At 27.0% G+C, this 72,089-nt stretch overlaps 6 protein-coding genes and 1 long non-coding RNA gene across 17 annotated transcripts in view; 5 read left to right on the forward strand and 2 right to left on the reverse strand.

Annotated features, from left to right (window-relative positions):
• Positions 1 to 2,281, forward strand: part of LOC108004427 (cyclin-T2) — a 21,691-nt gene extending 19,410 nt beyond the window's left edge. Inside the window, exon 8 of the mRNA XM_017067321.3 lies at positions 1 to 2,281. This exon is cut by the window's left edge and continues 1,963 nt beyond it. The gene's annotated coding sequence lies outside the window, so the exon portion shown is untranslated.
• Positions 2,282 to 2,778: 497 nt separating this feature from the next.
• LOC108004428 (sulfide:quinone oxidoreductase, mitochondrial) lies at positions 2,779 to 5,638 on the forward strand. The gene is made up of 9 exons (XM_017067322.3): positions 2,779 to 3,040; positions 3,697 to 3,811; positions 3,917 to 4,025; positions 4,110 to 4,334; positions 4,405 to 4,605; positions 4,676 to 4,885; positions 4,963 to 5,149; positions 5,208 to 5,454; positions 5,545 to 5,638. The coding sequence occupies exons 2-9, from the start codon at positions 3,699 to 3,701 to the stop codon at positions 5,615 to 5,617; spliced, it is 1,365 nt and encodes a 454-aa protein (XP_016922811.1). The 5' UTR covers positions 2,779 to 3,040; positions 3,697 to 3,698; the 3' UTR covers positions 5,618 to 5,638.
• A 393-nt stretch (positions 5,639 to 6,031) lies between these two features.
• On the forward strand, positions 6,032 to 7,634 carry LOC108004430 (coatomer subunit zeta-1). 6 transcript variants are annotated; one of them, XM_062085209.1, is made up of 7 exons: positions 6,111 to 6,177; positions 6,266 to 6,375; positions 6,590 to 6,835; positions 6,902 to 7,035; positions 7,116 to 7,206; positions 7,341 to 7,349; positions 7,440 to 7,634. In XM_062085209.1, the coding sequence occupies exons 2-7, from the start codon at positions 6,289 to 6,291 to the stop codon at positions 7,485 to 7,487; spliced, it is 615 nt and encodes a 204-aa protein (XP_061941193.1). In that variant the 5' UTR covers positions 6,111 to 6,177; positions 6,266 to 6,288; the 3' UTR covers positions 7,488 to 7,634. The 6 variants fall into 6 exon arrangements, with proteins under 6 accessions (XP_061941194.1, XP_016922819.1, XP_061941193.1 ...); XM_062085210.1 differs by lacking the exon at positions 6,266 to 6,375 and having other exon boundaries at positions 6,032 to 6,177; XM_017067328.3 differs by lacking the exon at positions 7,341 to 7,349 and having other exon boundaries at positions 6,153 to 6,177.
• A 5,615-nt stretch (positions 7,635 to 13,249) lies between these two features.
• Positions 13,250 to 36,776, reverse strand: LOC108004419 (uncharacterized). The gene is made up of 3 exons (XR_001767227.3): positions 36,559 to 36,776; positions 14,154 to 14,212; positions 13,250 to 13,767 (listed from the first exon to the last, which is right to left on the reverse strand). It is a non-coding gene; the product is annotated as an uncharacterized LOC108004419 (long non-coding RNA).
• Positions 36,777 to 36,942: 166 nt separating this feature from the next.
• Positions 36,943 to 43,080, forward strand: LOC108004415 (segmentation protein even-skipped). 2 transcript variants are annotated; one of them, XM_017067297.3, is made up of 3 exons: positions 36,943 to 37,408; positions 39,252 to 39,433; positions 40,584 to 43,080. In XM_017067297.3, exons 1-3 carry the CDS (start codon positions 37,261 to 37,263, stop codon positions 41,337 to 41,339), a joined length of 1,086 nt encoding a protein of 361 aa, XP_016922786.1. In that variant the 5' UTR covers positions 36,943 to 37,260; the 3' UTR covers positions 41,340 to 43,080. The 2 variants fall into 2 exon arrangements, with proteins under 2 accessions (XP_016922786.1, XP_028519860.1); XM_028664059.2 differs by lacking the exon at positions 36,943 to 37,408 and adding an exon at positions 38,653 to 38,784.
• A 25,071-nt stretch (positions 43,081 to 68,151) lies between these two features.
• On the forward strand, positions 68,152 to 69,541 carry LOC108004463 (small ribosomal subunit protein uS13). Its single transcript, XM_017067400.3, has 4 exons — positions 68,152 to 68,265; positions 68,617 to 68,802; positions 68,929 to 69,030; positions 69,333 to 69,541. Exons 1-4 carry the CDS (start codon positions 68,263 to 68,265, stop codon positions 69,498 to 69,500), a joined length of 459 nt encoding a protein of 152 aa, XP_016922889.1. The 5' UTR covers positions 68,152 to 68,262; the 3' UTR covers positions 69,501 to 69,541.
• A 7-nt stretch (positions 69,542 to 69,548) lies between these two features.
• Positions 69,549 to 72,089, reverse strand: part of LOC108004462 (endophilin-B1) — a 5,458-nt gene continuing 2,917 nt past the window's right edge. For 3 of the 5 annotated variants that reach the window (XM_017067393.3, XM_017067392.3, XM_062085214.1), the window contains 2 exons: positions 71,043 to 71,178; positions 69,549 to 70,045 (listed from right to left, as the gene is read on the reverse strand). In XM_017067393.3, coding sequence (XP_016922882.1) covers positions 69,932 to 70,045; positions 71,043 to 71,178 — 250 coding nt within the window. In that variant the 3' untranslated portion in view covers positions 69,549 to 69,931. Of the gene's footprint in view, positions 70,046 to 71,042; positions 71,179 to 71,789 lie in introns of those variants that run through there. The other 2 variants (XM_017067395.3, XM_017067394.3) reach the window with 1 other exon arrangement.

The following is a 72,089-nucleotide window of genomic DNA, read 5'->3' on the forward strand; positions in this document are numbered from 1 at the left end:
TCGTGCCGTTTTGTTATGTACATAGCCGAAAAGACCGCATAATATAGTAAGTAATTCGAATTATTCTATCGCCACTTAGTATAAAGGACTATAGATAAACAATTAATATTATTGTCAGACTGTAAATAAAATTATTTTGTATGCCAAAATAAACCAAATGAATGACTCGACACATTAAGATTATACAATCGCGTTATACCACACAAACGTAAGAATATTAAAAAAGAAAAAGAAAGAAAAAAACAGAGTAATGGTACAAGTTACAGTACGCGCAATGAAATATAATGAAACAGATTCCATTAATTATCTTCACTCGTTCAAAGAATAAAGAAACCACGCGTATATTTAGCAAACACACAGTTAATACTCGATTCTATTCTCTGTAGGTATTATTTTTTAAGAGAAACTGATAATAGAATTATAGTATCAATATATTGCGAACGGCCGTGCGTACTGTATCGAAAAGAAATAGAAATGTGTTATCACTGGTTTTCACGCGTATTTCGTACCCGAGAGCATTTGTTGCGTTATCTTAAAAAACGAGCAGTTAGAATAATAATATTAATATTAATATCAATTAACATTAAATAACGGTAATTATAATAACACACAACACAATTGTAACAAATAAAAAGGCAAAACGATAAATGCCTTTATCGTTTGTGAACTTTATGACAATTCACACATAGCCATTCTTCGTCGTTCTTCTTTTATTGTGCATATCGAAGATTGCACCAAGTTCGAAAACGTGTACGGAGAAATGTATTTATTGATTATAAATAAGCCGATCGAATGTAAACTTAGATTCGTGAATCGTATTTCAACTATACTATGTCAAATGCCTTTGACACGATTGTTCAACGAAGAAAAAGAAAAGAAGAAACAAAATTGTATGTTAGCAATAAATGTTCCGACATTCGCTCGGCGCGATAAAATAATATCAGCTTGTCGTTCATTGAATAATATTGCAAAAATATTTTTCATTCTTATTATATACGATAGGTGAGAATGACGAGTTTATTTTATCGTGTCGACTTCATATATTGTCCCGTAGCCGAGAGTATAATTCAAAGCTCTACAATTACAATTTAACACATATATAATATAATCAATACATTTTTTATGTAAACATTATTACTTCTCAGATAGAGTGATTGCACCAAGAATTTCTTCGTTTCGACACATTTCTCTTTTTAATCATTAAGAAATGATGGTAGTTCACATCTTCTAGTATTCTCTTGGCTGTGTGGTACAAACGACGTTTATTGCTAATCGTTTTCAATTAAGCGAATAATGCGTAATAATTGTAACACAACTGTTTCGCCATTTATTAGTTCAGCGACACGGTGAAAGTGAAATAAAAAAAAAAAGGAAAGAAAGAAAAAATAATTATGTAGAAAATTCCAATTGAAATAATGTTGAATACTCGGCACTGTTTTGTCGAATAAATAATCGTTTATCGATCGATTTTTCGTAGATCGAAACGGACTCGCTTGAGATCATTAGTCTAAATTTAGCTATAAATTCTTGATTAGAACAAAAAATATGTTTCTTTGGAAACAATCGCTTCCGTTTCTTTCTTCGGAAGAGAAGAATAAAAAAAAAAACATACACGAATTTGATCGGTATAAAAGATTAAGAAGTTTTTTTAAAAAGACGAATAGAAAATAACCGAAAAAATACCGTGTCTGCGATGTAAATAAATTTATTCTTAAGGAATTAAACAGAAGCGACGATTCGTGAAGAGTGTATACTTATTATTATTATTGTCATCATCATCGTTTGTCATGCATTTGTATTTCATATGCATGCCACGAAGCCTGCGTATTGTGGATACACGCTCGATCTGGAAGTCTTTGGTCGTGAGAAAATTTCTTTATTCAAAAATATAATTATACAATTATATTTAAAGAAATAATAATAAAAAAAAAGAATGAATAAATTACGAATTTTGAAAAAGTAATTTCAAAATAGAATAAATGTTAACATTGTACGGTTTTCTTTCAAATCAGTTCGCTCTGTAATTAATAAGTGGTTTATACATTTTTTTAATTATGAGTGCAATTGTTATTTCATAATGAACATTCATTTTGAATATATGGTTATGTATATTCTTTCTTTCTTCTTTTCTAAGAAAAAATTTTAAAAAATATGAAAAATCTTTGTGTTCTCTCTCATGACTGATGATTTTCAAGATCTGAGTTAAGCTTGCCTAGTTTTAGGCGGCATTAAAATGTTATCCTTAATAAAGAGAGAAGCAAAAGAATGACTAAAAGAACTATCTATATGTCTTTATTATTTTACCTTTTTACTTTTATCTTTTACTATAATCTTTATTAGCATTAAGTTATCGAAACTTTCTTTTTTTTGTATTTTTCAATATAAAAATTAATGAAGGAAAGTATTAAAAATTGATTTTTTGTCTTTTTTCCTTTAAATAAAGATTCCTTTCAGTAGTAATTTAAAAACATTTAATACATTTTGATATTAGAAACGAAAATATTACAATATATAAAATAATAATAAATAAAATATTACAATATTTTAATTTATTGAATTTTTATTGCAAGTAAGATATATAAATTAATTAATAACAAATGATAATTTAATAAAATTCATTTTTAAAAAAAGATTTTTTATTTTTATGATTATAAATCGAAAAAAATAGTTATGTTATAATATTTAAATATTAATTTAAAAAAAAAGAATAGGTTAATGCTTATTCGAAATTCAAAAGTACGCATGCGTATTTCTTCTAAGATTAAATAGATACTATTGCAGATGTATATATCGTACGGTGTGTAGCTTCTTGTAATAGATTTTAACTGTGTGTTGGCTGTTTATGATTAAAAATAGTACATACAATTAAATATTGCATTAAGTTATAATTTAAAAAATATAAAACAACGTATCTATAAATTTCAACAAAAGGATTTCAACTTTGATTGTTTTCAATTTTTTCATCAAACGTGTTTCAACTTTGATTTCGACAAACGTGTTTCAACTTTGAGTGTTTGACATTTCTGTTAAAAAGAAACAGGTATTTTACCTACTTTTTAAGTTTTTAGAAATATACAGAATATTCACATTATTAATTTCTAGTATTTTTCTCGCAAGTGCTAGATTTTATAAAAAAATTATGGAAAAGATAAAAGTTTTGCTGTTTTTTATACGTAATATGATATGATCATATAAATTTTTAAAATTTATAATAATGGTCATGAAACAATAATGTATTTCTTTTTTTCTAAATGAATTCGACAATCTATAATACGATGATATGTGGTTCTTGATTGAATTTTTATAATGATTTTATAATGAATGAAATTTTTAATGTTTCGCGAATTTTCGATTTTAATCATTGATTTCAATCTATCAAAAACAGATAATATAATGATTATCATAAAGTTAATCCGCATTAATGAAACATGTAAAAAAAAAGTTATTTCGTGAATTTTTACATCACTATTTTTCATTAATCATTTATAATTATATGGTAATGATAATTATTTTCTTTCAAAATAATCTTTTAAAATATTAATTATTTTATTAATTTCAATTATTTTAATTGAATAATTTTATAATTTCGATTAATGACTTAAAAATAGCCCAATAATTCATAATCTAAAATTTATAAATTTACTTCTTCTTTAGATAAATATATTTATAATTTATTTAATTTATATATTTTTTCAGAAATGAGTCATATTAGAAATTTACGTTCTACTATGTCTTGCTTAAACATTTATAATTTGAAACCTTTTGAAAAACATATATTAATTAAAAATAAATATAGAGATGTTCATCATTCGTAAGTAATATGTTACTTTACATAAAAATATATATATATATAAAAATTTATATGTTAAAAATTTCACACCTATATGAGAATTAATGTTAATGAAAAATATTTTAGGTGTAAACTGTTAGTAGTTGGAGGTGGTACTGGAGGTTGCAGCATGGCAGCAAAATTTGTTAATAAATTTAAAGGCCGAAATCAAGTTATTATAATAGAACCAAATGAGGTATTTATTTAATTTTTTATTTTAATTATTGTATATTTTTTTGTTATGTATATTTGTATATTAAGTAGAATAATATTTTTTTAGATACATTATTATCAACCAATGTTTACTTTGATTGGTGGTGGTATAAGATCTTTTGAAGATTCAAAAAAACCAATGAAAGATACTTTACCAAAAAATGCAAAATGGTTTCAAGATAATGTAATGAGTTTTGAACCTACACAAAATCAAGTGACTATGAGCAATGGAGACATTGTACAGTATGAAATCATGATTGTTGCAATGGGTTTACAATTATATTGGGAAAAAGTGAGATTGGACAAATTATTTTATATTAAAACAAATAAAAATGCATTTTTTATTTTATATATATGTATAGATACCAGGTTTAGTAGAAAGTCTTAAAAATAACATGTCAAGAGTTTGTTCAATTTATGGATCTGATACTGTTACAAATGTGTTTCCAAAAATTACAAAAATTAAGGATGGTACTGCAATATTTACCTTTCCAAATAGTCCTGTTAAATGTCCTGGAGCACCTCAAAAAATTGCATATATTGCAGAAGAATATTTTCGAAAAGTAAATATAATTATGTTTAGATTATTTTAAATTTCTGAATGTATATTATATTCATATTTATTTTTTAAAGCAAAATGTACGTGATAATGTAAAAGTTGTATATAACACTGCTTTACCAGTTATATTTGGAGTTAAAAAATATGCTGATGCACTTTGGGATGTTTGCAAAAAAAGAAATATTACTGTGAATGTTCAAACAAATCTTGTGAAAATAAATCCTGTAACTGAAGAAGCTGTATTTCAAAAATTAGATGGATCAAATGAAACATTTGTCGAAAAGGTATGTTTTGTTATTTGTAAAATGCATATATATATTATAAGTAGACAAGTTATAACTCATGACATATTTTTATTTAGTTTTCATTACTTCATGTATGTCCACCAATGGGTCCACCTGATGTTTTGAAAAAACATCCTTCGTTAACGAATGAAGTAGGATTTTTATCAGTAGATCCTAAAACTTTGCGTCATACGAAGTATTCGAATATATATGGAATCGGAGATTGTATTAGCGCTCCAAATTCTAAGACGATGGCAGCAATAGGTATAATATAATTTTTTAATAATTATGAAAGATTATATAAAATTTTTTTTATTTATAGCGGCTCAAGGAAAAGTACTATATAAAAATATTACGGACGATTTAGCTGGTAAACCAATGACTATGATTTATAATGGTTATTCATCATGTCCCTTAGTTACTGGTTATAAGAAGTGCATATTAGCAGAATTTGATTATAATTTACAACCATTGGAAACTTTTCCAGTAAATCAAGGTCGAGAATATTTTTTCACATTTATACTTAAGGCTTATATATTTCCGCTTTTATATTGGACTTTAATGACTCGGTAAATTTATTATATATAAAAATGAATTTATGATTCTTATATAAAAGAACTAAAAAGAATATAATTTTGTAATATTATTACAATTTATAGTGGCAAATGGGATGGACCTGAATTTCTACGAAAATATTCAGATGCAATAAAAAAGAAAGAAATCAAAAATTAAAATAATTTTTAATCAAATGGAGAATGAATGTCTTTTGAAATACGATTTAGTTGTATATAATATTTAAAAATCTACTATAATTAATAATTTATTTATTAACAAATTTATAATATATTAAAATAAATATATATATTTGAAAGATAAAATAAAAAAAATGTCCATTTTTCCTCCTATAATTTATCCTCCTATTCTTATAATATTCTATTGCAAAAAAATTATTATTTCATTAATTATTCATTTTGTGATGTTTTTAATTAAAATATAATTAAATACTTTATATTTTATTGTATATTTTTATTATATTTACATATATAAATTTATTACAATATTATTTCTTTATTAATGAATATTTAATTATTAATTTTATAATTTAAATAATATTTTATTAATTCTATATTTCATTAATTTGAACAATTACTAATTCTTTAGAAATTAAAAATCATATTATAACTATTTCGATATATCTAACAATCGAATTAGTCGATTAGAAAATCCAATTCATGTAGTTGCTTGGATATTGACACGTCAAGTTTGATGTAAACATGGATGGTCAGTTATTGGTAGGTTTTTAATGTGCATTTTACGTTTTTTTTTTTACATAAATTGCATAGCAAAGTCCATTTCTTAATAATATATTCTTGATGTAAGTATTGTCTCGTGCAATCATAATCATGAATCGTGCTGGATCATCGAAAGTCGTGCAACATAACCTCTCTTCAATGCTTCAGAGTGACCAGGATCGCGATTTTCGGCAACGCGTATGATTTCTATTGATTTTAAGTTTATTTTCCATATCTGTTCCCATTTCTTATTGTTATTTATAGACAATAATTAAATGAAAATTTTCCTAACCTCTTTTAATTTATTGTAGCATGCGTGATTATTAACAAAATTTTGAGTGCAACATGGGTGCATACATGGGAAAGATTTTTTTATGAGTTTTGTTTTAATATAGAATATTTATATTTATAGGAACCAACGCTTTATACTGTTAAGGGTATGGCCATTCTGGACAATGATGGCAATAGAATATTAGCTAAATATTATGATAAAAATATATTTCCTACATCAAAAGAGCAAAAGACATTTGAAAAAAATCTTTTCAACAAAACACACAGAGCAAATGCAGAAATTATTATGCTGGATGGTTTAACATGTGTTTATAGGAGTAATGTAGACTTATATTTTTATGTTATGGGAAGTTCTCATGAAAATGAGGTATATATTATTTATATTAATGATAAAATATATTTCTATTTAAATAATTTCTAATTTTTATTTTAGTTGATTTTAATGAGTGTATTAAATTGTTTATATGATTCAGTAAGTCAAATTTTAAGAAAAAATGTTGAAAAGAAAGCTGTTTTAGATAGCTTAGATATAGTCATGTTAGCAATGGATGAAATTTGTGATGGAGGGTAAATAAAAATGTATATATATTGAAGTGAAATATTAACATTAATAAAAAAAACATTACAATTATGCAATCTTTTTTTAGAATAATTCTTGATGCTGATGCCACAAGTGTAGTTCAAAGGGTGGCATTAAGAACTGATGACATTCCACTTGGAGAACAAACAGTCGCACAGGTAATATTTAGTATTAGGTATAGTATATTTATTGATTTAATGGCATAGCAAAGTTTATGTCCATTTATACCACATAGAAACATTTTCGATTTTTTTACTTTGTGTTCATGCATCATTCTACATTCTTCGCACAGTCTCTGATTGTAAGTTTTTGTGATCCTAGAAGGCAGAATTATCAACACTTTTTTATAAGATTTTCATTTGTGTCATTAAATATTCTGTTTTTGTTCTAGGTTTTGCAATCTGCAAAGGAACAACTCAAGTGGTCATTACTAAAATAAGATTTATGTATAAAAAATCGTATGAAATATTCAATTGTACGAAATATTATTTTAAAATATAAAAAATTGCTTATTATATGTTCTGAATGTTTTGTATAAATTTTATAAAATTAATATTTCTAAATAATAAATATCATTTAATTTTAATTTTCTTTTATAAAATTATTTAGTTATATTATTTTTTTAATTTTATATTTAGAATATTTCATTTATTTCGAATATTATTAAGAAATGCTTTGAATGCATCAAAGAAATTATATTATAGTATTAATTTTTTTCGTATTTAGATACACAGAGAATTTTATTTTTTAAATAGAATTATATATTTTTGCATAAATCGATATATTTCATTTTTTATAAAAAAGTTAAACATGTAAATTGAAAAATTATTGATTTTTTACTATAAATGATTTAATAATTTTTTTATAAAGAATATATGCTATATATAATTACTATGCTATATCTATAATTTCATTAAAAAAGTTATGTTTAAAAAATATATAAACGAATTATAAAATCAACGCCATCTAGAATATTATAGATGAAATTAATATAAACAAATAAAAAAAATTTAAGAATTAACTATCAACGTTATCTTTAAAATTAAAGACATCTCTTGAAAAGTTTTTTTAAAACTTCAAAAGATGGCGCTGATTTTCATTTCTTACTCTATTTTATCCTGCTTTTGAAAAAATATTTTTGGTACTCAAAAGATATGGTTCAAAGATGGTGCTCATAGTTATTTCTTACTCTACATTATTATATGTTCTTTATTTATATTATATTAATTTTGTATGATAATCTAGAGATAGCGCTGATTATCCAATTCATTTCTTATTTCTTTCATTATTTCTTCTACTTGTTTATATCTGGCATATATATCCTGATATTAATATGATGGAAATATTTTGAAACATTTCTTAACAATGAATTTAATAAAGATTTGATTCAATAAAAAAAAATAGAAAGAAATTTTATCGATAAACAATGCTATTTATTTGTTGAATCTATTGTTTCGCTATTTCAATCTTCCAAAGTATACCAAAAAACATTTAATTATTTAAGCATTAACCGTTATCAAATATGAGTGATTAAATGAAACAAAACATTGATATAATATCATAGGTTTAATGAAAGATTATAAATAAAATATTAATTCACAAATTATGTATTCACAAAGATATATATATATATTCTTGTTTTCCCTTGATTCAATTTTTTAAAATGATAAGAAAAATAAATAAAATTTAACTGAGACAAATATTCGGTCAATTTCAAAAATATATTTTCTCTTATCATTAAGAAAATAAACTTTTCTGTAATTTTCGAAGTTTTGAAGGAGTGAGAGTTGTTTCAATTCTTTCTAGAAAACAAAGGAGTATGATAATTTTTTTGTTCTCAATCCCGAGGGAAATCTGAGGTCGAGCTATAGTGGAAGAAGGGCTAAAGGTGTGCAGATAACTACATGTAGAGAGCACAGGACAGTGGTCGCTTATTTGAAGTCAGGTGACAAGCTAGTAGCCCGATTCGATTGTGTCCGTTGGTTACTCTTTCATTGGGTTCCTCCGCGCTGGGAATTTTAGATTTGATTACAATACACGTCGTACTATCCTCCTACCATTGGCATCTCCACCTCTGCTACAATCGCACTTTTGCCCTTGTTGCTAGCGATGGGATCAACATCCTCGTGTCCTCCTGTCCTTTCACTTTTTATATTCATATGAAAAAAAAAAATTCATCGATCTTTAATTTAACTTTTAATTTTAATTTTATTTTTAATGTGCAAATATTATAAATTATAGATTTTATCTTTTTACTTCTTTATATAGGGATTGGTATGATGATGAAATTTAATTTTAAAATTATACGTAAATTTTGATAAATCTTCAAATATAATTCATAAATATATATATAATCGAAAATTTACTATGTTTTCATTTAAATAATTTATCTTCAGACTTATATTTATATTATATCTATTAATTAATCCACTATTATAATATTTATAATTTACCTATAAATCATTAATCTGCCAATTATTATTAATAAGTGATAAGTTATATATTTTTATCGTATAAACAATTTTTACAATTTTAAATTTTTATGTCGTATATATAAGACAAATTTCTACGTACTTTTAATTTGTAAGATTTACTTATGAAATTTCATTTGTTTCAAATTTCTTTATTGTTATAATGAAAAAAGGTTTTTTTTTCCATTTGAAATTTGTAAAATTTTACCAACAATATCAATACAATTAAGATTCTTGGATTGTTTGAAATGAAACGACAAGGAAGGAATCGAGTCGGTTCCATCCATCACTACTTCCACTCGTGTTCGCCACCCCTTTCTGACTGCACCGATGAAAAACTCTTGTTGCTCGATCGCGACGGAATTATTGGCCGACCGTGCTTATTTATGGCGTTCATTTTCCTGGAGATTGCAGGAGAGAACGACCACTCTCTCTCTCGCTCTGGCGCGATTTTTTTGCGGCAGGATGTCGATCCACGATTTATTGTATGTCAGCTGAGAGGTGAACGAGACGTTGATAACGACGACACTTTGACGTGGAGAGTCGTGTGCCGGTCTCGCGATCAAATTAATTCTACAACTTTTGCACTTTTCGTGAAAAGAAATATTTAACGTAATACTTTTGATCCAATGTTGCTTCTTTGTGATTTGACGATAATGATTTATCTTTGATGATAAAACAGAAAGATTTATAATGGATTCACTTTATTTATTTTATTGTAGTATATATATATATATTTTCAAAATGTTAAATGTTTAATATGTAATATTATTTTTATTTCTGTCTTCTAGAAATGGAGAACTGAGAACAGTAATGGTATAATTTGCACAAATTGTTTTGACAAGTTTAAGTTAAATTGATATTTAAGAAAAATTTCGTATTCTCTAATTTTGATATTGTACTTGATTATAAAGTAATTTAAAATAATGTGAAATTATAGCATAGTTTCATTTTTTAATGGTTGAGCTTATACTTTTATAATTCTCAGTCTTTCAAATTTTATATATCGATAGTATTTAGTATTTCATGTTATAGATAGTTAAATTTTCTTTATTCAAATTCTATTTTATTCTATGAAATTCAAAATTTGTATAGAGGCAATATACGATATAAATCCTCATGATATAATTCTCTTATGGGAATATATAACGTCAAGAGAAGACGAGAGAAACATAAAAGCCATTAATCATGTTTCAATGACTCCGTATCCGATAGATGAAGTTACTGCATTATACATGATCATCGCTTTAAATGGGATTAGATGAGGATTTATAGAATTTACTGACATATGCCACTAATATTATATTGTATTATTGTTATTGACAGATAATATTGAAATTATATTTACAAAAATCATGAAATAAAAAAAAAGAAAACAAAGTAAAAAGTAATGATATAAAATATCAGAAAATCTTAAAATAAAGAATATTAAATATTTTATACATGATGTAAATATGATATAAATAACGATACTATTATCATCATTAAGATAATATCTTTAAAAAAATATCAATAACGAAAAATATAGAATTTTATAATTCTAATAATAAATGATAATGGTCAACATCAAATTGATAAATTGATCGACATAAGTTGTTGTTCATCCTCATTGTCATCTCGTGACATCATCTATATTCTTTACATATGGTAACAATCCTGTTTATTATTTTGCGGGGATCTGTTGCACTTGTTAAAAGAGTAATCCATACCTGCTGTTGTCCAGAAAACAAGGGTGCGAAAAGGGTTAAATCTTGTTGATGAAATTAATGTAACGTAAAATCTGTGACCCGGATTTTATTATCCATGACGATTCACACTCTAAAAAAGTTATTATTACTATCATTAATTTTTATTATTATGATATATTGAATTACAGGCAAAACTACATGAATGAATAAACTTGATTGAGAAAAAACAATTACATAAATTATTGTAATTTAATTATCTACAATCTCAAAATTCATTCAATGAATAATAACTATTTTTTAAACCAGTTTCGACTATTCAAAATTTATTACACTTCAGAAATCAATACTGGAAATTTTTCAAATTTATTTTAAGAAGAAATTTAATACTATTACAATTTATTTATCATTTTATGCAATTTGTACAATTTGTGCAAAATATTTTAGTACAACATTCTAATTTTACACCTAACTTTACTTATATTAAAAAAAAAAAAAGAAAATCAAGAATACAGAAGACAAAAGTGTAATTTTGTATTTTACGTAGAAAATAAAATACTAGATATTCATCATACACATCCTCCAATTGCCAACATTTTTATCTCAGAACGTGAAGCATCGTTGACAAGGATTGCAATAAAAACGAAAGGGTGCGATGGTAAAAGTTGGAACAAAGGGGATTACGCTGTCGAGAAGGCAAGTGGATTCATGAAGGGATTACCAGACAAATATTTATGTAACCCCGGTGGGACGTTGGATCATCAAATTGCAATGACAAAACGGACACAGCCACCGGTGGTGACAACACCCTTATACAGCACATTGGGGAGTGTTATACCCACATATGCTACACCATTTGCGAGTTTTATGCGAGCTGGAGATTCCAAATTGCCGTTTGCCCATGGATGACAAGCGGAAACGACACACGGTTGTAAGTGAAACGTGATTAAAGCCGATCGAAATTATCCCTCGTCTGTGGAATTTAATCATTTCACGAATAGGACTCGATACAGTTTTACTTAAACGAACGATATTAAAATTTTCTCGTTCGTAAAGTTTGTATTCGCTATAATGAAATTGATTTGAAGGATTTTGGTTATTAAGTAACTTTTAAACAAGAGACAAGGATTTAAAATAGAAAAAGATGTATTAAAAGAGAAGCTTTTTTGGATAATTTTTGTGAACGTGTTAAATAAGTGAATGGTACAATTTGGAAAACGTAAATTTTTTAATACAGTTTGGGAGGGGAGAAGATTTTATTTAAGAAAAGTTATATCTCTTAGATTAGTTTGATGAATTAAAAAAATGATGATAGGTAAATTGAAAAGATAATTGAGGAATATAGTTAAGTTGTAGAAAAAAAAAAGATAATTTTTTTTTCTTTTGAATTAGAATTATTTTCCCTGCAAGAAAAATCGAAGGGTGTCATGGTATCGATTCGATGTTGATGGATGACGATCATTTTCCTTGTGTCTGTAGGATGGAGCATCGTTCAACCCACATCATTAGTTACTGAAAGAGAGGATAAAAGAGTCATCTCGCAGAACCATCAATTTTATAGACAGGAACAGCTGAATGGTAGGTACCTTAATAAAAAAGAATCTAATTTATACTAGAAATTTCAAGATTGCATAATAAAAATACAAAATAGTAGATAGTAAATAAAGTAATTTGTTTAATAATTAAATAAGAAGAGTTTTAATGATACAAGGAATTATTTTTCTTTGCTTACATTCAGTGAGTAAAGAAATATTTTTTTTATATTTAAATATCTATATTATTTATTAATAAATTTAATATTATGCAATATATATATACATTAATAGCAGTAATTTCGCAGTAACTTGTAAAATTTCAATAATAATATTAATTTAAAAGTTGATGAAAAATGTATATTCAACATATATAATATCTCCAAAAAGAATGAACATCAAGCAACATTATTTATTAATACAATATAACTGAATATTATTTTTCTTTAAATATATAAATACTTATCTATCACATCAATTTTTATTAGGTATCAAAATGCTTATAGACTTTAATTGTAAATAATTATAAATCAATGATTTTCAATATTTATTTACTTCTAACTTCTTACATCTATATTTTATTATATCTAATTATCAAATATATTATTAATATGAGACACAGGTATTTTTCAAAACATAAAATTCATTCTCAAATACTGCCACTAACTTCACACAACAAAAAAAGTAAATATTAAATTTCAATAGAGATTTCTTTTTAAAATTATTCATATTTCTGGCGTAAGCTCGTATGCACCAATTATTTCAAAGGAATCCGGTGTAAAGTATAATAAAGAAGCTGCTTATGAATGCTTGATGATGGCGTTTCACGAGGCGTTTCAACCCTCGTTCTCAAGGGCGGATCATCGTCCTCGTCTCTCCTCCATCGCCTTCCTTCCTCTTTCCTCGAAGACACCCCGCAACGTTTTCTACTCTGCGCTACCTTCTCTATCTCCATCCTCCGGGATCTGCCAGAACCAATCGTCGTCGAGCACTGAAACGAGGTGTGGTGAGTCGTTTTCCGCTCTTGCCAGCTTAACCGAGAAAAGATAAATCACGATGATTGAAATTAAATTTAAATATTGCTCGATAGAAAGAGAGATGGAAATAATAAGGAGAATGAGTTTGTTAAGATTTAAACGTTTTTTGTTGTTTGTTAATTTTAAAAATACTTTTTAGCGGACTTGACGTGTTAAATTATTGTGCCGAAGAATTTGTTATAATAAATAACAATCGAATGTTAAGAGGAATTTGAAATCTTGTAAAATCTTCTAACAATTAAAATAACTCGTATAAAGTTTAAAAAAAGAAAAAAAATCTCTCTTCTTAAGAACTATATTCTATATTCTAATTTTAACAGAAGAATTGATTCTTTAAAAAATTATTTCTCTTATACGATAACTACAAATTGTTGACAAACCTTTTATTTTGTGAATCGATATGATAAAATATCTTCTCTACATCTTTTCTCTAGAAAGACTGCAACAGAAAAATTGAATCAGGATTAACAGTGATCTTAACACCATTGTAAGATTCGAATATTATAAAATACAGGAAAACGTTAAAGGAATGATAATACTAGAAAATTCGGTGTTCCAAGAATGATATATCCTTCTATTATTTACCAGTTTATCGGATGCAAACGTAAGCGTAGTCTGATGGTTCAGTAAAGTTGTTTCGTACAATCAAATATCTATCTGTTGTTTCCACCCTTGTAGAAGCATCCCGCCTCCTGCCACCGCCAATCGTCGGCGAGCAGAGAAACGAGGGGTGGCGAAGCAATCCCCTCTTTTCTCGTGGAAACCCTCCCGAGAAGTATTGACCCGGGATATCTCTCTCTCTCTCTTTGGCCTCGCAGATAAGCGAGAAAGGTCAGAGCCATCATGGCCCCCGGCGGCTGTTCCTTTTTACCTGACTCTCCTTTCAAGATTTTACGCCTTGGAAATCGTTCTGCGAAACTGGCTACCTTCGTCGATTATTCCCCACCATGCCAACTTTTAATAATAATTTATCTTGAAAATTTTTTTATTTATCTTTATCGTATTTATATATAATTCTTTTCTTAAGAGACTAAAATTGATTTATCTTTCTGAGATGAATTTCGCTCTATTCTTATTACTATTCTTATTTAGTATAATTGACACTCCTTCGTTTTTGTAAAACTTCTTGGTTTTCGAGCAATTTTTATCATCCTTTATTGTTTGCTAGATATTTACCCTTATTTTGTAAATTGATTTATTTATTCGTGAATTTTTTCATTTCAATTTCGTCTTTTTCATATTAATTTATCACAAGATGTGAAAACAAACATTTTTCTTTAAAGAGAAAGTATCGATTTTTCGCAAATTTTTCTGTTTTTTTTTTTAATATTTATTAATATTAATTCTCTATTATGTTTATTAGAGAGAGAATATAAGATAAAGATTGGATGAGTATAATACACGTAGGTGGTAAAACGTAGTGTTTAGAATTCAGTAACCGATATAATGATCTAGGTTGTGCGAGCTTGTTAATTAGTAAGCATTTCGGCAATTAGGACCAGGGTTGCGCGATAGTTTCGTCCGCCGCGTATATAATTAAATTCAGAAGCTGTATAAATGCAGTTTACATAAACCGTGCTACTGCCTCGAATGCTATAACAATATCTTCTACACCTTACCGCTTATTCCATTCCAAATACTCAACATACAAGTTTTTTATCTCGCGTAAAAAATTTCATTCGAAAAATATCACTGTAATTTCTTTCTTCTATTCATTAAACGTTTAAAAGAGTTTTTTTTTTTTCTTTTATAAGAGAGTTTCTTAAATGGAAAATTAATTTTCCAGTCATAATTTTGCAACGTTGCAAGTTCAACGTAATCATGTTTTAAAATTATCTACTCATTATTCCTGTAAATTATTTTCGTTTTGAATTATCTTCATTTAGAAGAATTCATAAAAATTTCTTTTTTAAAAATATTCCTCCTCTTTTGATGAGTATCTTCTCTTTTCTTTTTTATTTCTCGAATTATGAATTAATCGCATCATTATCTTAATCTCTATAAAATAAGCGAAGAAAAAAAAAGGAAATTTATTGTGTATTTCATCAAAGCGTTGAACTATTGAGATACAAAGTCGGATGAAACGGATAGCAAGTGTTTCGTATAATTTTCAAGGTGGAAGTACACGAAGCTGTTTCCTCATACATGACATCACTAGATCAGGGGTCGTAACAGCGCGGTGCCCAGCACCTTATTGCTATCTACCACCTTGCTACCCTTTCACCCCCCGTGAATCTCTCACCACGCCATCGACCCTTCACCAACGATACCCTTGTGTACATGTGCAAGCCACCTGTCTATTTACTTCTTCATGCACCCCCTTACTTACACAAGGACAACACCACCCGTAACGAGACTCAACCCCATTTAACTTCTCGGTGGTTGTGGAAATAGAAGGGGAGGAATTGAGAAAGGAAATGTTATAACGAAGGAAAAAAAAAATGTCGACTTTCTTTCATCATCAATTCAACAGAATGGAATGTACGAGTTTCCTTCGAATTTCAGTTCAGAACGATAGTTTATATTTAAATAACAATTAAATACTTATGAAATATGAAATATGGAACAAGGAGGTTATTTCTTTCGAGGAAACGTTGGATTCGAAGGTATCTGTGTACGATAATGATAATTTCTATTACTTAATAATATTCTTTATTTGAAAACTATCGTCAATCTGAAGTTACATAATGATAATATTTGTTTAAGATGGAATTTCACTCGTGTTAGTCTTCAAAGATTAAGAAGCTACTTTATTTAGTGTTTAAAATTATTGGAACAACATTAAATTTATCTTTTTTTCTCTCTGATCAGGAGTAATCAATATATTAAGACGATGAGAATTATCGATCCACCCTATATATTCGAAGACAACAGGATAGTTTTCAGGCTAATAAAAAAAGAATTCTTCGAAACGTTTTTACAGCATTAACGCGAGAATGATTACCTTCACGAGTCGTTCGTAGCTTCCTGAAGCGTACAAAGAACTTTTCTATGTTACTAAGTTGGCTAGCGTTAATCAACGAAATTAACACCTCCCATGTTTAATATTTAAAATGGAAAGCAACAATTTGATTTGAAGACCAGTTTCTTCGGTGAACAAACACGTGTCATCGCGGATTCGAATGGTACAGTCATTTTCGTTTCTCTTCATCCTGTGCTTTTTCGAATGTTCGTTGAAGAAAAAAAAAAAAGACGAAAATGGAAAAATGAAATGCGTTTTCAGAAATCTTAAAGCGCCCTCTGTATCTTATCTAACGTGTATTCGTAACGCGCAACACTGTCGGGTTTAAATATGTATATAAAGACTTTTACTTGTATATATGTGAGTATGTAGGAAGGCATGCAACTACAAGCTTCGTATATTCTTCGTGTACGAGGAAATGTTGCCATCTAACTCTGGATTAGTGTCAGACGCGCTACTACCCTTTCCTTCGCTCGATCTGTTTGTCATCATTTTTCAAAATATCGTGGAACTTTTGTTAACTATGCGAGGAATTGTGATTTAAACAGCTGGAAGATTCATAAATTGCATCGTTTTTTTTTTCTACGTTTCTTTAATTCCTTGATTCGTATTTTTGTTATTGAATTATAGTTGAATATTTGAGTTAGAGATACGCGATTTCCAACCTTTATTTATTGCAGTGGATTAAAACATTTTTCTACAAGAAAATTAAATTACCATTTACTTATAAATATTAGATTCGAAGTATAACCCATTTAAGCTAATGTTTTCAGAAGAATAGAATATTTTATGTTTGAAAATATATAAGATATATTTTATATTTTATGAAAATATTTATTTTAATTAAAGAGATATAATTTATAAATATCGTTCATTTAATATTTTATTTTGTAAAAGAGTAATACGTTCAACGGTTATATATATTTGCACATAATTTCAATTTTCAATATTTTTTATTACTATTCTAGGATTTTTCCACTTTCGTAATAACAAATTTTAATAATCACATAAAAATAAAGATTACTAAATTAATTAGTATACAAATGCTACAATAAACACAAATACTTTTTCTAACTAATAGATATAATAAATATTGTACGTATAATATCTATTATGTGTCATTAAACAAAAATTTCTTTATCATTCATTAGATTTTATATAAAAGAGGAACAGCAAGAGAGAAGAAAAATTAAGAAGAAAGAAATTAACCTAGTAATATTATAGATATAATAAGTATTGTACATACAATATGTATTATATATCATCAAACAAAAATTTCTTTATCATTCATTAAATTTTATGCAAAAGGGAAACAGCAAAAGAGGAGAAAAATTAAAAGAACGAGTGAAAGAAATTAATATTTATTATTAATTTTAATATAATTATATATCATTAAACAAGGGAGAAGATAGAGTGAAAGAAATTAATTAACCTAGTAACATTATAGATATAATAAGCATTGTGCATATAATATCCATTATATATAATTAAACAAAAATTTCTTTATCATTCGTTAAATTTCATGCAAAAGCAAGGGAGAAGAAAAATTAAGAAGAAAGAGTGAAAGAAATTAATTAACCTAGTAACATTATAGATATAATAAGTATATGTGCATATAGTATTATAATTAAACAAAAATTTCTTTATCATTCGTTAGATTTTATGGAAAAGAGGAATAGCAAGGGAGAAGAAAAATTAAGAAGAACGTGTGAAAGAAATTAATTAACCTCGTGCATATTTTGCACCTCTCCGAGATGCCCTGACGCGTCCCTGGAAGTAGAGAGGCGTTATCCTTCCGCAAGCTGGCCGTGTTACATCCCCCAGGGCGGTAAAGCCTTGCCGGCTAATAAGTTTCATCCCCCGCGTAGTGAGCACCAATTATGAACTTGCTCCGGCCATAATTAAAAAATGTAATTTCACCACCAGACCTCCTCGATCTTCCTCCTTAACGATCTGTTACCTATATTCCCAAAGCTGAGAGGGTAACTTAATCCAGTGCTCTGCTTTCGACTCGACTATTCCACCCACTTTCCTTTTTCTTTCTACATTGCCATCATTTTTCTTCGTTCCTCGCGTATAATTAAAGTGAAATATTTGAAAGATTAACGCAAAAATCACGAGACTTTTAAGAACGAGGATCGATTTTATTATCCTCCCCCCTCTCCTCGTTTTTATCTTTTTAGATTTCTTCTTGATCTTACTATCCGCCAGGCTTTACTTTATTACGCTATATTTTTGATTTGAGCCAGAAAATTAGGAAATCGGAATTAGAAAGATAACGAAATTTGGTTTTTAATTTTGGATTTATCGATACAAATATTTATACTAAAATATTAATCAATTGTAATTAATAAAATAAGATTATTCTAATCTTAATATTTTAATTTTGCCAAAAATTAATCATTTCTAACGATTCTCTTAATTCTTGGAGGTTGAATATGTATATAAGATGCTGTATATAAATTTATCTCATTTGTTTTTCATGATATTAAAAAATATTTCGAATAAAAATTGAACGATTATATTTTGAATACATAAAAGATTAAATCGATATATTCTCTGCGAAAAAAATATGGCCACCATGAATGATAGCCTCTATCAAGATTATTATTTCAAGATTATTAAAATCGATGTGAAAAGGGAGTTCGCTTAAAATAAATTTAATATTTTTCTTTTTTTTTTAACAACAACAATTTAATAACAAAAGTACAGGTATTTCATTGTAAAAGCGTATTTCCAATTATAGCATAGTTCCCAGAGCGATCGGATAACATTATCAGGCTGCCGAGCTATTCGAGTGGAAAAGCAAACCTGCAATAAGCGACGAAGTACCATTAACGAGCCTATATAGCGATGTCGTATGTCTGTCTGACAGTAAACAGTCTGTCAATCTCCCTGTCGGTACGTCGTAAAGCTTTCACAATTTCAACAGCCAATCGTAACCTCTTCACTCGTTTTATACGACGAAAACTTCACGAGTATCTCAAGTCTCGAGATTCGCATTATCCCTCTCGACCAGATGCAGCATGCCACTCGTGCAATTTTTTACTTCGATACGATTTATTTTCATAATCGTCGCTTCTACTGTGTGAAACGTCTTCATTTAGCCTCCCTTCAAAACAAGAAAAATCTAATATCCTATTTTTTTCTTCTTATCGTTGGTTTAATTATTTTTAAAAATTGAAAAAATGAAACAAATAATTTATAAATATTTAACAACTATTAAAATATCATTGCAATTCGTCTTTCAATTTTTTTTTTTATTAATTTTACTTTTAATCCTTCAATTTCAATTTAATAAAAATCCTATTAAAACCTTAATCTAAAAGTGAAAATGCAACCAATGAAATTAAAAATTATTGAAAATTTCTAGAATTTTTAAGTGTGGTTTCGAAAAGAATAAATGGAGAACACGTGTTAATTCGTTTTCAAATAAATTTTTTCCACTTTAATCCAATGAAGAATTTGGGAAAGCCACCATTGAAAAAAAAAGAACAAGGCCAATTTCGAAGATTTCCACGACATAAAGTGGATATATATGAGTGGAAAATCAGGGAAAGTTTAACAGAGGAATATGTTCGCGAGATCGACCATGCCAGAGTATAGAATTTAATGTCTCTAATTTCGCGCGATCATCCCCTAATTTAATCAAGCCAACGTTCACCGCCTGCACTCCCTTCCCACAGTCCTTGCACCGTCGTTATTTCCGGCTGTGGAATAAGCGGGGTGCGAAGCCGATTTCGCTAACTTGGTTATAAACTCGATATTATGTCTGGGAATAAATTCCTCCCCCTCCCCCCTCCCTTTTCATGCGCCTTCCACTCCCTAGCTGGTTATGATGGCAGCCATGAGGAGATACAGCTTTGCCGAAGAAGTTATTGTTTGCCGAAAAACGAAGTTCAACCCTTTGCTTTTATGATATAATTTACGACTGAACACGTTGAATAGGCGAGATGTGTATATTATTGAGAAAAAAATCATTTAATTGGTTTTATGAGTACAGATTCGTGCAAGATTGACTTTAACCTGTATCATGATTCTTGGAACGGAATAATAGGATTGGAGGATTTATACAAATTCGGAAAAATTTTGAAAAATAATCTTAGAAAAATTTTATCATATCAAAATTTTTACTTTATGTACAAATTAAACGTAGTTTATAAAACACGGCAGATTTTCAAATAAGTTTTAAACAGTTTTTTTCACGATCATCTTCAAAAAAAAAAAAAAATAAATGGAGAACACGTGCTAATTCGTTTTCAAACAAATTTTTAATCCATTTTTAAGAATTTGCAAAAAGCTACCATTGAAAAAAAACGATGATTTCGAAGATTTCCACGGAGATAAGAATTCGAGAAATCAAAAAAGAAAACGATAGAGAATCTTTGGACGAAATTGGAAGAATTTATTTAAAAATCTTTAAAAAAAAATGTTTAACGATGGAAATGAAAAGAAATTAACAAAGATTTTTTTAGCATCATATATCTCTCTTTAATATTGCAACTAATTTTAAGAAGTAATAGCTGCATCTATTACCAATTATGTAGAATAGAAAATAGATAAAGATTTTTCCCGTAAAAAGATAATTAAACATGGTGTCGCTTATTGAAAGCGCCGAAAGTGAGATTTCGTGTAAACCTAGGAAGTTGTTTCCTTCATAATGTGCATCTTGCACTTTGATGCATCTGTCTGCCACGATAAGAGATTGCTTAGATGAGAACAAATTTTTTCCTCAAGTGTTAACGCATTCGAAAGGAAAAAAAAAAGAAGAAGAAGGAAGGGCAGGAAATAGGGAAGCAGGATATTCAGTCCTTAAAAAAGGAACACCTTGATGTAGAAGTGCTTTTCAATTGAGATGTTTAAGTGCCTTGCCTAATTCCGTTCTAATTTTATCTGCTCTCTCTTCCTGTATCTCATCTCACCAAATTATTCGTCTTGTTTTTTTTTTGTAGAATTTTATTCTAGATCGTAATTAAAATTATAAACTATTAACTATTGATGAGTTACATAATGAATTTTTATGCAATTCTATGTTAAAAAAATAAATAAGTAAGAATAAAAATTATACATTAATTTTATTCAAATCAAATTATTAACTTAAGGAAAAAAGAAGTGACACAAAATCTTTAATTGGAAAGTTATAAATCAAATTACGAAGAATATACAAAATTTTATTCGCAAATTTGTAATTTTCTCTAATCTCTATTCGTCTATACATAATACATAATTCGTTACTTATCTACTAATTTTATTAAAAAGAAGAAAAAAAAATATTTAGGTTTATTTTACTTAATTAAATTAAATTCTTTTTTTCAAATTCGTCTATGCATTATTTCCTTCATTTTACGGTTTTCCTTTTATTTCCAATAATTTTCACCTTATTATTAACTTGAAAAACATTGTTCCCTTTTTTCGAAATAATGAGATCCTCAAAGAGAGTGTAAATCGAGTGACAGTGAAATATCATGATCTATTCTTTTCTAACATTGTTCTATTTACCTGCGTACAAATATGTACTCAAACAATAATAGGATCAGTTACCCCAAAGTCGAGATCAAAAACATCGGCAAAAGAAAAATGGCTCTATTTTCGTTCTTTTGTTTCCTTTTCTCTCCTTCAGTGCGCTATTTACTTAAACAGATACGTGTCATCATTTGTTAAAACGAATATTCTTCTCCTGTAAATTATTCTAATAAAATTAAAATTTGAAATAATCAATTAATTATTGCCAACAAAACTGTTTTCAACTGTTCCAATCAACTGTGTGTCCAATACGAAAAATGATTGGAAGTAGGAGAGTCAAGTACGCAAGAAGAGGATTTGGATGGAGTAAAAACGGACATCCGGATTCTCGAGTTTCGAAATTCGGTTTTACCGCTCGCTACCGGGTGTTCTCTAGTTTCATCCTCTTGTGGCGTCTCCCAATTAGCGCCAATGCACTAAATACGGCCTTTACGTGGATGTGACACATGTATACGTGTGTAGCCGTAGTGGTAGACGAATACATCACGCATGAGATCTCGTAAGCGTGCGGCTGAAAAACGCGGATCGAGTGGTCCCTTTCATCTTGCCGCCTACACTCTGCCACCTTCCTCGATGGTTTCCACGGGAATTAGAGAGAGAGAAAGAGAGAGAGAATACGTACACGTGTTCCGAGCTGATCACTTTTTTTTCTCCACTTTCTCTCGGATTTGATATAAACTGTGCTGATACCGAAGTATATAAAATAATAAAATAATAAACGTATATTATTATTATTTTATTGTTAAAGTTAAGTAAGACTTGGACGATTTTACTTTCTTTGTAGAATGAAATAATAATTATTGAAAGTTGAATTGAACTCTTTCGTTAATTTTATATAAATATTAAATACTTAAGCGTGATTTAATATGAAATTGGTAGTTTGATAGATTTAATGTGATGATGGATATTTTTGTGAATATGTATTTTTTGTAGAAAATGCAATTTATTTATATACACTTTGAGAAGATCCATTATGCTGTTGTTTCGCAATGTACAGTATCATTGAATATCAATTAATGATTCAACGTATGAATTTTTAAGTCTAATATTAAAAATTGTAGAAAAATTTTAGAAATCATATTAATTGATGAAAAAAATATTTATTTTTCAAAATGATAGAGAATTCAAGCATGCAAGTTTTGAATCTGATTGTAAAAAGATTGCAAGATGAACGTGATTCTTCATTATATAATCTCAATAAATTATGGGGAAGACAAATTGATATCTGCCAAGAAATATGCACAAATCTTATTAAGAATAGATAAAAACAAATTATAGCTAATTTAAGTGCAAAAAATTTATGGACAAAATATTAAATTCGTTGAAACTTTTTATTTTCTATTTTTTTGTGAAACTGTACAAAATTAAATTAAGAGAATAATTTAACAATATGTTTAGCAAACTAAATAAAATAATTACAGTAAAATATATTCCAAATATAGATATATTTTTTTGGAAAATCATTATAAAGTTAAAATTCTACACTTTTTTACAAAAATTAAATTACTAAGGATACATTTTCAGTAAATATGGTACATATATATATACTTTTTATTTCATTTCACCCTTTCCTAAACGATTCTTCTAAACGATTAGCTCGAGAGTTTCGAGTAGTCACGTACCGTGAGAGACAACTGCAAAAGACAACGATAGAAATGAGAATACGAAGAAGTCACCACGACTCTTTTCAAGTATATCCATATGCGAGTATTTCCTTCGATTTTTTTCTTTTATCAACGTATAAGTGCCTACCCAAATGTTAAAATGGCACCTCCTTTTTTAATTACTTTCATTCAAAGTCGGTAAAGTCTTGGGAACGAACCGTTACCCGTTCTTACAATTTCTTTTTTTTTTTTATTGAAAATCACTTAATTAACACTTTTCTGTCACGAGAGAAAAAATTATATCTTTGATTAAAAAGAAGTAGAAGCACCTAATTATTTTTATTTATTTTTAACCCCCTATATAATATACAATCTCTTTAGAAAATGTTTTCAGAAATAGAAAGATCGAAATATTAAAAAATGAAATGTCCTGAAATAGATTCAAATATTTACAATAGAGAAGAATTAAATATCGATATTTTATTTCATTTAATTAATACGTGCTAATCTTTGTATGTATAGATGTATAAAAAAGTTGTTTAAAATAATCTTAATAATATACATTTTTCTTAAAATAATGAAATAATTATTTGAAATTTTATTATAGTACACTTCACGAATTATCATAAAATTGATCGATTATAAATTTAAATGAAAAAGTTTCAGCTAATGAATATTATTCCGAATTAGGATTTCCAGCATATTTCCTCAAAGTAACGATTGGAAGGATTCGTCCTCGGAAGAAATTTTATTTCATTCATTTTGAAAACCTCTTCAAGGTTTGCATCGTTAAGTAGATTGATCAAAAGCACAAAGGAAATCTTTTCAAATTTGGCAATACTTATTGTCCGTTTTCAAGAATTCTTCATACAAGGCTAATGACCAGACGGCTGGTCTGGATCTCGTAAACGGTTCGACCCTTCGAATTATCGTCAAATATCAATAAGCGGCGTTTAGGTCGAGAAAACACGATGATTGTTATTGTTATAAATGAGTACATTGTAAATCATCTTTGCGAGAAACTTTCTCGGTTAGCCTTGGCAACTTTATTTCGACACCTTGATTCTCATAATATTATTACTCAATATTTTTACTCGTTATTAATCCTTTTAAGATAAGTAGATATCAAATTGCTTTTTTTAATGGAATTATATATTTTTTAACAGTTATATCAATGGATTACATCTACACATATTTATGAAAAACTTTAACCTAAAATTATTAGTTTAGCAAATTTATTAATTATACTTTGAATGATAAATCTTTTTGTTCAAATTATCTTCTAAAGCGATAATTTTTAAGCATACGTTTAAAACGTTTAATTATTATTATATTCTGTATGAATATATATAGGAATTTAAAGTCACATTTTCCTCTTTTCCTTTACAATCTCGAAACAATTGTGACACGTTAAAGAATTAGTCATTGACCAATTTTCGTTTAATAAGGAAAAAAGGGGGAAGAAAATTGAAGTGCACATACGTACAATTAATTAAAAATCCTAATTTATCATTTCTCTACATATTGTACTTTACTTTATCTTATTTTATCTTAATTTTAACAAAATTTAAAACCTCTCCTCATGTAATTTAACAATACCTACATTATAGTTACCAGACGAGAAAAAGAATTTTCTCTGAACCAAATAATACATAGTGTAGCTACGAAATTTAAATTTTAAGTAGAGCAACAGGCAAGTGAAAACGCCTAAGCAATCGGAGTGGATGCATAGATTGGCCATCGAGTTCGTCGAGAGAAAGAGTTTCTATTGAGGGTTGCACGCCGATTGCGCGTGAAACGCGTTAATTCGAGCGTTTATCGGGGAAACAGCTGACTTGTGTCCGACGTATTCCACCTGTATTCCGACATTTACAAAGCTATTAGCACGCTCATAAAGCCGCATTTCGTTGGTCCAATAAACCTCCCTCTACCACGTGGTACACTAATTTCTCGATATTCGCCGATAATTGGCTTAATTCAACTCTACACCACGTGCCCAGCCAATAATCTGGAACAACTGATGCACCGTACACGCTTTCATCGTGATATACGTGTGCATCAGGCGTTGTTTGCGCGGCTAATTCGAAAACTGTTCTCTGTGAATGTTATCGGCCTTTTTTCATTCTGGTCAAATTGTCCTGTCCTTTCTCAATTGCTCGCGTATTTTTCTTTTTCCATTTTCGACTAGCCATGGATTTAACGCGAGATTTTAATCGAACTTTGATTAAAACGTTTTTAATTTCGTTTAGGTTTATAATTAAATTTATGATATTAGTTCTTGTTCTTTTTTTTTTTTAATAATAAGTAATTGAATATTCAAGTACATCAAAATGATTTTATTTTCATATAAGAAAATTGTATTAGAATTTAAATCAACTTGAACTTTGAATGATACTTTAAGAAATGATTTTCTTTTCATTATTTTTTCTTTCTTTTTTTTTTTTGAAGTGATTGGAAGAATATATATAAATGCGTTAATAATTGAATAATAATATTTCATTTTCATTATTATTTAAAGTATATTTTTGGCGTTTGAATAGGAAAGTCTAGATCTGAATTCCATGTTATGACGACAAAAATCATGATGTTTATCTTATGTACACATATGTAATTCTCACGATATTAATTTCTTTCCATTTTTTTCTTTTCTATTAGATCAGAATCTGATGTCAAACTCTGAAAATCTAGAATCTCATCTTATATCAGACTTCTTTCTATTTCTTTTTCTGATTGTTCCACTTGCTTCATAACTTAATGTAATAAGAGTAAGGTTAAAAAGTTCAAATTTATATTTTCGGATCGAGCATCAGAATCAAATTTAATTCATTGAAATATTTTAATTATAGCATATTTAAGTTTACAATTGTTGTAAATAATCTTTTCATTTTTCTGAAGTGATTAGAGTAAAAAGTAATTTTTAATCAATTTTATTTTCAATCTATCAGAAATTTTTAAGTACTAAAAATGTTCAAAAATAGATAGTGGAGATTCTTCTTCCTTTTTTCTGGTAAATATCTAAATAATTCAAAGATCTTAAATATTATATTGATTTTGAAATTTGTTCCAGGATATTCCTTTGTTGTAAGAGTAATTTTTGTTGATAATTACGGTTATTATCCGATTAAATGTTAAAAGATGAGGCAGAGAATAGATTCCTGTAAAATTTTTCAATTTTATTGTGTTTTTAAACGATGTTAGCTAATCCGATTTGTTGAATAAAGGCAATTTTGAGACTGGTCAATTTTTAGATATTACTGGCTCGTTAATATACCTAATATTACCTTGAGTTTGACCTTAGAAAATATTACCTGAATACTGCAGGTGTAACTTTTAATGGTTGATCATTTATTTCTATTTGAGTAAATAAAGAAAAAAACGTTTAAAATTCGAACAAAAAAATTCTTTAAAAAATATCTCCATTAAGTATTTCCATTTGTACATTCTTTTATCAATGTATCAATATAAAATTTCCAATACTAAAAGTTAAATATATCTTCAAAGCATTTGAGTTTCCTCTTCTCATTATTTTCTCTAATAATTATTCTTTTAAATATCATATGTTTCTTCTAATTTATCAACTGATGTAGAACTTCAATAACAGTATATACATTATTCTTCTAATTATTGATACTTATTTGCAAAAGTACCAATAAGACCACAATTTTAAATTTCCAATACTAAAAGTTGAGTATATCTTCAAAGCATTTGAGTTTCCTCTTCTCATTATTTTCTCTAATAATTATTCTTTTAAATATCATATGTTTCTTCTAATTTATCAACTGATGTAGAACTCGTTTCCAATAACAGTATATACATCATTCTTCTAATTATTGATACTTATTTGCAAAAGTACCAATAAGACCACAATTTTAAATTTCCAATACTAAAAGTTGAGTATATCTTCAAAGCATTTGAGTTTCCTCTTCTCATTATTTTCTCTAATAATTATTCTTTTAAATATCATATGTTTCTTCTAATTTATCAACTGATGTAGAACTCGTTTCCAATAACAGTATATACATCATTCTTCTAATTATTGATACTTATTTGCAAAAGTATCAATAAGACCACAATTTTAAATTTCTAATACTAAAAATTGAATATATCTTCAAAGCATTTGAGTTTCCTCTTCTCATTATTTTCTCTAACAATTATTCTATGTTTTTTCTAATTTATCAACTGATGTAGAACTCGTTTCCAATATACATAGTATATACATAGTATATACATCATTCTTCTAATTATTGATACTTATTTGGAAAAGGAGACACAATTTTGAGTATGTTGTAGAAGGAGAATCTTATGTAACGATTTTGATTCAAAAGAGTGCATGTTACATTATATATATTCAAATAAATAATAACGTAAGATGTACAATTTCTTTTTTGCCATAACTCAGAATACTTTTATTCAAAAAACTTTTCCTTTTACAATGTAAATTTAACAAAATTAAAACCCCTCTTTCTCAAATAATTATCAAATAATTATACTCAAATATTTCTAAACTTCGATAAATTTTTTTTCTAAACAAATATTTGCAATTAATATCTGCATACATGATATATTTCTTTTCTTTTTTCTACGACACGATATATACGACTCATATACGCTTATGAAAGGATACAAACTGCATTGGAAGTACAATGAGATAGATCAGGAGATAGATCGTGGAATAGGTAGCATTATTCGATAGAACGTAAAACACGTAAAACGACCTCATCACACCATGGTCGATGGCTGTAGATCTTCGTTGTGGACGTAATTTTCACGCACACGATGGGGAGGAGGGAGCGAGGGGAGGGGGTGGTGTATAGATTTCGCATAAACCAACGTTACACCGCACACGCAAGTAAATTAGGCGCTTAATCAAACCGTTTAATCAGCGGCATGATTGCGACCGCATCTGCACCGGCTGTTCACACCAATTATCTACTACGGATGCGCGACTACTACAGTCGCTTCCAAATTTCAAATATCCATATTGGATTCGATTTCTTTCTGTTATTATTTATTATTTCGTATTCTTGTAAAATTTATTGATGATTTAGCTAATTTTCCATTTTGGACGAAATTTTGATAGATATTCATGGATGAAGAAAGTAAAGATGATTTTATTCATCGTTATATAAAAATCTTCTTCTTTTCTGATGATTCGTCAATGAATTTTTTAAAGCATTATATTATTATTTTAAATTATGTAAGAATTTTGAGTTATTTAATAAGAATAACGAATCTTCTTCATAAAATCTTCTTCTTTCCTATTATTAATTTTTTAATTTATTATCACTTCACTTTTTGTACTGATTATGAAATAATGATTCAATTTTTTTCTGTTCTTTTCAAATTTACGTTTAAAAAAATATATTAATGTAAATATTTCATATAGAGGTTTATTAAATCTGTGAAAATGGAGAGAAAAGAATTAACGTTCATATATTTGTTAAAATAGATTAAAAAGTAATTTGCACAAAAATATAAAATATTGTTTCCAATAATTTTACAATAATTCATTTTATAATTTCCATAACAATCTACAATGAAGGGAATAAAAATAATGTTTCTAATAAAGATTTGAAAATATCTTGATTTCTCACGTGCAATATCCTCTTAATCATCTCTCTGAAAAGCTCGTTTTGTCATCGATTTCGAATGACTATGACGCTTATAAAAGATCAATTCATTTATGGATTGTCCGATACATAAAACGCTCTGAAATCCGTGCTGGTTTCACAAATTTCGCAAACCAATCGTTCTACAATTTCACATATATCTCTATGCAAATAAAGTTTTTTCAATAGAAAAATATCGATCAGATTCAAGATGTATTCGTATACATATAATAATGTTTTAATTTTCATAATTTTTATTTTAATAGTATGATTAATTATCAGTACAAAAACAATCATTAAAAATTTATTTAGATTTTCTTCAATCATAAAAAAATCTTCGATAAAAAATAATTATTTCTTGTATAAATAGATTGAAAAACTGGAAAGGAGTTGACTTTCGTTACTTTGGTGTCTTTCCACTAGTGTTTTAGCTTTGAATTGCTGAATTAATTCTTTAAAATTCATTTTCCAAAAAAAATTCTTAATTTCTGTAATAAAGATTTGCAAATTAAATAGTTCATATTAGTTAATCTTTCTTATGTTTGTAAATCATTCTTCATCTTTGAATATTGTTATATATATTGCATTATTGCATTATTTTTTTTTTATAATATAATGGAGAATTTGCTGAGCTAGAAATATTTTATAGCAGTCATTTATATATCATTGTTTCCTTTTTTTAAATTCTCCAATAAATTATTTTTAACTTGACTAATTCAACTTGATTAACTCAACTATTTCTATTAACTCTATCAATTAATATTCATATCTCAAAAAATTTTATTCCTATTCTTTTTATATAATACTGAAAACAATACAGTATATAAACTAAAAATATAACTTTTATAGAATCAAATTGATATATTATCACCTTCTCCTCTGTAAATATCAAAAGTTTCATTAATAATTCAACCGTTTCATCTACAATGAGCTATTAAATCCATAGTTTATTCTGACGTAAAAGTTTCATAAAATGTGTGGCTTTAACGGTTTTACGATTTCTATTTTCATGGTCGTCGACCATTTCAAATTTGACCAACGAAAGTAGAAATGTTTCTTTTCGAATATTGAGAGGAATTGAATGAACAAAACAGAACAACGAAAAAATATAGATTTAATTGCTGGCTGTATTTCAAAAGCAAAAAGTTATTGTGCTGTAAAATATGCACGAAAATAACGCTCATTTTTGAAAAAAGATCGATCCCATTTTGCCTATTGATCGGTCTTTTTAAAGGTCGATTTTTAAATTTTCTTACCGAGAGAATTATGGTACTTACTGCTACTCTAGATTTGGTTTGAAATGAACTTCTTCACTTTGTTATTACATTACCAGGTATATAATAAGAATACAACTAAAATCTACTTCAAATATGAATATTTATTGAAGATAAAGCGAAATGGAAATAGATATAAAAAATATACGAGAAAAATTTTCGAAACATATTTGAAAATTATATATATGTCTTGAAGAATGAAATTAGAATGAAATTGAAAAAAATTTGATATTAATAAAATTTCTCGATAGAGAATTGTCAATTTCAAATTAAAAACTGACTGATATTCATCTTGTTTGTTGAATTTGGAATTTTTAGATGTTCATTTCAAATTGTTTTAAAGAAAAAAAAAACAAATAAATAAATTATTCTACTAAAAGATATTTCTATCTTTTCCTTATATATTCTATTTTATATTAAATATAAAAGTAATTAATTCTTTGATACTAATATAAACTCGAAACTTCTTCTTTTAAAAATTATTCACATTTTCTCAAATGAGAAAGATTTCATGTGCATTAGGATCTTAAACATAAATTGCAATTACAAACACATTTTTTATTATATAAATATTCTTATTAATGATTCTTACTAAAAAAAAAAAAAAATCATGATTCTACTTTTTAGATTATCAAATGTTTTTTATTTCGTGAAATAAGCAATTAATGTAAACATCAATTGACATAGTATGATGTATCATTTTTCTTGCAATCAGGGGATTAAAATCGAAATAAAATTACCCTGCTTCGTAGTTTGTAAGTGGTGAAAAAGGCTGATTAAAGATTAACGGGAAGTAGAGTTTTCGGTGTCGTCGTAAACGTCGAACAGTTCCGGTCGTGCAAAAATTATTAGCAATCTCTGATCCAATTTTGAACATGGCGCTCGTTTTCCTAGAAATTGCCACTCCATATCTGAATTTTTATCGATGATTTATTGACACATGCGTGACACGTGTTATTTTTTTTCTTTCTATTGAAAAGAGAACGAAAGAATAGAAAACAAAAATTGATCTAATTTCTTGTAATCGTATATATATATATATCTTGTATTTTTGTAATAAAAATAACTATACTATTCTGTGATGTCTAATGGAAAGATATTTTATTGTAAATATTGTCCATAATTATTGTGTAATTTATTAAATATAAAAATAAAAAAAATAATTCTTTTAATTCACTTTATAAGTATATAATATAATATAAAAAATTATGGTGGTTTCTATGTACAAAAATTAGTAAAAGAAAAAAAATATTTTTGTTTTCAAATAAATCAAGGCTTTTTAATATTTACTCAATTAACTTTTTAATCTAAAATAATTAATATAATTATCTTGAAATTATAATAACGAAATTGAGTAATTAATTTTTTTATAAAAATTCATACAGATAAAGTAAATATATATATAAAAGAATACATTTTATCAGAAGTCGAAAAAAATTATATACTAAAAATGTTTTAAATTTATAAAATTATATGTATAATATAAATATGTTTAAATAATAATTAAAAATTTATAATAATAATTATTATATTAAAAATTTAAAATTATTTTAAAAATTAAAATAAATAATTCAAAAGAAAATTTCATCTTGTGATAGAACAGACTTCCTTATTAAGGAAAGCAATCCAGAAAAATTGTAAAATTATTTTTATTTTCAATAACAAATAATAATTAATATCAATAATAAATTTTGTTATACAAGAAATAAAAATAATTTAAAAACACGTGGCATGATGACGACCATATTTGTTTGTCTACAACGCCATTATCGAGTACCACCACGTGTTTTACCAAAATATTTTATTTTTATATTCTATATTCTATATAAAAATAAAAATAATTATATAATTTTTGATGGTTTTCTTAGTAGAAAAATCTATTTTATTATATACACGATGTAATTAAATTTTCCTTCATTAAATTTTATAATAAATTGAAATATCAATAAAAATGGCTGACATATTTACATATATATAATTTAATAATTATTTACATACATCATTTTATTCTGGAGAGTCCATGGAATCATTTTTTGTTAAAAACAAATGAATAACTATTTAGCATTATAAAAACACACTTCCAAATTGTAGAATCAAACTTTTTCAAAAACCATAAATTCTTGGATAAACAGTTTGCACATTCGTATACACTATATTTTCACTATATATTCACATATACATATTTAATACACTATATATAATTATTATACAAAAAATTTAGTAAAAGTTACAAAATAGGAAAAAATTTTAAATTTGTTAAAGGAAGTAACGAGCTTCACTTGCTGCTTAGCTCTACGCTTGCAGAATGTCACGTGCAGAATGAAAACAGATTTTAATACGTACGCATTCCGGTAGGCGGCGCAGCAGTCGCATAGCTTTGCTACCTTCAATTAAAACGAAATTTTACTAAAATTTTTATTAATCATTTATTAAAAATAATTTAAAATAAAAATAATTTAAAATAAAAAATAATTTATTAAAAATCGTTAAAAGACTAATAATAATAATAATAAATATTTATTAGAAATTTGATCTATTAATAAATTTCGACTAAATATTTATTTTATTTTAATATTAATATTTGTAGAGAACTGGTTTTATTCTATATATTGTATTCTATAATGATAATGAAATGAGTAGCAAAAATTTTTGAAATGTAATAGATAAATAATAAAATAAATAATATTAATAAATATCGTGTAATTTATCTCAATAATTTATCTCAATTTTCAAAATTATCACAGTTATTATAATAACTGTAAAAACTATTATAAAAATAGTCAAATAAAAAATTAAAACATTTAAAAATACAATAAATTTAATAATTTTTTAGAATATATTATTTACAATAAAATATTATTAATGACTTAAATCATAAACACATCGTCATCACATGTGACAATAAAATTTTTATTATTAAATCAATATATAAACATTTACAAATATACAATTTAATTAATTGTTAATATTTATTATCAATTAATTTTTATTTTATTTTTATAATTTAAATAATATTTATTCATCTTGAAAATTATAGTTTCAAGAAGAAATTAAATTTCATTTGTGATGTTAATAATATTCATTTATACGTAGAATATTTATTATAATACATTTGATGTAGTATTTTGAATTATCTTTTGTGATGTCACATTTTTCTCATTATTTTTATTTAAATTTGATTTCTAGATTCTTGTACAAAGGCTAAACAAACATACAATAGAAATGTGATAAAAAAATGACGAAATTTTTTGAATTAAATACGTAAATTTTGAACAAGTTTGTTCAAATTTTATCTTGTTTAAATTTTAAAATATTATATAAACATAATAAAATAATAATAAATAATAATAATAACAAAACATTATATATTGTTTCAATTTAATTTTGATCAATCTTATCACATATGACATTTTATGAAGTTATTAATTTTCGTAATACGAATTTTCTTTTTTATAAAATCTATTCTCAATTTTTAAATACAAACAACTAACAAGATAAGTTAACAAATATCATAAATAACAATTTTCCATTGTAAATTACATAATGAAATTATTCCAACTGAAAGTAATCAAGCTTTTATTTCTTCTTACCTAACGTTGCTGTTATTTCCACGAAAATTTTGGTAGACAAAATAAATGTTTTACGAAAGTTCGTTTGCATGCACCGGAAAAGGAAAAGGAAACGTAACAGAGGAACGAAACGATGCAATTTTTACAATCGTACAGTCATTTAAAATAGAGCAAAGTTTTTACGAGGACAATCGTGCTTGAAGAAAACGCCGTAATAGTGGTAGGAAGTTAGAAATTCTTTGCTTTTTATGACGTTATTGCACGTCGAGTTTGTTAGAGAAAAATTTGCCATCTTTAGGCTATTTTTGCTACAATAGCTGTAACTTTCCATGCTTTTTCAAACAGAAAAGCATTCTTGTCGATTGAAAATAATTACTTTTCGAATTTTTTTTATTACCAATACGTGATTTTTAATAAAATATATCTTCATAAAAAAAAATTATCAATTTCATCCATATTTTTATATTGAAATATTAAATTATTAATATGAAGTCGATATTTTTTTACACAAATATTTCATTCCAAATATATATATAAATAATTTAATTATTTAAATATTTAAATGTTAAATTAATGTTAAATTGAAAATGTGTATTTGGAAAAAATTACAATTGATATCTCGAATTTCAAAGGTAAAATCTGAGTTATATAGAATTTATCGAAATTTTCGAATTTAACAAGTGAAAATTCGACATACGAAAGTTAATAATTTTTCAATTGTAATTGCTTCAAGAAAGGAAAATTCAATCTTTAAATGATAATTACATAAATATTATATAAAAATATAAGTATAATCATTGAAATTAACGAAAAACGATTCTATGGATATACATGTGATCGAAAAGATGAAAATATAAGGATATGGTTATACTTTTTATATTTTCTCTCTCATAATTTATGATAATATCTTGTGATACAAGCTATAAATTTCGTAAAAAAACTTTACTTTGTAGAAAATAACTATTGTAAATTTAAGTTAAAATAATCTATCCAAATAATTCGAATTAACATAAATTTTCAATTCAATTCAATTCAATTCATCTCTAAATTTATAGAAATGTACACGGTAGATTCAAAACAAATAAATAAAATTGTAGTCTTATAAAGATTTTTGATTTATTAAAATTCATATTCATACGATAAATAAATCAAGCTTAATTAAAAATAAATAAAAATGCGAGGCAAATATGGATTATTTATGCTTTATTTAACGTTTAATAAAGGGAAGAATATGATCCATAAATGAAAAAAAGGAAAAAATTTTGTAGAAATAAAGTTTCGTGACAGACTGAAATACTGATGTAATAACGGATTCTGCATTATAGAATACAAAAGGTCGATCATATTTACTTTATACATATTTATATGGTTTCTTGTTTTGAGATGATTTGAAGCCAACAGTCATGCCAATAATCGTTTTTCAATTATTGTATATAAATATCGTATAAAATGTTAAATTGTTTTCAAATTATCGTCCCAAGAAATCTTAAAAATCTTAAAAATTGAGAAAAATACAAACATATTATGAAATTATTATTTCATTTTCTAGATAAAAAAGTATTCGAATTATTAATTGAAAATATAATTTAATTTTGTATAAACAAAATAAATGAAAGATCTATTTGATAATATTAATAAAAAAAATCCTAAATTGCTTCATAAATTTTTTAATAATAATGTCATTATACTTTATAACGAAACTGTATTTTAACAATCACATTTATTACATTTAATGATACAATAAGTAGAGTTAATCTAGATTTTCGAAATAATAAAAATCAATTAGCTTTTCTAATTATGAAAATTGGATATTCATTATTAGAAAAAGAATAATAAGAAGAGTTTAAATCTATTTTCTTTCAAAATCTAATGTTAATAATAATTAGACACTTAATGTATATTTTAATTTATAAATTTTAAATTGAAAACTATAATATAATTTCATAAGAAAAAGAAAAAAAAATAAATATTCATTTGTGAAGAATAGTGAAACGTTCTCTAATATGTCTTTCTTTTAAATATCTTTGTAAGTCATTATTATATACAATTCTAATAACTCTTAAGTCGACCTTTGTCAAAATTAATCTGTATCTATTTGCCGCAAATATTTGAAGCGAAAAGAGAAAAGGATCACATTCTTAAATCCTAAATTATTATTCAAACCTGTCATTCAAACATCACCAATTTTCAAATTTATTTTCATAATATAAGAATCTGGTGTATAATCCAAGGTAAAGTACTTACTAAATAGAGAGAAAATATACACAGCATCCCTTTGCAAAATTGAAGTTCATCAGCGGAAGTTGGAAGTTCACGGAGAGCCAATTCGACCGAATTTGCGCGAGGAAATAACGACAGATAATTTCCGTGAGCTTGCATGCATAAGCCGTTGCTGTTGGCTCATCTCGAGAGAAAAAATGCATCTTGGTCGGAGAGAGAGAGAGATGAGAGCAGGATTGAATGGGAGAAAATAGGCAGAGCCGCGGGCTCTCGCGACCAATGAGGCGTCAGTGCACAAGATAGCGGCCAATCACGAACCGTGACGAAACGATGGCTTCTCGCCGACGGCAAGGTTGTATAAATGTGCGTGGTTCTCTGGTTGGTTCCTTCATTTCATATTAGTTCTCTTCTCGGAGTATCGTTCGTACCGTGTCGATACTTGCTTTTTTAAAAGTTTAAAAGTCCATCGTTCGAAAGGGTTTTGGTTTTCATTTTTTTTGTTTACGAAAACAACCCTTTAATATAAGTTTTCGGTAGTGAAATGACATTCTCAGATAAATAAAATTATCGAGTTCCATTTCATTCGAAACGATAGTGCACTTAATTAAAAAAATTTTTAAAAAAGAGTAAAAAGAAGAAAAGAGAAGAAGAAAAACCGTGATTTCTCAAGAAACGAGTGCGTATATTTGACGGGGGGAGTGTGTGAGATTCGATTCTGAGGATAGAATGCAAGGTTATCAAAGGAATTTTGAAGATGAACAAAGGGATCCGAAGGAGGAGGAGACGATAGTGGTGGATCTTGTACCTCCTCAGTATCAACTCAGTCCTCCGGAAAGTCCGCCGCCGGGGAACATGCCAAAAACACCTGAAAAAGGTTAGTTCATAGAATTTTCGCGTGACATGTTTTAAAAAGTTTAGGAGAAAATCGATCCTGATTTGTTGATCTTCATTTATTCGCGAATAATTCAAAGAGTTTTTTGTAAAAAAAGAAAAAAGAAAAGAATCGTCTCTCCTCTTTCGTCGGCTCGCTAAAAATGTCTCGATCTCCGATAACAAATGACAGGCAGGTAGAAGAACTATAAATATCTCTCTTTGGAAGCAGGTGAAAGTATTTTCGAAAAAGATATCTTCTTATTTGTATAATAATATCTGTAATAAATAGGGATTGTATTGTATTTTAGTTAATAAAATATTTAGGAGAGCGTTAATTAAAGACACAAAGTTAATCCAATTCATCGTAATGGTTTGTCGCTAATGGATCTGATTGTAATACATTATGATATACTTTCAAGGTCGAGTTTCTATTCACCTTAAGGTCATGAAAATAAATAAAGGGATATTGTTTCTCATTGTTAACGAATACTCTATAATCTCTTTGTTTAAAAGTAGGATTTATTATAGAAATTATTATTTTATCATGGTCGATCATGGATAGTTCCTTCCAAAATTTTAATTCATTGCCATATCAGAATTAATCGATTAATAAATCTTCATCGAATTACTTTGTTTCTCTCTCTTTTGTCAAAGACAGAACTTCCTCGTCAATTGAGATTTACATTAAGATATTAATATTCTTTTCGTTCATTCTAATTTATTATCTCTCATCATTTAAATCGTTAATTTTCGAAAATCATTCAAACATTACAATGACAAATATTATTGAATATTCATTATTTCAAATTTTTTTTTTCGGAGATTCGCGATAATGGAAGTTTATTTAAATAATAACACGTTAAATACGTGTTGAAATATAAAATATTTGCGTTTTTTTTCTCTCTTTTGTCTTAATCTATTTAAATCGTTAGATAATTTTCGAAACTTATTCGAACGTCACGATGACAAATATCGTATCATTGGATATTCATTATTTCAAATTTTTTTTTCAAAGATTTACAAGAAGTTTATTTAGATAATAATTTCTTAAATAGACGTTGAAACGTAAAATATGCGTTTCTCTCCCTCCCTCCCTCCCTCTCTCTCTCTCTCTTTTGTCTCTCTTTTCTTAATTTATTTAAATCGTTAAATAAATTTTTGAAACTCTTTCAAGTATGATGAATATCATTATTCGAATAGTCATTATTTCAAATTTATTTTCGAAGATTTACGAGAAATTTGTTTAGGTATAATCGTGGAAATGGAAGAAGGAACATTTATCTTCTTATCCCACGAAAGAGAAAACGAGTAGATGCATCGGCAAACCGAGGAAAATTGCGATAAAAGAAATTGTGGGACTGCCGAAAATGAGTTCAGGTGAGGTCCAACGCTTCTCTGAAATCTTTTCAATCTCTGGTCCTTTTTCATCTCGTTTACACGACTGTAAATAATGGTCCCCTGCTATTTACCTTAAAGCGTTCAGCGTGTAACCGCATCGCGAAACCTTCCCCCTTGACAATACCGCATTTCTTCCGAGACAAATTTGTAGCGTGTCCGACGATATTCGCTCGAATTATTCCTGAAAATTTTTCGATTTTCTCCAAATTTTTCTCCCGAATATTTTTATAGATCTCTTTTTCGATTTTTCGGTTTTTTTCGAACCTGTTTAACGATATCTCTTTAAAGTCATTTTGTTTAGAGGATATCGTTGTGTCGTTACACAAATTTTGAAATTGTTTAAACTTTTGTAAAAATTTAATTTTGTAATGATGTTACAAATATTTATTTTTTATTATTATTACGACACATCTAGTTAACAAGTGTATTATTATCAATTTCTTTAGATACGTCATCGCAGAACCAATCATTGTCCTCAATGGACCCAAATATCAGAAGGTACAGGACGGCTTTCACTAGGGAACAGTTATCGAGATTAGAGAAAGAGTTTCACAGAGAGAATTATGTGAGCAGGCCAAGAAGGTGTGAATTAGCCGCACAATTACACCTGCCGGAATCCACAATCAAGGTAGCTTAGAGTTTAATTATCGAACGATCAATTAGATAAATCGTTTCATACCATCGGCTATACGACAGAATATTTATCGAGGATAAGTAAACGTAATGAAGTTCAGTGTAAAGTATGAAGTAAACAATGAGCTCATCTTCCGGCCTATACATAGAAAAATGTTTTATTAACACCTAGACATGTTTAATTAATATCTGTAATCGACAGTGACGAAAATACACAAGATAAATCTTTGAAAACCTTTTTTTCTTTTTTTTCGTTTCCTTTTTCGTCGAACGAACCTTCGTTCGAAAGAGTAAAATTTGTTAAAATATATTTTTATTAAAAAAACGATAAAAAAAAAGATATTTCACACGAAATCAAAGACTAAAAGCTACTCATATACATATTAGAATTATTAAAAATGTTAATTTCATTGGACTAACTAAGCGTAAAATTTTTAAATACATTTTAAATTTTAAAAATAATTTTACGAATCGCTGTATTAATATCAAGTAAATATTAATAGAGAGAAACGTTGTAGACAAATTGTGTTACTGGTTGTTGAATAATTTTTAAAACGAAAGGATTTATCGAGACAATTAATTATCGAGCCGAGTTTCGTGAATGGAGAACATTAGTTATTTTTAAACTGTCATTGGCGATTTATGATTCGAAAAGAGGTGGAGATGAGGAAGAAGAATCCGTTATCGATTCTTTTTCTTTTTTTTTTTTTTTACTTTTCTCTCTCTCCAACAGGCGAGCAAACAGTCAATCACGAAGGGCAAACAAAAATTTCTTCGCCTTTGCTTTGCTTCGATCCCCCTTGATCCTTTTTCCGTGACTTCTTAATTTCTTTCGACCAGGACCGGTCGATCCGGTTCGAGGTGTTAAGCACTTTAATTAGCGGTTTTCCCGGGTTACCTTTGACTTTAATGGATCCCTTAATTTCTCATCTCGCGCTACCTTGACCGCACAATAGCTATAAAACCATCTACCGACGGAAATGATCGAGGTGTTAAATGACAGAAACGTTAGCCTCTACTACAACAAAATCTCCAAATATGTCATAAAATAACCTTTCACAAAAAACAAAAAAAGACACCATATCAACACTATAATTTCAATAAATATATCCAACTTGAAACAAGCAATTCTGTCGAATTTCCAGGTTTGGTTTCAAAATCGTCGAATGAAAGATAAACGTCAAAGGATGGCAATGGCATGGCCCTACGCCATGTACACGGACCCAGCGCTCGCTGCAACTCTCTTGGCCGCGGCAACGGCGTCGTTGCCTCCGCCCCCTTACCATGGGCCACCGGGCATACCACCGACCCATCTGGCTCCGAGTTACCCCGCAGCCGCAGCTGCGGCTTACTACGCGGCGAGGTATACGCCGTACCCATCCCCGGTCACAGGCACAGGTTCGTCGGCTCTCCACAGGCCCCATCCGCGCGCAGCGGCCGCTTATCCTGCGCACCCTCACCTTCTTCAACCTCATCCGTCGCTCCAACCCCTGCATTTATCCGGCCTGGGCGTTCCCACAGTCGGCAACACCGCCTTCCAGATGAACAGCCCACCCTCGAACACCTCCACCACGTACAGGCCGAACTTGCACTCGGAGATGAGTCCGGTCCATTCCGACGCGTCGAGCGACTGCGACTGCGTCGGAACGCAACCACACCACGGGCAACAGCACATGGATGGAAAGAGCCCGCCATCACCCAATATAACTCACGTCAACCAACAAGTTTCATCCAAAGTACAACCAACGGGAATCGGCATTAACGGTTTGCCGAGCAGTATTCAAACAATCGGTGTGTTCGAGGGGAAGAATTCGTACAGTGCTATAATGGGATCGCCCACGAAGATGGAACCACCAAAACTATTCCAGCCATACAAGAACGATATATCCGAGAGAGCGTAAGAACGATTGGACGAGATTTTTTTTTTTTTTTTTTTTTTTGTCTCTCTCTCCTTTCTCCACGGTTCGAACAATAATTTCGAACAGGAGAAAGAACGGGAATAGTTCCCGTTGAATAGTTTTTAAAAATTATTTAAAAGATTTTTTTTCAAAAAAAAAATCAAGTTCTTCAAAGCTGGTTGTGTTACACATGTGTATATAATTATGTTGTACATAGTCGATGTTTAGTTAATATATCTCGTATAAAAAATTGATCTTATGAATTCAAGATAATTAATTCTTAATCTGGTCATATTAAAATTTCTTCTGTTAAAGAAGATAGGAAAAAATAAAATACGCGAAAAGACTGTTAACGAAGCGTGAATTAAACTTATATGTCGGATTCGAAATATTTTATTTTTTATTAATTTATATTGAAATTTCCGGGAGATTCAGAGATTTAGAACGATTTAATTTTAATCTAATTATATTGAAATTTCTTACATTAAGAACTTAATATTGTACAATATTTGTTTCAATAAAAATTGAATCAAAATATAATAGAATCGAGAATTTTTTATTTATAATTTGATGAAATATATTGAATTGTTTTGTGTAAAACATAAATATTTGGGAGTTGAACTGCCAATAGGATCGAGACTGAATGCAAATGTAAATAATATTAAGGGTATCGTAAAATAAAAATTGTACCTGTTAATAATTTTAAAAAAATCGGCGTCCGAATTTTATATAATTCGAATCTGTAATATATAAAAATAGTACTTAAATGTTTCGATATAATTAGATGCTTAACGTTTTTTATCTCTGATTTTTTATAAGAATATAAGAATTTTAATTAATTTATCAATTTATCTGATAAATTTTTGTAGCAAATTTTTAGCAATTAGAATATTTTGTATCATTTATTCATTCGTTATTTAGAGCAATATATGTATATTCGCGATCGATCGTCTATATACCAAAGTATTTATATCACTATATTGTTAATATTTATAATTAAGTATTCGTGTTCGTTCAAAAATACAAATAGATAACATCGTAAAATAAAAAATAAATATAAATATATATAAGATATATATATAAGATAAGCAAAAAAGAAAAAAAAAATACTATATATACAGTTACACCAAAAAGTCATGAAATCGTTAAGTTATTAAGCTGTTAAATTATTAAGTCTATCTTCAAAAAAAGAAGAAAATAGAAACATACCTGATAAATTTTTCGTTGTTCTGATCGTCGACTATTTTGTACCTAATATATCGAATAATATGACCATTTTATAATTAATAATCTGTAAATGAATAATAAACAAAAAGTATAAATCTAGTTATAAGTTTCACTAAGTCGTTTTATAGATAAATAGATAATTATTTAATAATTTTAATTAAACAGGTAATTTTCAATAATAAAAACATTCGTACGTTTCGCCAAATTGTTGTTAAAATCAACAATCGATAAGAATAAATTTATTCATAGTAAAATAATAAAAAAAAAAATATTATAAGAAGTGATTTTAAATTCTATGTATTTATTTCCTACACTATATCATGTATTATGGAAAAAATATTTCTACACAAAAGTAGATTATATTATTTATTTTTTTTTCCTTCGTGTCTTAGAAATATTACTAGCATCGTATGTACATATTTTTATACTTATTTTAAATAATTTCTGTATTATTTCTATATTGTTATGTTTTTTTTGTATTTTATGTGAATAACAATAAAATTAATCGTTGAACTAATAGGCTTGTATTCATTATAATCAAATAATACACCGTTTTCCCAACAAACTTGATAAAGAAAAAAATGATATTTATATGATATATCTATTCATTCATAATCTCGGATAATTCATTGTCGATAATTAAATTTTCGTTTAAAAATTAATAATTTCGTTTATTAATTATAATTAATAATAAGTGATAATTTGATTTTTAATTAACAGAGGAAACGAAAAATTATGAGACAGAATAGAAAAATGAGATATACCAAAGATTTGATTTATATATAGTAATGAAAATCTTTTTTATAATTAAAATTCAAACTAGAATAAAAATCTCAATGAACTTTAACACTGTCATTATCTTTCATTTGATGGATTGTTTTAAATGCAAAAACAACAAATGTGCATATTTCAATTCCTAATCATTTAACGGCATCCAAGAGCGAAGAAAAATATATTATTGTATAATAATCGTATTCTTAAGATATTGATGACGGTTTAAAGTATGTCTTTCATTAATATTCGTTTTCGTTTAATCGATATTTCTCGTTTCTGCCGCGACAGGAAGTTTTCTATATGTGCATATTTCATTATTTTGATTCATTTTATGTCATAAAAAAATATTGTATAATAATCGTACTCTTAGCATATGAATAACAATTTAATAATAAGTATAATGACAGGAAATGAAAATTGAATATGAATTAATAGACAATTAATATTTATGAATAAAGAATGAAATGGATTTCGCTTAAACAATCTGAGGTCAAAAAAAGAATTAAATTGAAAAAAAAAAGAAATATGCGAAATAATAAAACTATTTATAATTGGAATTATAGATTCCAATTTCATAAATTATTATAGATCTATTATGATGGTATTGCGTCATTGCATTTAAGACTTTTATATTCAAAATATTTTACACAGTTTCATAATTCATTCTCAAAAATTGTATTATCTCATATTAACTATTATTCGTTTGATTTTGTTTAATTCAAAAAAAATAAAAAATTCATAAGTTTTTTTTTAGGTTTATAACATTTATGTTTATGCAACATTTTTTTATGAAATTTCGTGAAATTGTTTATTCGATTTTTTTACTTATAATTATTTTCAAACTGTCAAAGAACTATAAAAGAGATTTATTTAAATTTTTAGCAGTATTATACTAATTATATTAAATTTTAAGAAGCATTAGAAATAAAATCATCTCTCAATTCCAAATCAAACCGAAATTTCATTGGAAATTTTCAATATTTTCTCTTGAAAAATCTTTGCTATCGATGCTTAAGTACGAATTATTGAGAGATATCATGATAATATAATATAATTTATCCTATTCTCTCTAAATCCTTCCTATTCTTTCTTTGTAAGAAAAAATAGAAAACATTTCGTACAATAATCGAAGCCTTATTTACAAAATGAATATACATTACACGAAGAACCAGTAATACCAATATGATTATTGTGCAATATAGATCGAATCTATACGTATAATAACAATAATAGCAATAAATAGATGCCATTGCATAAATATAAATAGTGAAAACTACGAGTTCATTTGATCTCAGAGATATCATTTATGTTATACTTGAGGGTACATAGACAATTAACTCTTCGAACGATTCTGATGGGAAAACAAGATAATTCTGTATAAACGCCACCAGCTTAACGATCCATTGGGGTTTAACTATGAGTATACTATCACCCGTTTCCCCTTATTTGACATGGCCGAATTGAAACACATTTTGGGGAACTGCACTGGGATAGGATTTCTGGAATAGAATGCGTGAAACAATTTCTCGTGAAACGTGAAACTCTTATTATAATGATTATCATTATTTTACACTTTTATCTTTTTTTTTTTTTAAGTTTCAAAGAAATTGCATTATTTCTAAAATGATCGAATACGAAGATTAAATAGACGTGATAGAAGTATACGTAAGATAATCTTTGTGTAAATAGAGACACGTTTATTTTTTATTTATACAATTTTATTGATTATTGACATTAAATGACGAATTAATCGAATTAATTGAAAATTTCGAAGAGAATTAATTTAAATTGGAAAATCACGTTGAAAAATATTAAAAAAAGTAAAAAATAAAAAATATTAATTGCGTGGATAAAAATGACAGAAGGTGATGGAATGAGGAGACAAGATACCTGCTACTCATAAAAACATAAAATTTCTAACTTGGAGAGAAAAAAATCGCCACGCTAATCTACCGTCATAAATATAAAAGGAGCCGTTTTGTTGGTCGCTTGTAAAAAAATTATCGAAAAAATTTTAGAAAAAGACTATCAACCCAGAGGAGATACCCAATTCTTTGTCTAAGAATATTATAAAATATTTAAGCGTTATATTATCTAAGCGAAAACTTATTGCCGTAAAGCGATTAGCCTTTTCAATGGTCAAATAGTCACAGAGGTAACTATTAGTGTCTTCAATTTTCTCACCCAACTTTTCTTTTTTTTTTCAATCTTTATTTCTCATGTCCCATACTATTTCATCTCATCGTTAAGAAACGTATATAAACACATATATTTTTCTTTATTGTACTTTTTCAAGCACTTTTCCCATCTTTTATTTAAGAAATAGTTGATTTTAGTTTCAGTAGAGATATAACGTCAAAAAAAATTTTTAATTATGATAAAGAAAATGATCTATCTTTTCTCTATACTATAATAAATATTATTTTACAAAAATTATTAAAATAAAGTATTGAAAATTATTTTTATGAAGCTATTAGAATTGTACATATGTATATAAAAAAAAAATGACATACGTGAATAAAAATGAATCTCTATCGCAAGATCGATCATTTTCTTCCTATCCCACGATCCATACGAATTCATCAAATATTAATATCCAATTTATACCTTCGATACAAGGATCATCCCCCCAATATACAATCTCGCCCCTTCGAAATTACATCGAGAACCCTCGCTTCGATAGATCGTCACCCTCCAGTTTAGATGGTTGCCATCTTTCGAGGAATCACAGTCGATCGTGAAATTGCATTATCTTATCTGACGAGCCATTAGGTGCCGTTTAAACGACTATTTCCTAACAATCTATTTGCAATGTTGTACGAAGGGTAGATTGCGAACAGTCCTCTTGCGTCAAGATAATAAGCATACGATACTTCTTATCCTCCTCCGTAATATTATTTATGGAAACACACTCTGTATAGAATTTTCTATATTTTACATGTATATTTTTTTTTTTATAAAATCTTTAAATTAAATATAATTCTCGACTGATATCGTGAGATCGAACACGATCATTCAATTTGAAATTTATCCATTTTTTAATGAATTTTGATAATTTTTTTTTATTAGAGAACAAAATATTTTGAACAAAATAAAATATAAAACAATATTAGATCGAAATTACAGTGAAATAATATAACATATAACGATAGTTATACATTCTCTAGCAATCAAGTGATTCAAGCACGTTTTGGCTGCCGCCATAGTGCATAGTAAGTAGTAAGGTTGGTCATATCTGACGCTCGTGCTCTCACGATATCTCGTACACGTACAGGCGAAAGTCATTTGTTGCAAATATTTCAGATGGCCGAATGATTCTCTATTACTTAATTAAAAATTATTAAAATTTATGAGAGTATTACATACATAAGTTGATCTAATTGATCTAATTATAAATAATTATTTTAATATTTTATTTCAATATGATATATGATTTAAGATATAGTATATGGTAATGATAATATAAATAAAAATAACCAAACTTAAATATTTGTAAAATAAATTCTATTATTTTCACAATCAAATATAATTTTATTTAATATTAATTTAACTACAATTTTTCATATGTTTATTTTTAAGAAAAATATTGCAACTTTTCTAATATTGACCAATATTAATATAAATTCGTTTAATACACGAGATGATTTTCTCTGAAGTTAAAATAAAATAAAATCAATGAAATAATTTCAAAGATTGATACCAAATTGATTCTGACATTTAAATATCTCAAATTATTATCAATTTATGATTCATTTTCCATCTACAGATTTTATCAAATAAAGAATACGTAAATTCTTCTTTCCTAAATAAAAATTCCTTCTAAGATGAAAAAGGAAATCGAACAACGCGTGCAGCACATAGAATCACTGTTACGAATGTTTCGTTATCGACGATCGTAAGTGGCTTCTATGGATCTTGTTCCGACCGCAGGAAGCGTTTCACAAGCCGAATCTTTTTTTGTCCTATCGGAAGAAAAGGGAGGCTGGGGTTTCTGAGGCCAATTTTAAACCGTGATCGAGTTTGTCTCGTTAGCGTAAAGAAATGTTGACAGCTTTTGGTCACGTCTCCATAGACCTCCCGTAGCTAAGATCCACGAAGTTACATGTCTACACTGAAGCTATAGCGTAGCACGAGTTACATTGAAACAGGGGAAGCTCCGAGCAGAGGAACGTATCCCTTGCGAATCGAATTTCAAATTTTACACGTCCCAGACACGCTGAAGGGAGAAAAGTGTTTAACAAAGTTCGGATGAAACGTTGTGAGATCTATTTGCCAAAAAGAGATGCTGCAGGGAGTGAGATTTTTTTCTTTTTCTTTTGTTGATATGGAAGAAAATTTGTGTTATCGTAGAGTGAAGGCAAAGATTATTGTTTTATTTGGAAATTATTTATAAGAATGATTTTAGTTTTAATATATGCAAAATTCTTTTATAAATTAATTTCTATTATATATGGATATTTCATTTCTCGAGTTGTAACGATTTAAAGTAATATCTGTTCATAGATGTCTGGAATATTTGACAGAATCTTTTCAATATTATTAGTCTAGTTAATCTTACAAAAATGTTTCTCGATGCTTTATACCATTAATGTATCGATATAAAACCTATCGATGTAATTTTACTGTTTTCTTGTTCCTCTTTATAAATTCAATTTTCAAGTTTTTGGTATTTTCTGACATTACGAATCCGCGCAAAAATCATCGATTCGAAGCGTTGAAACTCGAAGCAATGTCTCTTCTAAATTTTAGAGATTTTTAATGTTCCATAACGAAAGAAAATTAGTCACAATATTTGGGTGAAGGAGAACCTGTGGCTAATTGAAAAGTCAAAACTGCTGAAAGAAGCATCCTGTTAGCCGTGAAAGCGTAGAGGCGGGAGTCCACTATAGGATATCCTGTGGCGTCTCTTATAAAATGACCTATGCTTGGTCTATTGTGATCGAACCGTTATGGAAAGCATAGCTTTTTCTTCTAAATTTTCTCTCTAACTTTTCCTTACAATATTTCCCTTACAAGGAAAAATTTATTAAATTCCTCTTTTAATAATTCTCTTTGATCTATACAAAGTGTCAATATATTTTTAAAACAAATTCGAAAAGTCAGATAAAGGTCAAACAAATACAAAAGCTAATATATCAAAATTAAGTCTTATTTGTTAAGTTATAAGTAATTGTTGTAATAATTTATTTCTATTAAAAGAAGTAAAATGAAAACAAAGCGAAATATCTTCATTATCTTTTTCGTCTTTTCACTTCAACATGTCTTAGGTTACAATTTAACAAGTTAGGTTAACTTAATAAGTGAATAGCTGAACAACTTTCTAATAGTAATTTTATTTATCTAGGTAAACAACAGTAAATAAAAGTAACAGTAAATTTATTTATATCTAGGTAAAATTGATTTCAATAGTATTCCACTTACATGTATATGTGTAACGCTATAAAAATATTTCGAAATTTATAGCATCATGTAAAAGAAAGTATGCTAAGAATGTTAATTCTTAATAATTAAGGAAAATTAATCCAATTAGAAAAATTAGATTTTATTCGATTTTATATCATTTTATTATTGCATAATATTAATATATCTTTATATATTTGATGTCATTTTTAATTAACTTTTTATGTTATTTAATAATTATCATGTTTACAAAATTATTTATATACGTAAAATTAAATTTTTCATATAAAAAAAGTATTATATGTCAATAAAATTACTTTTGGCACAGTTATTCTCAATTAAATTCCCATGATTTTCGACTTAGGGTCTACGACCCCCATAGAAATCCTCCTGCTAAGTAACAGAAGCTATGAGGCACGTTATATAGCCGGTTATAGCTATAAATGGTACAAACCAACGATTTACCTGCTCGGTCGGTCTTTTCCCCGACAAAGAAGGAAGAGGCAGAAGAAAAAGCGGAGCGCCTTTATGAGAGCCATAAAACATCCTGTTAGCGCTCATTCGAAGAAGTTAACCCTTTCCGAATTTTTTTTTTCATATAGAGGAAACTGAGCACGGAAGCTCCATTCCTGTACCATTGCAGACAGTTTTTGCTCCAGTTTTTGTACCGTTTTTTTCTCAACAGATCCGACACGATGCACAGTTTTTTGACCCAGAAAAAATAGTACCGCTTAGGGTTACAAGAATTTTGGAGAAGAGGAATGAAGGAACAGTTCACAGTTTTACGGTGTGTTTCGTCCAAGTTGTATTTTTCTCTCAGTAAAACAGTCACTTTTTGTGAAAACAACTGACTTTTTGCGAGTCCAGCTTGGAGTAAATATTGTATTAAACGATTATAGAAGGATAAGATTACGAGTAGAGAACATTTTATCGATCCACGCGACAGACAATTAAAAAATTTGAAACGTGGAGATATTTTGAGAGACGGGATATCAAAAAGAATCAAATTTCAAATATTTTCAAACGTGAGTACATATCTATTTCGAATCCTGTCAATTAATTCAATAATTATGGAATTTGCAAAGTATCCTCGCTTTTATTATATTCAAAATTTTATATTTATCGAGTAAAAGATAGAAATAGGTCAAAATCTGACTTTTAGATTCTTAAAATTCGTATTCGAAATTTTTAAAACTCTCGATCTTTTCCTATCTTTTCTTTTTTTTTTTTCTAAGGAATCAAAATTAAAATTTTAAAAGAAATCTTGATTGAAATTTTCACATTCGTAAGTATTTACAAATTAATTTTTATTCTGAATTTCGAATATAATGAGAAGTTTTATAATACGAAAAAAATGCCTTATATAATTTATATTTTTCATGACGTTATTTTTCAAATTAATGAAAAATTTACGAAAAATCTCGAACATTCTAAAGTATTCATATGAAACATATTACACAATATAAAACACACGTTTCTTTGATATCAAAAGAGAGATCGAATTTTTCACATTTGTAATCTAACATCATAAAATCTGCGTCGAATTCGAGGAAAGTGACAAATAACGATAATCAATAGGATCACCTCGATAATTCTTGGAATCAATTTCACGCTTAAGATCTCCATTTCTAATCGACAATTCTATCTCTGGTATGAGCATAATATTTCTCTCATAAACGGCAAGCATGCCTAATCCTAATGCGTGGCGGGTGCCAATAAATAACTGTGCCATATCAGTTTCGAGCTAATTCTCGATACGAACCGTGACCTATCTTTTCAACTTCCTTTATGCCGATTCGATGAACTTTTATCGATTATCGATTACTGGTCCATCCTCTACTGTGGGAATTAATTTCAAAATCGATATTACGCTTTCTTATGCATTCTGCTGGAAAATTAGAATTAATGCCTAGTATCTAGTAGATCTAGTAGAGAAAGAAATATGAATATCATCTAATCTTTTATATTTTTATCTCTCTTTCTCTCGAAATTATGAGAATTTTATATATTTTTATATCCTTTAAAAGAAAAATGTTTGAAAGATAGAATTTTCAGATAATAGAATTATTTGATAATAATAAAAATATCATAGACTTTTGATTCTAGAATTTCTAAAAATTATCGAAACTTTTTAAACTTCTATGAATATTATTATATTAATATAAATTATATATTATTATAAATATTATATTAATATTTTTTTACTGTTTTTTTATTTTTTTAAGAATATTTTTCTAATAATTAAAAAATATGTCAAATAAAAGTTTTACGACAATTTTAAAACAACAACTTTTTAAAACAATTAAAATATAGTATAAACGCATTTTTTCAAAAAAGATTTTGTTTCTTGAAAATATGAAATCATTATATAACATTTTACAATACATAGAATCTTCAATTTCAATATTTTATTCTGATATATCTAATATAATACAGTATGGATCAAAATGTGTAATTTTTGATTCATTTTGCAAACAAAGATTCATAAACTTTCTATACTGGTACATAAAGGAAATACACTTATAAAGTAATGAAATTTTGAAAATGAGTTTTAAAAATTGACAATTTTCGGATTGGAAGTAATTAGTAGAAAAGGGGCAAAATCGAATCTTCGACTGACCGATCTCTTCTTATTTTCCTTTACCTTTATAGAAAATATTATGGTATAGCGTCAATAGTTTTCTTGAGAAATCATCAAAAGATATAAGAAAGAAAAAGAATTGAAGGAAGAAAGGAAAAGGTATGACAGATAATAAACCAAAATAAAACTATTGGAAGATTTACTACTCAAAGATTTTTCATTACTTTATAACCATTAAAGTTTCCTTACAAGTACAGTTTTCTTATAACTGTAAATATGATGTCTTTTATTAAAATTAGTCGGATATTTTGATGTCGTTTGATCAAAAATAAAGCAAAATTTTATAAGAAATTAACAAAATGATGTGACTAAATTCGAAAATACTATTAACTATAGACATAAGTATATAAAACATAAATCTATTTTTGTGTTTTTCTTTGTTTCTATACTGTTTGTATTTTTTTTTGTTTTTATACTATTTGATCTATTAAAAACTATTACTTGTTTATTTGTCTTTGTTCTAAAAATTTGTTCTAAAAATATTATATATTTTTAAATTATTAGGACACGAAGATTCGAATACCTGTTGAATATTTATCCAAAAGATATTAATATCTGGACTTTCATTTCTAAATGCCCAAGGTTATTGACTTGAGTCAATAATTCAACAAAATAAAAAAATAAATATCTGAAAAGATCAAGATAAGGCAAAATTTGATTTCGATAAAAGTCAGTCGGGTTTTGATTCGATATAATTAAGATTGACTTGCTTTAAGGAGAATTTTTATTGAAAACTGATATCGAGTAATATTTAAAACTTTGACATATATCGATTTATGAATTGGAATCGATAAATTCGATATTGGTCCTAATCTAAATTTTCGATCTATTTAACCATTTTTACGATAAAATTAAAACATAATGCAATAGAAAATATTTATAACTATTAACAAAATAAAGAAATAAACAGACAGTAGGAAAAACATCGAATTTCAGCATTCGGATACTTATATATTCGTTGAAAGAAGAAAATAAAATATATATACACGTAATCATCCTTCGATTAAAACGAATCTAATAATAAAATTTTACGAATGAACGAAGAGAAATTCGTAGAAAATTTGCGGGGCATATCGTTGAAATCGTGGTCGGTTAATAAGAGATCAAACGGAGATAGGGAGGTTCGAACAGCATCCACAGATGTCCGATGTGGAAATCCTTGGAAGTGAGAGAGGTTGAGTGAGCGACGGTTTCAGGGCGATAATTTATTTGGCCTAGCCAGGATTTACGAGATCCGATATTGGATAATGAATCAGGTCACCCTTGATGGAATTAACTCACCTATAGCCCTGTATGCTGCTCTCTCTCTCTCCCTCTTTCTCTCTCCTCTAACCTTTATTAGGTTCCGGCGAGAGAGAGGGAGGGAGAAGGGGTAGAAACGCGAGAGAAGCCCTTCGTCTCGTTTTACGATCGACCCACGCATGTCCTGATGAGATCTGCGGCTTTAGCTTACTTAACCTTTTTATACATCGCCCAAACGACGCGCATTCGTCTCTTCTATCTCTGTACAGACGCTAATTGCGATTTCTTAGCTGTGATTCCTCGTCGAATATGCGTTTGAGTGCATTTTATAGAAATCGATACATTTTTCGTTTATTATTTCGATAAATTTTACATCTTTCTTACTGTCTTTCATTTATCGAGAAATTTATAGAAAATTCTGGGCCTACTGGTTTTATTAATGATAATTACAAACGATTTTATATGTACAGATAAGTTATGATAATTATTATTAAAAAGTGTAATTATTATAATCTCTGATGTAATTTATCTATTCTGAATTTCTCAGTTTCATAAAATTACTCGATTATAATAAATTGCATAATAAATTGATTTTATCATCTACAATTTTCTCAAAATAGTAAACGATAATCAATTATTCAATAAAATTAATCGATAAAAATAAATTTGTCGAAAATTTGTTCCACTTCTTTGAGACATAATCCTTCTTGAAGCCCATCATCACGAGTTTTATACGTTAATTAATAAACTAAAATTAATGACGATAAATACAAACAAACATGATGTATTTAAGAGAGTTTATCGTTCAAAGTATATGATGCAATGGCAAAGAAGATATTATAAGGAAATCAAGAGAAAAAGCTAGTTATATGGATAGTTGCCATCTTCCGACGGTTGGACGAATTAGTTCCACTCGTTGTAAATAACAAGAAGCTGTTCTACTGGTCGTACCTAAGTGAGACGCGCCATAACTATAACCGTAACAGTGCAACCTTCTTAACAATCTTTCGTTGAAGAAACGGCCTAATAGATGGTTTATTATTTTATGAGGCTACCTTGTGCTTTATGAAACTTTCGTAAATCAACAAAATGTTGAACGCACGGTAGCTTTCACGCAAACCAACCCTCGAGTACTGTTCATTTTCTATTTTCCAATTTTCGCCCATCGCCTTTTCCGTTACATTCTTCAGCCGACAAATTATCCTTGAGAAAATTGTCGAAAGTTAACTCGAAACGATACGGGGATAGAGGTGGCGGGGGATGAATGGGAGGAAGGAGAAGGAGGAGGAGGGAGCGAAGGGAGTAGGTAGAATATGATGAAGAAGATGGGCTATTATTTTCCGAGATTTCTAGGCTGAAAGGATTGGTGTTTAGATTAGCATTCATTCTTTAAGGAATTAGGAAAAGATTTGTTAAAGGAAAATCTTGTTAATGTAATGACTATTGAAAAGAATTTTAAGAGGGTCTTTAACTTTTAATGGAATTGTTGGAGAAGTTTGAAATACCTGTGTATTTTATTAAATTGAAAAGAATTTTGGAAAAGGTTTTGCTTTGTGGAGAAAGCTGCAAAGAATTTTGAAGAGATTTAAAACTGTTGAAATATTCGAGTACAATAGTATATTAATTTCAATGATATATAATTTTATGTAGATTATCGTACAGATTTATTATGCAGACTTTAACTTTCTCTTTATTATTTTAAACACAAGTCGGAATACTAATTTCACTATTGGTCAAAAGTGACAAGGGTTAAAAGCATAGAAAATTAACATTTCTTTTTAAATATTGCAGCAAAAATTTAAACTATTAATTAATAATTATTACTTACAATTTTATAAAATGATTGAATTCACATTGTTGCCAATAATTATCAAAAAATTTACGATTTAATTAATTATAATTTAACAGAATCGCTAATAGTAATTCTCTATTATTTATTAAAAAGTTTAATAAAAATATAATTTCATAAATGATTTTTATGATATTTCGTAGTGAAATTTATTAATTTTTATATTAATAGTTTAAGAAATCATTTATCTAGCTATTTTTATAAATATAAACATAGACCTCTCTTTCATTTTTCTTCTCAATTAATTACCCGTCTCCTAAAATTTTTGATATTGGTGAAATTTTGAGGAATGAAAGTTTCAGAAATAGTGAGTGAGCGGGACAGCACTAAAAATCGAAAGTACAACTTCAAGATTTACGAGTCATATTTCTGTGCAAGCTTTCAGTCACCCGTTCTGCAAAAGTTATCACGCGCTTCTACGAATCAATCTTCGAAATTCCAATTTTTCAAACTAGCCCCTTTTTTTCGTTACAATCCAATTGATAATTCCATTCAGGATTAAATCGATCACTCTTTCGTATTTAATGAAATTTTTTTAATAGAATAGAATGTCAACGTTTGTAAAAAATATCTAGAAAATAATCAATCGAGCAACGCATGAAAGCTATGAAACGGTAAAACAAATCGTTAAAAAATATTAATCCTTGATAAGGAAGCAAAATTTCATCCTTCAATTTTTGTCTTTATTGAAAGAGATTAGTTCAGATTGGTTCATTTAACGAGAAAATTATACAAATTTGAAATTTCTTCGTACATTTTTAAAGAGTCTTATATAGGGATGACGAAATGTAAGAAAATGTCAATCAGCTCTTTAGGAACGATTTGTACTGAAATAACACTCAATTGATCATGAGAGTTATTATCTACGATTATGGATATGAAAGATGTCAGAAGTTTCATTAGAATATTGGCTCTTGAAATCGTATAATGGAATTCACTTCAACTGATCCATAATAAGATATACCTTTCATTCGTTTTATAAAACAAATTGACAGATTTGCTGTAGTCATTCTTCATAATCACCTTCTTTTCAACCAACGACAGAATTTCAAAGGACACGAGAATGCTATTATTCGTCCTTCGTCATATTTTTATAAAATAAGAAATTATCTATTTAATATTTAAATATAAAATCTAAATATAAAATCTATCGATCTTCGTCAATGCGATAAAAAACTATATACGTATAGATAAATGTGTTGTATACCTGTTAGAAAAGAAACGTTTAAACATTTTAAAAATGCTCGAAACAGAAACAGTAGCCTAATTCTTCAATAAAAATTCGGAAGCAATTCTCAAATAGAGAGCAACAAATGACAAAAGAGAAAGATGAAAGGGTCATAAATGTTTCTTAAGCTGGTCAATGACGTATTTATGCCCCAATAAAACTTTCTTTTTCCAGTTTTCGGCCAAGGTCGTCGTTTTCAAATCGGGAAGATAAAAATATTCTTTAACAGTGGAAAAAGAAGAAAGACAAAGAAAAACTGAATCTAAAAGTGGCGCGTGCCCACACCGCAGGAAGGCTGTTAAATATTTTGGAAATATTGACCGAGTCCCCTAGAAAAGAAGATTTATTGTTCTCGACACACCAACCCAGTTTCGCTATTTAACTTTTCTTTCACGAAGAACTGCTGCAACCTTTCCAAGGACGAATCCTATGAGCATCGCCTCTTTCTCCTCTTATCGATTTGGAAAAGTTTACTTGCTCGAAAAATTTTTTGCAGTATACAATTAGTAAATTTTTGAATCGAAATTTTAATAAAAAGAATATTTAAATTTTTTATTATTTTTTTTCTTTTCTGCTAAAATGGAAAAGGTGATGAAAATCCAAGAAGATAATTGAATTAGTGATTTATTTTGATAATATTGTGCTTGTCTTCTAAAAAGTTTTTTTTCGTTTACAAAAAAACATTAAATAGACTTTATTTCTCTCGTCTCTTAATTTAAATTTTATTTAAAAATGATATAAAATTTCTTTCTCTTTTTTTTGAAAAAAAATTAGATATAAAAATTGAAACAACTATCTATTTATATACAGTAAATTTCTATAATCTACTATAATCTAAATATCTACTAAACTAGACTTTAAATTCCAACTTGTTCTAATTAGAAAAAAACACTGGAAATCCTTTGTAAATTTCGATTACGTTTATTCAACGAATCAACGAAACAGTAATAGAAACGAAATTTGAAATGAAATTATTCGAAATATAAGGAGAAAAGTAAAACGATCGGCTTTTAATTACTCGTTTAAAGAGAAATCGTGGAAAGTTTCTCGATTAGATTATCCGAAAGTGGGAGGATATTCGTTAACAAAACAGTGTTTAGAATAGTTATAACAATCACACCAGGAGACATGGTCTAATCTGCAAAATCAGAAAGACGTGAAAATTCCCAGGAGTTCTTTCACTAGATCGAGTGTAACGGCTAAGATTCTTTCGTTTTTAGGATTACATGGCCCACCTCCTGAGCGAGGATACTTGTAAGCATGGCACGTCAAAATATTGTGTCAAGGGCACGTGAGACATTGTCGCAGTTAATGCAGCATATAAAAAATTATATTTTGAAACGAGCATGACGTTATTCTGGGCCGAGCAATTTCGATTAGAAGCTTTCAAGATGGCGATATATCATTTTTATTTTAATAATTTTTTTTAAAGAATCGTGGCAAAGAAAAGCGTTAGTGTTAGGAATTTTTATTCCAAAGGAGTGATAATGCGAATTAAAATTTAATAGATCAAATAGAAACATAAGTAGAATTTCATTTATATGAATTCATTGGAGAATAATAATAATAATAGTTTATAATTACGTTATGTAATAATTATTCGTCTCCTTCTCTACTTACTTGTGATTTTTCCTTCAAGAATTCATATTACAATAAAATTCCATTTTATTCGAATTTCATTTACTGAAATTTTTAATTTAGGGTTCAAATTGATTGAGTGAACTATTGTTTGAATTATTAAGCGCCAATCTAATTCCATAAACATCTGTTATGAATAAAAATAAAGAAATGATTCGAAAAATAAGTAATAATATTTATCTACTATAATTAAATCTATATCCATTTATTTTAATATCTTATTTGAAAAACTACAAATAATAATGATAATCGATAGACTGTTACATGAATATTTTGGTTATAATGGATTGATATATTTGTGGAATATCTTTGGATCAAAGGATAAATACGAAGAATATAAAAAATGAATATAGAAAAATGTCAATTAAAATTTATTCTTATAAGCGAATGAAGCTTGCGTTAGAGGAAACCAGAGGTCGTTCTGTCTTCGTTACACTGCCATAGCACTCTCTCTCTCTCTCTTTCTGCCTACTCTCTCTCTCTCTCTCTCTCTCTCTCTCTTTCTGCCTACTCTCGTTTCACTTCATTTAATAAATCAATTATAATTTAAACATTTTTATTTACCAATTATTAAATTTGTTTTGACATCTAAAATCTATTTAATTTTCTTATAAATATTATTTTACAATATAATATTTAATTATATAGTATTAATCTATATAGTATAATCTATATTATTAATGTATATTAGTTTATATTAGTTTATATTATCCTTATAAATTTCTCATGAATGAAATCAAGTGTCTTTAATAATAAATGAAGTTTTATTGTCTTATTTATTTACTCAGTAAATATACACTAGAGCAATTAAAGTTTGTGCTAAAAGCGAGATGAAAATAAGATGATTATTTCGTTTTTTTATCATTAAATGTTCAAATATATATATATATATACATGTAATTAAAAATCACGTTTAATATTAATAGAAAACTTTCGACAAATGAAATTTTATTGTACATCGAAAATATTAAAAATTAATCAAGATAAATAAATTGCAACTTAAATAAGATATTCAAAAGTATTCATTAATTTTAATAAATCTGATAATTTCATATTTTACGAATTAAATTTAATAAATTCAGCATACAATTTCTATAATTAGAAATGTCTTGTATAAAAGGAAAGAAAAAGAAGACAAATTGAAAAGAATCAAAAGCGATACTTATTTTCAAGAACATTTTTACATTTTAGCATTGTGTATTATAGTCACAGTCGTTTAAATTGCTCGATCACGAGATTATTTTTCGCGTTGTAAAGAACGAAACGAGACGGGACAATCGGTAGATATCATGTCTTTGGTCCAAGCAAAGAAACGAGAACGTGGACAATGATAAATCTACCATCTACCCTGCTCCTCGTGATTCATAATCCTAACAGGATCGACTTTATCGAGCTGCAATTGCTATGTGTCTTCGTTTATCCGGACCTTCCACATTTCATCGTGACACAAAATTGCTCGAATCTTTAAACTGTTTCAAAATTGGAGGAAATCTCTTTTTTTTTATGCATTACAAAATATGGGAAAAATTGATATCATGAAGAAAGAATCTATAATAATCAAACTTAATCTATTAATCAAAGATCAAATTGAACAGTTTTCTATTCTGCTTGTAGAAAGGAAAATTTTAAGAATTATAGAAATGAGATACACATCGAATTTATTAACCAAGACTTATTGTCATTAATGTCATAAGATGTGTGGCAAGAGTGTAACGATCTCATTCTCTTTTCATCTCGCTTCGTTCAATGTAAACCTTAATTGTTTATGATTTAAGGAACAAGTCTTAATCAATTTTTTTTATATTTGTTTCAATCTTTAGAATTTTTCAAAGATGTTTAAATACATTCTCTAGATATTAAATATTTTATTTTGGTATGATACACATATAGATTTTTCAAATTTCAATTGTTCTCAACAAAGTATGAGTATATTCATTCCTAAAACTGAAATATCATTTATTAAAAATGCATTTTTAAAAAAGAAGAAAAGAGAATTGCAATGCAGCTTGCTTAACTATTATAAAATCGTATCTCAAAAGAATATTATAAAAAAACGGGTAGAATTATATATTACAATCATTAACAGAAGAGAAATCATTAATTAAACTAACGTTAAATGTACCTTTTTAAATGCTTGAATTTATCAAAAATATTACTAATGAATATTCAAAATTTTCAATTTCGAAAATTTTGAACGTGTGCAAAATTATGTTGAAAAAAAACTGGGTACAAAGTCAGTGTTATTACGATACTGCAGCTTCCTTATCTTTCTCATGAACCCCTGTTAGAGGGTGAAACGAAGGTCCGTTCGTGAGCACATAATAGCCAAGATGGCGGCACGCACTGTTATCACTCGTTCAGAGGGAGTATGCCAACCCAATTGGATTGGGTGGCAGCCAATACGGCGGCTCTCGTCAGTGATATCATCGCCCTCCGGCCTTTTCATTTTCTGAAAGAGCACCCCCTGAAAAGATTCCCGCAATCGATTTACTATAGCGATGGCCGAATCGTCTGTCAGACGCGTGAACACCGCTAGAACTTTATTTCCTTCACCCCACCAGGATTTATTCGCGATTTCTAATTGTCTGATTATCTATTGCCGATCATACAATAATCGTTGGAAAATTTTTGACGAGGAAATTGAACTTACCAGTTTGATCATCATCTCAAATTTTAAATATGTTTGAAACAAAGTTACGGTAAAAATAATTAAATGATAGAATTTCTCGAATATTTCGAAATTTTAGATGGGATAATTCAGATCGAAGATATTGTAGATACAATTTGCTTGATATCGGTAACAAGAAATGTATTGGAGCATGGAATGATTTAAAGATTCGTTTATTAATTCCATTTTGAAAATTATTATCAATATTAATGTTACATTTATTGCTACGAGAAAATTTCAAAGATTTATCAATTTTTTTAGAAATAATTATAATTTTGTAGAAAGCTTGAATAATCATTCTCAATAAAATTTAAAAATTCAGAGAAGCATATTATATCTTTATAATAAAATGTTAATTACAATAGGTATCTAATTAAAAATATTAAAAATGATTAATACAGTATATTAGAATGCAAAAATGAAAATTCGAAAAGAACGACAATCAAACAAAAACGAAATGACTTCAAACGAATCATGTGATAAAATTATTTTGATGATTTTAATATTAAATCATGCTCATATACCTAGTTTCATTGTTTTTGTTTACACAAATCTATTTGAACGATAGTATACAATTCATTCTCCAATAATCACATTGAAGTATAATTTCTCTCGCAAGAAATCGTCGAAGATAAAAGAGATTGGAAGATCTTTGCAGCGAGATGAGAGAGTAGCTTGTTCTTATTTATAGCAAAGCATGATAATAACACGGATGATGGGATCCCCGTTCCTAAAGCAACTATATCTGAAGTAACTATGGCGACTGTGTTGTGGCCATATTGGTTCTTCGCCAACTATCGATAATAGGAAAGATAAGAGTCAACCCTCAAGAAGCTTTATCGTTCTAGAAATGGCGACCGTGAGTCTCTGAGCAGCCCTAGTTTGTCCAAGATTTGATCTTTTTTCTTTTCTCTCTCTCTCTCTCTGTTTCTTTTTTTTTTTTTTTGGATTCAAACGATGCCATGTCCACAATCGAACTCCACTTCTCATTCATTGATAATTTCTACAATATATTTTTATGACATTACACACGAGGGACTAGACAGAAATCAGAATTATTTATGAAACACGTTTCCCGAATTCGAATGACGTTCATTCGAAGCAAAACGAATAAATTATTACTATGTAATTGTATAATTATTTACAATAAGATCTTTTTTTGAAATATTGTATACAAATATTTATAATTAAATTTTTTTCTATCTTTTTAAGAAATACTGGACTCTAGGTATATATGGAATGTATCCCAACAAATGAGATAAGAAAACAGGTAATATTGAGAATATTTTATTTTAAATCGAGCTTCTTTTTTACTGAAATTTTGCACCAAATATAAACAGCGTGAATTTCTTTAGTTTTTTCTAGCAAATAGAAAAATTGTTTCATTTTCTTCTGTTTCATTAAAAAGTTTAGAAACAAGAAAGTTTTGAACAGACAATTAATTTAAAAAAAAGTAATAAGTAATATAATGGTAGTATAATAAATTCATAGAAACAATTATTTTAGTGTGAGAAAATTTTAATCAAATTTCTTTGAAAGCACATTTCTTATGTATCTCTTTATAAAACATATTGTTATTGATAATGGATTAGAATAAATTTCATTAAATGAAAAATGTTTATTAAATAAAAAGATTTTTAATGAAAGACAATATTGTTGAAATTTATTATTATTTAAATTTTATTTATTTTTTCCTTACTCTATTTCTTAAGAAGATTTCTTAATTTATTTAAAAAAATATTCGTTTTTGTGAAATTTTTATTTTTTAAAAGAAGCTTTACCATTGAAAATTTTTTAAAAAGTTTCATTCTTATGAATAATTAATATTTTATAATCCACAAAATAGATAAACTATTAAACTAAATAGATATTACAAATATATTTACATAGAATAAAGCATGATATTATTTAATATTATTATAATATTATTGAATAATTGAATATTTGCAACGATGGAGAATCGTTTAAAATCGATAAACAAAATTTTTCCTGTAATAAAAAAAAATTTATTTTTGCATTTTATTCACAATCTATTCAAAGAAGTTCTCTATTTAAAAATTTTTTTAAAAAAAAGTTTCATCATCTACATTAAAAATAGAATCTAAGAAAAAATTTTTAAAAATGACAATCACACCTAAATCATCCACTATATTAGAATTATTATCTTACTTATTATCGTATCGATATCTTCATTGGAAAGACAAAATGTCCCCCTTCTTTTTCTTTTTTTTTTTTTTTAGAAAAAAGGGGGATTAAAGATACGTCTTCTCCGTTAAATTCGTAAACGATAGAGGAGTTCAGAAATGCGTTTCCACGAGGAAAAGACTTCTTTCGCGTCGAAAAGTCCGTGTACGTCTGGCAAGCGGTCGCCATTACGTGAAATAAATGCGAGTTAATTAAAGGGCGAAAGCAATTACTTGCGAATAAATCGCGGCCGTTAATCCGTTATAGCGTAGACAAGTTAAACTTCTCTCCCACTCTCTCGCTGGCTCACGTCCCGCGGGTTTAAACGCGAGGATAGGGATTTGCGAGAACGACGCCGACGTCGGGGCGCGTTCGCATAATTGGCTTTGAGCGTCGCCACCTGCGTCCCTATAGCCACAACCTTACGTGCTTCTGTGTCCAAGAGTATACAGGCAATGAGCGTTATCACTGTGTGCGCGTGGAAACGTATCTATCGGAGGAGAACGATAAAGGAGCGCGAGGGGATGAAATCGAGGCGGAGAATCAGACAGAAGACGGGATAGTGAGTAGTGTTTTGGTGCGTTTAAAAATTTTCGTTTACCCTTGATTGTGAGGAATAAAATATGAATTTGAAATTGTAGATTTTTGTTAGATTTTTGAAGAATTTGAAGGGAAAGAAAGAGAGAGTTTGAAATGGGATTTTCTTATCGAAGTAATGAGGATTGATTTGTCGATTTAAACCGTTTTAAGAATTTTATATCGAAAGTAATAAAATTTGTAGTAATTTTGTTCAAAATTAATAATATTTATAATTTTTTTAATTCGTTAAAGAACGATTACGAGGAATAAATTTATACCTATATATTGTATATAATCAATTAATTCTATAAACTTAGAATTCTAATATCTTAGTAATATCTTATAAAAAAAGCATCATCATTAATTTCAATGATCAACCTAATAACTACTAATAGATGAAAGAAAGACGAATCCAATTGGACCAATTTTTTTAAAGAGAATGCTTCTTACGAAAGATGAAATTATTTTTAAAATCTAAAAGAATCGTGCGGGATTGAAGAATATAATTTTGATAAATATTTAATAACATATACAGTTCTTACGTCGGTCTCCACAGTCTGAAAGAGCTATTCGAACTAACTTCAGGCTGCGTGTCTAACGCGTCGGTACCTCGTAGACAATACCAAACGAGGGTCCTGCCAACATTGAGACATCCCTACCATAATTTACGAGACCCTGTTTGCCGACAAAGATTGCGGGTGGCTCTTGCAAAGCAGAAGAGGCTGCTGGAAATGGTATCGTGCTGGGAAACCAGCTTTCGTCACGGTCACCGTTTGAACACGATCGTACCGTGCATTATTGCCGATCATACCTCCATGAAGAGTAGAAAGTTGCTGTACGTGCTGCGACACTATCGATTCGCAGCTGCGTTTTCTTTTTCTTTTCATCTAATAATTCATCATTACTAAAATTGATGAAAAATAAAAATATCTTATTTAAAATAAGATTAACAGGATATTCGTAATATGAATATCATGTGAATAAGAATATCGAATTATATTCATATTTATTGACAATAAAGCGAACTTACTTATATTTCTCATCCTTTCATGAATAAATGTTGGATAAAGAGATCTAAATAGTCTATACATCAAATTTTTTTCGAATATGCTTAGATGAAGATAGAGATCAAGGATAAAAATATAATAATCAAGAAATTTGCAAGTGATTAATTCGTTTTTTAACTTTTGATAGTAAGCATATTTACTTATATTATGAATATTTATTTATATTTTGAGCAAGAAAAAAATATATAATATTTTTTTAAGAATTTTATAAAATTAAACTTAATAAAAAAGAAAATTGATGAAAATTAACGAAATTTTAGATTAAATGATGTAAAAAAAAGGAAAAATTGATTTAAAAAAAAATATCTTTATCTAAAAATCATAGCAAATGAACATAAAATAAACATAAAATTCATATCTATATTAATCCAAAAAAAAATGGATAATTATTTTAATAATCGATACGTGTGTTTTAATATTTAAAAGCATAAAGATTTTTACAAAATTTTTATCTTAAAATATTTATTAAAATAATTAATTTTTTTAAATTAAAAAATTTTATCATTTTACCACTTTCCATTTTATTATTTTATTATTTTCTCTTTGAATTCTTCGAATAATAATCGCCATTAAATCGATTGATTTATGCACATTTACCTTAACGTTACAGACATTACTTCATTTACGACTGTTACCTAAAGAGTAACATTAGGTAATAGAGTGTTGTTACCTACAGGAAGAGTAACATCAGGTAATAGGGCGTTCAGTAGCTGTTTCGAAAGTCGATTTTCAAAAAAAAAGGACCTTGGTAACAAAGATGTAAGTACAAAAAGATGATGTATACTTCGAGGTCTTTGTTTATCACAGAAACGACTTTTTTCATTCAACGTCATAAAACCGCATTGCAACGTATTTAAGGGAGTTTTACAGATTTCTCTTTTTTCAAATACGAAAACAATCTCAATTTTTTAATTACAATTTTGATTTTACTGTCCATAATTATAAACCTTGTCCATGAAATATTGTATTTGTCATTTAATTTTTAACTTAAAATTATTTTTAAAATAATTAATAGAATAATTATTTAAAATAATATATAATGATGGAATTAGATTATTAAAAGTATCTAAATATTTCTTCTTCGCGTGAACTTGTTCTAATTTCTTAAATATGTAAAACTTTCGAGTTTCAAAATAGTTGTTTTTGTTCAAACTAGTTATTAATATATTTAGTTATTATTTTCATCGATTGATAATATCTTATATCTATTAAAATAATTAATTTTCCTTTTTCTAAAATTTAATATTCAAAAATAGGATGTTTGAATATACTTTTATATTTTTCTTTATAAACATAACAAGAAGAAGATTAAATTTTTACGAAGTTGGAATCAATAATCAAATTTTGATTAAAAATTTTAATTTTAAAATGAATTAAGTTAGATATCTAATTAATATCTATCTTTTATTTTTAAAAATGTTATTTATTATGTAACTATATCTAATATAACTTAAATTTTATAGAATATTATAACATATCTTAAATTTTAAATTAGATTTCACAAAATATTCAATTCATCAATAAAAGATATATGATTGTATGACAAATAACATCTTACTTTCGAATAGGGAATAGAAATCAATAAATTTCAGGAAACTATAAATGCGACAATTTGAAACTCTATTGAACGAAATCGTGCATTGCTGGTAGTCCAGGTGGCTTGAAAGAGCAATTAAATGTATAAACGGTGGAAATTAGCCGCAAGAATTGGTTTTGAATCTTGGTTAAAGGCATGCCTTGAATGGATTCGCGGGTGTCAGGGCCATTTAACACGATGACACCCCATTTACCACCCCCGCAAAGAGACCACTGGATACTGACAAAGCCCTAAAGCCCATATGTTAGCACGTGCCAGTGACCATAGGTATTGTTGAATGTTCATTCTGTTAGAATAGTCAGCTTACTGTTTATTCGTCACAAACATCACGATCTCACGTATTATGGTAAAGTTAACACTTTCGAACGATGATTTTTGAAAATTTTTTCATTTTCTAGAATCCCAAGAATTTCTAAAGTCTAAATTTCTCTCTATAATGCTTTATCTATTTCCTACTACCTGTTAACATCTTATTAATATCTGAAATTATATAATTATAATATATTATATCATTATAAAAAGAAAAAAGCAAGAATGATCTATAAATAATCTCATCTGCTATTCTGTGATTAAAATTCTATTATTTTTTTAAAGATAAATTGATTTAGAGTCTTTTAAAAATCTAAAATCAGAAAAATCTCTACTGAATGTTTTATTTTAACTTATACATTTATTGAATATAAAGAAATTCTAAGATATTTGAAAAAAATTATTTGTTTTATATTATTTTTATTCCCATTATATATATAATTTATAATTTATAATATATATATATTTAAAATTATGAAATATGTCTCTTCAAAAGTTAAAAGCTAAAATTTTAGAAAAATAATTTTTATTACATTTGAACTCATTTCTTTCTAAATATTGAAATATTTTTTATAAATAATATTTTTTGTAAGTTATTTATAGATAGTACAAAATTATAAATTGGAAAATAATATGATAATAAAAGAATTAAAAAAAGAAAATTCATTAATAGCAAATTTACTTTACAATAAATTAAACATCGCATAATCTTAATTTAATTCATGATTTTATTAATGAATATGCATTGATAACTCTATAAAAAAATTTTGTATTAACTTCTTTTTTTTAAATCAACATATGGTCGTACATTTGTATACATGAACTTTTGCATATTTATATGATGTATATACGTTTATATTCCACGTTCCAACGAACAAGATAAAAGGGGGTTAGTCGAGATCAGCGGATTCACGAATTCTTTCTTATTCCGCCCTAATTCGAGGAAACGACCATCGTAAAACGAATCAGAGGGGTATCATACCTCGGAATTTCTTCTTCCTATTATCCTCTCGACGCTCGTTTTTGCTCCACCCTCTTGGATTCAAGAATGAAAGAAGGAAAACGTTGGAAAACCAAGCAGGAAATCGTATCCTATAGGAAACGGCAATTCTCCTACATACACGATTACTTTTTACTCTTTCGTTTTTTATTGAGTTATCGAAACTATACCCGTGAGATAGATTTTATTGTATTACGTTCGAAAATTTTTCTAAAACACTCCCTTTTCGGTATTAGATGATATTTAAGTTCTGATAACGATAAATTCCATTGAAATTTTATCGAATTTAAATTAGAATAAACGAAGCATGAATATTTATATACCATTTTATATTGTATGCATATTTTATATTTATCTATTTATTTTATGTTTTAAATTTTAACTTAACTTTTTCTTTTATTTGTTTTTTAAATTTTTAAAATTTTTTAAGATTTTAGTTTTTAAAGTTAATCTATTTTATTTCAAAAATAATATCTATTAATATCCATTATTTTTATTTCATAAGAAATATATGAAAAGTACTTACATTTTTTTATTTCAAGATTCTAACTTTTTCTTATTAATGAATTATCTTTGAATTTCTTTATGTTATTGAAAAGAGAAATGATCTTTTTATCCGACGAAATAATGTTTATTTACTAGAAATCATGATATTTGGATTATCATTTGCTATTTGGATTATCATTAAAATTATTATTATTATTACTAATTATATTAATTATTATAAATTTTTATAATTTTAAAATTGTAATATTTTATAATTTATTTAATTTGTACATAAAAAATAGTCGATATTTAATAGAAACACAATTTTAAATATTTGTAAAGCCAATGTTAGAAAGTACATACAAATATGAATATTATATATTATATTTCATTTTATACTATATGCATATCCAATTTTCAAATACAATACATAGTGCGCCATCTATCGTCATACAGTAAGAAGTATTGCATATATATATATAACTTATTAAAAAGAATTTTTTAATATACAATTATCATATAATAAAAATTGTGAATTTAGATTTTAAATAATTTTTTATAAAATTGTGCATAAAATCAATAATATTATAATATTGTAAAATAATTAATTCTTTTATATGTATACTTTTTTGAAGTATACTTTTTTTGAATTATATATTACCTTATATTTATAATTTTTAATATTTATAACTTATATTTACAATTTATATTATTTTCAATATGTCGTTATTTTTAAATATATTATATTATAAATTTCAAAATATTGTTATATTATTTTATATTAAAAAAACAAAATTATAATAAAATATCATTTTATAATTATTATTAAAATTATTTATTATCTATTTTCTATTTTATGAAATAATAATATATATAATCATTATTACACGTATAATTTTATTATATAGATTTTTATTCCAATTATATTTTTATTTTACTAAATTATTGTAATGCTCACTATATATCATAAATGCCCTCTATAGGAAGAAAAGTGTAATTCTGATTTAATCTCTTTCAGTAACAAGCATTTTTGCAAGATGGTGAGTATTTTATGTCAAAGTTTTAAATCCTTAATTTTAAATAGAATCTTATACAAAATATATTTTTTTTAAATAAGAAATTATAAAATAATTATTTATGTAACCGATTATAAAGATATTTTATAATCTTTTAAAGTTATATAATATCATCACTCATTTATTGAATGATAATTTATAATTGTTATATATAAAAATTATATCTTTAGTTAATTGTTTCTCATATTATATTTTGTGTATCTTCATATAATTTTTAATAATTTAAAATAAATATGAGAACAATTAACTAATATTGTAAATATTGATACATATAGGTTAATTTGTAAACTTAATAGATGTATCATTATATTTCAGTCTCTCGTAATTCCGGAAAAATTTCAACATATTCTTCGTGTCATGGGCACGAATATTGATGGTAATAGAAAAGTTATGTTTGCTATGACAGCAATTAAAGGTGTTGGTCGTCGTTATGCTAATATAGTTTTAAAAAAAGCTGATATCGACTTAGATAAGCGTGCTGGAGAATGTTCAGAAGAAGAAGTAAGAATTAATTTATATAATTTATATTTTTTTTAATAATTTCATATAAATAAAAAATAAATAAAATTTATTAATTTCTATAATAACTAACAAATAATATATTTATCTGATATTTTTTGTTATAAGGTTGAAAAAATTGTTACAATCATGGCTAATCCTAGACAATACAAGATTCCTGATTGGTTTTTGAATAGGCAAAAAGATATTGTAGATGGTAAATATTCACAGGTATGTACAATTATAGAATTCTTATAAAATATTGATATGACTTATTAATTAATTAAACTTATGAAAAAAATTAAATAATTAATTTTATAAGCACGATTTCACGACTAACCATATGTACTTTGTATATGGATTAATTGGTAGTTCGTGCTAGAGAAACTGCATGATAGTTTGCTATTTAACAATAAGTTAAATAGTAAATTGAAACTTAATTAATTATGCAACATATAAATTCCAATAGATTTATAAACAAATTATTATTTTAAAAAAATTATATAATTCAATTATTACGTTATATTTTATAGCTCACTAGTTCTTATTTGGATTCAAAACTTCGTGAAGATTTGGAACGAATGAAGAAAATTCGTGCTCATAGAGGTTTGCGTCATTATTGGGGTTTGCGTGTACGTGGTCAGCATACAAAAACTACAGGTCGTCGTGGACGCACAGTGGGTGTATCGAAAAAGAAGTAATTTTATATTTTTTTGATTATCAATAAATTAATAAAATAACATTACTGGTTTTATTTTAATTGTTTTGAATAATATATTTATTATAGACAATATAATACATTTTTCAATTTGTGAAACATAATTCTTTGTTTAAATACCAGCTGAATTATAATTGCAGAAACATTTTCAAAATAGTTTTCATAATTTAAAAATATTTATTTAATATGCAATTTTGAAGATTTTCAGTTCTTTTTTTTATACATGTTGCGTTATATATTTAAATTGTAAAAAATTAAATATATACACCTAAAATGTGATTTTGATTAATCACATTTTGGCAGTTATTTCTAAAACTTATTATACAAGATAAAATGTTTATAGTTTTCAATTTAAATAGAAGCAAAAGTATAAGTACAAGGAATATTCATTAAGAATATTTATTGACAAGTTTTTCATTTATAAATATTAATCAATTCTAAATATGCTACGGGTATTTTTCCTCGTTTTGATCCACTTATCCCCATTACATAGTCCTCATCACCAGGTATTTCAATAACTGTAATTACCTATAAGATAATTGAATTTCATAAAATATTAAAATAAGTTCGTAAAGTTTTAATTTGATAAATTTTAAAATATATATAAAAAATTTAATTGAAATAAATAAAAATAGTAAAAATTATAAAAAAAATTGAAGGTATTTAAGGTTATGAACAAATAAAATACACATAACAAATGAATAATAATTTATTTATTACATGCAAAATTTGAATAATGCATATATGTATTTTTTTATATGCATATACATATATAACATTAATTTTTTTATGTAGAAACAAATATACAAATAAAATCAGAACATATATATTAAGCATCAAAAACAAAATTTAACAAAAATAGGAAAACAAATTATACATTTATTATTATTATAATTAAATATTACAAATATCATGCAAAATTCTTAAAGACTTAATGTCAAGTATATAAAAATGTTTATTTTAAAATAGAGACTTAAATTAATTGAGTATTATATGCAATCCCAATATATATATGTTTTTTACTTTATAACATCTTATTTTTGTTACAAAAATTTATTTACATTATTCATTTTAAGCACTCTATCTTTATTTTACATTATAGAAACAGAAATTTAAACTATATACTATTTAAAATTTTAAACTATATGAGAATATATCATAAATTCTTATGTAACACTATTATCTTTCTATCATATTTATAATAAATCAAAAATACATTTGCATTGCACTGAATTCAAGATATAAAGAGCACAATTATTTATAGATTTCTAATAAATAGATTTATAGATTCTAATAAATTTCTAATAAAATTTTAATATTTATTATTAATGAGATTTCATTGTTATATATTTGAATTTGAAATAAAATTTTATAAAATTGACTTAATTATATCAAAATTTTCAAATGAAAAAAATTACTTTTAATTGAATTAATAAATGAACTCACTTTTAACTAACAATTCATAGCATTTATTTAGCTATGCTGCAAACATGCTTCTTTCTAACTAAATCACGAATTTTGTTACCTCATTTTGTACGACGCTTAATTCTTCAGAATTGCTCGCAGAAAAATCGCATAATACCCTTGCAAGTTGTTCATCATCATTCCCTGATACATTGGATGTTGATAAGGTAGTCGGATGATAAGGACCCCCAGATAAGCTGGGTAGGATAAATTACAATTTGGATGAGTTTGGTGAACATGCGTTTTAAAATGAATCAACTATTTGTGCAAATATGTAAAATTGTTTTTATAATTTTTAATTGTATTTAAATTATATTGTTCCTTTTTTAAATTAAAAAATTGATAAAATACTCTAATTTTGTTTTTCAAAGAAAAAAAAAGAAATATAAATTCTTACTTTAAATTATTATTATATTTTATATAATCTATATGCTAGATATATAAATAAATATTAAAATTATTGTAAAATTATATTAGTATACATACAGAAGCATAAGCGATTTGGCAAATAGGAAAACAATAAATAATAATTTAAAAATAATGTTAAAAATATATTAAAAGATTTGGAAAAAAAATCCTAATCTTTTTTAACAAATAATTTGCTAATATTAAAGAAATTTAGCATCATGCATTACAAACAAACATTAATCAACTATACAGACAACACATAATAGAACATGATTCAAATACATATTAAACAAGTAAGAATATTAAATAAATAAAAAAAAAAATCTAAAATAATTTTTTCCTAATTTTGTTATTTATTAGCTAATTATCTATTTTTTTATTATGTGAAAGTAAATAAACATTTCATAAAGATAATTTATTTACTGATTTCTGATAGTTACAAGTTCATAACGCGATAGTAGTATAATAGACTAAGAATCATTTAACATATTTTTAAAATTGTATAAGTTAACGAATATGTATATCTATGTATACATAGGAGAAATGCCCTATAAGCTTTTATTTATGATTTCAAATCATAAATAAATGAAGTAGTTATTGCCTGCCATTAACGCAATTAATTAGTCTTAAGCTAAACTTTCGAGATATCAGTATCAAAGGTAGCAGTAACATAGGTAGAACCAGCAAGTGGTGGATGTAT

This window comes from Apis cerana, linkage group LG14 (assembly GCF_029169275.1).
Source record: "Apis cerana isolate GH-2021 linkage group LG14, AcerK_1.0, whole genome shotgun sequence".
Lineage (NCBI taxonomy): Eukaryota > Metazoa > Arthropoda > Insecta > Hymenoptera > Apidae > Apis > Apis cerana.

Coding starts and splice junctions, on each gene's coding strand:
- LOC108004428 (XM_017067322.3), top strand. CDS start 3,699: ATGAGTCATATTAGAAATTTACGTTCTACTATGTCTTGCTTAAACATT. Junction 3,812..3,916: donor TATAGAGATGTTCATCATTC/GTAAGTAATATG, acceptor AAAATATTTTAG/GTGTAAACTGTTAGTAGTTG. Junction 4,335..4,404: donor TACAATTATATTGGGAAAAA/GTGAGATTGGAC, acceptor ATATATGTATAG/ATACCAGGTTTAGTAGAAAG.
- LOC108004430 (XM_062085209.1), top strand. CDS start 6,289: ATGAATCGTGCTGGATCATCGAAAGTCGTGCAACATAACCTCTCTTCA. Junction 6,376..6,589: donor ATCGCGATTTTCGGCAACGC/GTATGATTTCTA, acceptor TTATATTTATAG/GAACCAACGCTTTATACTGT. Junction 7,036..7,115: donor GATGAAATTTGTGATGGAGG/GTAAATAAAAAT, acceptor ATCTTTTTTTAG/AATAATTCTTGATGCTGATG.
- LOC108004415 (XM_017067297.3), top strand. CDS start 37,261: ATGCAAGGTTATCAAAGGAATTTTGAAGATGAACAAAGGGATCCGAAG. Junction 37,409..39,251: donor GCCAAAAACACCTGAAAAAG/GTTAGTTCATAG, acceptor CAATTTCTTTAG/ATACGTCATCGCAGAACCAA. Junction 39,434..40,583: donor TGCCGGAATCCACAATCAAG/GTAGCTTAGAGT, acceptor TCGAATTTCCAG/GTTTGGTTTCAAAATCGTCG.
- LOC108004463 (XM_017067400.3), top strand. Junction 68,803..68,928: donor GAGAATGTTCAGAAGAAGAA/GTAAGAATTAAT, acceptor TTTTGTTATAAG/GTTGAAAAAATTGTTACAAT. Junction 69,031..69,332: donor TAGATGGTAAATATTCACAG/GTATGTACAATT, acceptor TATATTTTATAG/CTCACTAGTTCTTATTTGGA.